A 72,089-nucleotide genomic window follows, 5' to 3' on the forward strand; every position below is an offset into this window, starting at 1 on the left:
TACCTCATTTTAGAAGGATAGACTGTAGTTGGAAAACAAAGAGAAAAATGTAAAATGAACAACATAAAGTGAAAAGAATATCAACTTAAGTGTTTAAAAATTCAGCAATTTTTTCAAGCTATCCAAACAAAAAATCTATTCTACACCATGCCTAAAGTTTGGGCACTCATTAAAATTTCACCCACTGCTCATTCTTCTCAAGAGAATCTCTTTCATCTATGTGGGGATTCTCAATTTACTTTGTGTTTAAATACCTAAAATAAAAATACATAGGATTATGAAGGAATTAAATAATATGGAAGTGCATTTAGGAAGATGTTTTTAAAATAAATTTGTAACACAGAATACACATGTGCTCTGTTAAATAATAAAATTTAGTGTATGAACTAATAAATACTGTACAGTTTTCCAGTTTTATTGGTAAATATTTGACAAATAACATTATATTAAAGATACACGGCTATCGATTTGCTACATGTATATATTGTGAAATAGCTACCATAATAAATTTAGTTAACATCCATCACCTCATATAGTTACAGATTTTTATCTTATGATGGGAACTTTTAAGATTTACTTTCTTAGCAACTTTCAAATATACAATCCAGTATTGTTAACCATAATCATCACGCTGTACATTCTATAATTGTAAAGTAGTAAACATTTCAGGAGGTCTACAATTGAAATTTGTATAAATACATATGGTATGATTCCTTTTGGTGACAATATTGTAGATATCACTAATACTACAATGTAGTGAAATTATTATATCATTTTCCCCATTCAGCTTTATAAGACTCCTTTTATTCTATCCATGGATTCCTTCTTCATGAAAGAATGCAATAAAACAGAAGTCTAATTAGCTATAGTCATACCAAAGTCTGTGGATCGTCTGTGATTTACTCAGAGTTACCAAATATCTCTGTTCCTCAGACACCCTCATTCTTTCATTTGTTTATTGAGCATTTGTTCTAGTTTTAAATTATGCCATTTCTGTGCCGTTCAAATTGTCAATATGAAGAAAAATTTACAGTAGCTGGCATTAGATATTGCAGAAAAAAGTAATAACTGCTCTTAAATACCCCTAATAAGGATGTAAATTAATACACTGTTTCTGGAAAGTACATTGGCACAAGTATTCATAGTTTAGACTTTTGACTTCTTGGCAGAGATAGAGGACAAGAACATTAATTTTGTTTAGGGGGAAAAAAAAAAGAATTTTTTAAAGTCAAAATGCCTCAAGGACAAGGAGAGTGCTAAAGTAAAATAAAGAGCAACATTTCGGAAAGTCAGATGAAAGATTTAGGAGATTGGAGAAAACTTAAAGCTGATTGTGGGGAAGGCTGAGATCTAACACAATTTTTGCTACCAAATTTCCCAATTCCTCAATAATGGGTGGATCCACATGCGTAGAAAGGAGAGGTTTTAAAATAAGGATTACTGCTTGAAAAGTTCTGTATGAAGTTGCTAGATCCATTCTCTCTCCATAACCCCAGCTCAACTTTAAATAGTCCATCAACTGTCTCTCATCAGCTAACTGCCCATTCTCCAGAAAAGATCGGAACATATTCTCTAAAATAAAAACACTAAATAGAAGTTTCTGGACTACATATGTCAGGTAGAATTAAGAAGGAAGAAAAGATACACTTAATGAATGAGGAAACCACCAGCATGTTTCCCCCAACTGCCTCACTTCTTACAACACTGGGGTAAACATGTCATACTTTTACTTCTTGTAGAAAAGATACAATGGCATCAAATCACCCTCAGAGAAGCCCTCAAGAAGCAACTCCCAGCCACAAGCTGCAGAATCCTCTTCATGAAAGGCAGAAGCCAAAATAAATAACAGAAACAATGAAAGTAAACAGACATATTCAGGGTAAAGAAAACTGTATCCCAGGAGAGATAATAGCAGGTATACCATCTTCAAACAAGAATGAAATACTGGGATTCCCTGGTGGTGCAGTGGTTGAGAGTGCGCCTGCCGATGCAGGGCACACGGATTTGTGCCCCGGTCCGGGAAGATTCCACATACCGCGGAGCGGCTGGGCCTCTGAGCCATGGCCGCTGAGCCTGCGCGTCCGGAGCCTCTGCTCCGCAACGGTAGAGGCCACAGCAGTGAGAGACCCACGTATCGCAAACAAACAAACAAACAAAAGAATGAAATACTTTTATAAAAAAGGAGAATAGAAATAGATCTGTTGAAAATTAAAAACTTAATAGCTGAAATGAAAATTCAATAAAAAGTTTGGAAAATAGTGTTGAGGAAAACTTCCAGAAAACTGAGAGAGAAAGAAGAGTGAAAGGGAAAGAAAGAGAGAAAGGAAGAAAGGAAGGAAGGAAGCAAGCAAGGAAGGAAGGAAGGGAGAGAGGAAGGGAAGAGCAAAGGAAGAAAAAATTTAGATTAGTATCCAGTAAAGAGTTCCAGAAAGAGAGAGAACTGAGTAAAAGGAAAGAAAGGACTTAATTAAAACAAGAACATTTTTCAGAGCTTATGCATGTGTGTTTATAAAGAGCACATATTACTCCACACACTAAAGAAAAATATACCACCACCAAGGCACATTATTTTGAAATTTCAGAAAACTGAGGATGCACAAAAATTCAACATGCTTCCAGAGGTAAAAATAGGTTACATACAAATGTAGCTATATACACTTGTAAGTCCTTAATCATGAAATTACTAATACGCTATACACGTATTAGGAGGGTGAGTCAGCTACCATGGATGCATGTCTGTGGTAGAAACGAAGGGAGAAATACAAGCTAAATCGTCATCCTCTGGGGTGCAAAGTCACTAGTTAATGCCTCAAACTAAAAATTTAAGAAGTAGAAAAGCAATCATATTAAGCTGAGTTGTGGTGGTTAAACAACAACACAAGGACTTAGCTAAAAGAGTTTACAGTGTTAGTCTTAGGAGAGAAAGAAGAGAAAAAGAAAACTACAATTTCTAAAACTATGTGACTCTCTGTAAGAATGCACAATTTTAGTTTTAGAAAAGGAATAAACAAAATATATTCAGATTACTGATCCCAAATTAAAGCCACAATTATCTCTAAATATTTAATTATTTTTTTATCATATCAGTGTTTATAATATCATAGCTAGTAAATAACCAAAATGTACAAAAACAAGAGAAAATTTTAATGAACTATACTGCATCTATATAGTGGGACATTATGTACTCATTTGATACTTGAAGAGTTTTGAATGTTATGAAAAGTTTTATAAATTAAATTGAAAAACAATAGAATATTTTATTTTCCTTCTAAATTTTCTGCACTTTCAAACTATTTTATAATGGCCATGTTTATTTTATTTATAAAGTTTTAAAAGGTTAAAAATCTATGAAACTGTAATTACAGATTTTCCTATTGAGGTTGTAGGTTCACTAACTTTTTAAATTCAATCATAACCAGCAAAGGAAATTTGACTTTATAAACCTAACATAAATGGTAATAGGTTTATTATTTTTCCTTTTTAGCTTAAGTAAAAAAGGTTTTCAAGTTAATAGCTTGTAGCTTTCCTCAGGAATAGAATTTGGGATGAGAAATTGTACTTTGCCAATAGGAACCTCTCTTACAGAGAGTAATATTGTTATTGCCACATATTGCTATATAGTCAGAAGGAGTTATTTTTATTATTTTTTACTACTTCAAATGGCAATTTATAGTTCTTTCTTTCACATTTTTTCAATGCCAAAGAGGTGAAGGTATAATTTTCTGCAAATGTATTTCCCGGTTATAAATCTGATTTGAACACAAGAATGCATATATTCATGTACTTGCTAAGCCAAAGGTATAATAGAAATGCACAAAACACAAATAATTTATGTCTACATGGTGCCACGGTTTCAAGAAGAAAATTGAAAAGCAACCAATCAGCAGAATCTGGTGTGCTTGAGTTCTGTCCCTGAGTTACTTACCTGATATTTTAACTGAATTGATTAAATGAGGTCATAGAGATATTGCTTTGACATTGGAAGCTTGAATTGGCTATGATATTATTTAGTAAAGATATGTTTCCAGTCACTAAAAATTTTGAAGCTTTTGCAGTTTTCTACATAAGAAGAATAAATATATTGTCAGTAAGTCCTTCCTGAGGACAGACAAGATGCCCAGCTCTGTGTTAAGCACAGCAGAGATTCAGCAAAATGATTTTGTAGTCTTTCAGGTGCAAACCTAACATTTGTGAATATGTAACACAAGGAAATCTATAATATGTAAGTGTAGAGATTTGTGGGAGAGGCCACATAAACTGAGGGAGGGAGTGAGTAAGCAGTCAAGGGAGGGCGTATATATTCCAGAAATTAGAATTTCAACACAGATAAGTTCCTTCTGAATTTCCATCAAAATTCTAAAGGGGTAATTATGTTTTTACTGCATAATGTGCTCTTTCATAGCTATGTATATATGAGAATAATGCAGAGCTGATGCATAGATTTGCCATTTTTAAAATGAGCAAAGATGAAATATGGAGCTTAAACACATAAACCTACACTGTAAAATTGCTGACTAAAATAAAATCGTAAAATACCAAAATATGCAAGTGACACAAATCTTCCACTTATTCAATTTCTCACAAGAAACTCACAATAAAAAGTCTGTTTTCTTATGGTAGAGTACAGTGATTGCTCAAACGTATACTTCTATTTGCCAGGTAACCTTACTGCTAATTTATTTCAGAGGAGTTTATCCATCGCGTCTATTCTCAAATGGTTAATTGAAAGCAAAGTTACTAAAAATGAAAATTAATTACCTTATTTGTTTCACTTAAGTGAATCTGTCACTGGTCATACTGAGTATTTTTGGTACAGCATTTGATTATAATTTCTCTGCCTTTCTGTTTCTCCCATCCAGCTTGATTCAACAAATGTAGTAAAAAGACCTAAGCTTTCTTTGTGAGAGTGCCAACAAAACTGGCACTGAGTCGAAAGGGAAAAGATTATTTTGATCTTGTGATTGACTTATTCAATGGAAATAAATGACTTTCTTTGTCATCCAAGAATCCTCCTAATATACACTGTGATTTTTTTTTTTTCTGCAGTACTGCCACTACTTAGAGATAAAAAGGACAGTTCAGAAACATAGAGAAAATATTCCGCTATTTTCCTTTCCTCAAAGGTCACTGATGGGAACGTTAGAGCTGGTGAACAGGTCATTTTGCATCTCTTAATATGTCTTTATGGTCGTAATCAGTTTTTCTGATGCTGTAATTCTCTCTCATACTATAAATTTTATCCAAAATGGAATACTGCAACTACAAAATTTATTTCTATGACTAGCAAACACTAGAAGAGATATTTTATTTCCAAAGCTACGTGTGGAAATCAGAGCCATAAGTAGAATTTATGAAAGTGGGTATTATTTTCCCTTTTAAATAATTTAAAATATTTAATGTTTAGTCACAGTATCAGAAATTCTTCCACTGGAGTTTTTCCTTGGCTACGTCAACAATTCTTTCAATAAATATTTATTGAGAATCTATTGTATGTGAGGCTGTGAAGTAGTTTTGAGGGATAGTTATTTTTAGGCTGTTATGCAAAATAGTTATTTTTAGGCAGTTATGCAAATTTCCTGTTGTAGAGTTAATAACTTATGTCTTTAGGGTGCGGCACCTTGGAGAATATTAGCATGTCATTAGCTGAGCACAAGGACTATAAATATGATTCAATTCTCAGGTACCAGTTAGGGGAGTGGGTTAGAAATGGACAATAAAAGGGTGATGAGTACATACTTGTTACAAAGTTTAATCCCCTTTAACACTTTGCAAAAACAGTACATGAATGCTATTTGAATGAGCAAATTGTCATGACACGTAGACTTAAAAAAGGGAGAAAGGATGATCTGAGATTTAAATTTTAGAGTTTAAGACTTTAAAAAGTGGCACAGTTCAGCTGTCAATAACATCCATGAAGATATCTCTAAATTGGATTAATAGATGAAAAGAATTCATAGAACTGAGAAAGCAGTCTCAGAGTGGACCATCATCATGAACACTTCATTTGTCCAAAGATGAGGATAGCAATAAAGAAGAACTAAATATTGTGAACTCAATGGCAATGTTCTGTAGTTCTAAATTACAATTTGAAGATAATTAGATAATGACTAACACAATAGGAAAAGAGAAGGAAGTTTCACGAAGTTCCTAGGTCAGTAGCAGCCCTGAAATTCATAAAGAATGTTGTATCTGAAGTTAAGGTAAAAACACCAGTTCACATACAGTACATAATTTTTCTTTATCATATATATTTTTAACGGGCACTGTATTATTTCATCATCAGAACAAACGAAGGAAACAGGAGAAATATGGAGTATTTTGAGTGGATAGTGTCTTTGGGGATGTAGGAGTCAGTCACATCAATACTACATTAGTAACCACACTAAAATCCAGTGGTTTGCAACAAAAAGTATTTATTCTCCTGTGCATGGTCTACAGGCTGTGATTTGTCTGACGTAGACTGGACTCAGTTTCGTTGCTACGTCTTCAGCTGTGGTTTGGCTGGGCTTTAGCTCCAGGCTGCAGGTTGAATTCAAGATTTCTCTACATGTGTTTTGTTGGGGGTCTAACTGAAAAGGAAGGATTACTTCTAATATGCTCTTCTCATGACAGCTGTGGTAAACTGAGCAAACACACTCAAGGCCTCTTCATGTGCCACATTCTCATTCCTTTGGCCAAAGCAAGTCACATGAACAAGAGCAGCATTAAGGATTGAGGATATTTATATATTCCACACACAGTAAGAGTTGAACAGAAAGGACATTTGCAAAAAAGTAATCCAAACTATCACAGGGGGAATACAGGTCCCACTTAAGAGGATGAGTTGAGAGAGATTTATCAGAAAAGATGGCAAAGAATAAAAAAATAAAATACAGCCTTCTGTCACAGATGTAAAAAACAAACTGTCTACAAGGGGGAAAGGGTTGGGAGGGATAAATTGGGAAATTGGGATTGACCTATACACACTACTATATATAAAATCGATAACTAATAAGAACCTGTCGCACAGGGAACTCTAATCAGTACTCTAATGACCTATAGAATCTAAAAAAGAGTGGATATATGTATATGTATAACTGATACACTTTGCTGTACAGCAGAAACTAACACAACGTTGTAAATCAACTACAGTCGAATAAAAATTAATTTAAAAAATAGCCTTCCTCTCACCTTTCCCAGCCAATTACATAATTTTTAAGATGTAAGTCTGCCCTCTTACTCTTTGCTTCTCCCCTTCTGATGCTTCATTTCTGCACACCTTCTATCTCACCCCAAAAGTTACCAGCCTTTGCAGTTTCTGTTCATGTTCTTCTGAATTTCTTTCCTAAATTCATATAGATGCATATGAGAATATGTGTATAGAGAGATTATTCCTTCTGAGCAGATGAGAAAAATGAATATGTAATATTTCATTTTTTGGATATATCACTATTTGATTATCCATTCTCCTGATGATGGCCATATGGATGGTTTTAAGTTTGGGCCATTATGAATAAGACAGTTTTTAAACACTCTTTTACAAGTCTTTTTGTGGACATAAATTTTCATTTCTTGTGTAATGAAGTAGGTGGGTAACGGGATTGATGTATATTTAAATTCATGAGAAGCTGCCAAATAATTCTCAAGGTGGTTTAATCATTTTACTGTACCACCAGAAATGTATGCAACCTTCATGTCTTGCCCTCATGTGTGTGTGTTTTTTTCTAAATAGATCTTTATTGGAGTATAATTGTTCACAATACTATGTTAGTTTCTGTTGCACAACAAAGTGAATCAGCCACATGCATACACATGTCCCCATATCCCCTCCCTCTTGAGCCTCCCTCCCACCCTCCCTATCCCACTCCTCTAGGTTGTCACAAATCACTGAGCTGATCTCCCTGTGCTATGCAGCAGCTTCCTTTAGCCATCCATTTTACATTTGGTAGTGTATATACTTCAATGCTACTCTTTCACTTCACCCCAGCTCCCCCCTGCCCCGTGCCCTCAAGTCCCTTCTCTATGTCTGCATCTTTATATTCCTGCCCTGCCACTAGGTTCATCAGTACTGCTTTTTAAAATTACATATATATGTGTTAGCATACGGTATTCGTTTTTCTCTTTCTGACTTACTTCACTCTGTATGACAGATTCTAGGTCCATCCACCTCACTACAAATAACTCAATTTCATTCCTTTTTATGGCTGAGTAATATTCCATTGTATATATGTGCCACATCTTCTTTATCCATTCATCTGTCTATCAACATTTAGGTTGGTTCCATGTCCTGGCTACTGTAAATAGTGCTGCAATGAACATTGTGGTACATGTCTCCTTTTTTCTTTAAACATTTTTATTGGAGTATAATTGCTTTACAATGGTGTGTTAGTTTCTGCTTTACAACAAAGTGAATCAGCTATACATATACATATATCCCCATATCTCTTCCCTCTTGGGTCTCCCTCCCTTCCACCCTCCCTATCCCACCCCTCTAGGTGGTCACAAAGCACCGAGCTGATTTCCCTGTGCTATGAGGCTGCTTCCCACTAGCTAACTACTTTACATTTTGTAGTATATATAAGTTCTCAGGATATATGCCCAGTAGTGGGATTGCTGGGTCATATGGTAGTTCTATGAGGTATCACTTCATGCCGGTCAGAATGGTCATTATCAAAAAACCTCATGTGGTTTTATTAGTCTTTTTTATTGTAGCCATTTTATACTGTGTGTGGTGCCTAGTGCTTTTAATTTGCATGTCCCACATGACTAATGTTGACAAAGTTTTCTGAATGCTTACTGGTGATTTGATGTCTATGCAAATTTTTTGACAATTTTTATTAAATTTCTCATCTTGTTGGATTTTTTGGTTTGTTTGTTTGCTTGTTTTTAGTTCTGGAAAAAAGACTGCTGACAGATATATTTACTGCAAATAATTTTCCCATGTGACTTTCATTTTCCTAATAGTATCCTTTAATGAAAGGGAAATATTAATTTTTTGGAGCTTCCTTCACCAATTATATTTCTTCTTGGTTAGTGATATTTCTGCCCAATTAAGTATGTCATTTTCCTACCCCCCAAACACAAACCTATTGTATTCTGTTTTCTTCTAAGAGTTTTATGGCTCTGAGTTTTACATGTAGATCTATGATCAAGATTTTTGTGTACAGAGTGAAATAGGTATTGAGGGGTTTTTTGTTGTTGTTTGGCTAATGGAGTTATCCAGTTGCTCTAGTAATTGTAAAAACATCTGTTAAAAGCATCCAATTCTCGGGCTTCCCTGGTGGCGCAGTGGTTGAGAGTCCGCCTGCCGATGCAGGGGACACGGGCTCGTGCTCCGGTCCGGGAAGATCCCGCATGCTGCGGAGTGGCTGGGCCTGTGAGCCATGGCCACTGAGCCCGCGCATCCAGAGCCTGTGCTCTGCAATGGGAGAGGCCACAACAGTGAGAGGCCCACGTACCGCAAACAAACAAACAAACAAACAAACAAAAAACATCCAATTCTCATTGAATTAACCTAATGTCTTTATCAAAAATCAAACTGATGATATGTGGTATGTGGGTAAGTCTAACAGGAACAGCACTGTTCAAAAAAACTTTATGTGACAATGAAATGTACTATATCTATACTGCCCAATAGGGTAGTCACTAGCCACATGTGGCTATTGAGTACTTGAAATGCCACTGAGACAACCAATATTTCACTTTATTTAATTTTTATTAAATATGGAAAGAAAAGATCTGGAAACTGTATTCTGTTCCATTGATCTCTTTTCTATTCTAGGTCAATCATATTCTCTGAATAATAAAAATCTTAATTGCAAGCAGTACAATTACTGCAAATTTGTCTTTTTTTAAAAAAAAAAAAACTGCTTAGGCTGTTCTATATTCTTGATGTTTCCATATCAATTTTAGGATCATTTGTTTCTTCTAAAGAGCCTGCTGGAATTTTTATAGGGATTGTATGGAACTTATTTATCAGTTAAGGGGAATATTGACATCTTACAACACTGAGTCTTCCAATATCTGAGAATGACCTATCTTTCTATTTCTTTGGGCTCTATTTAATTTTCTTAGCAATGTTTTCTAGTTATCATTATAGAAATCTTTTACAGTTTACTTTTCATTTATTCTTAAATCTTTTTTGTATCTTTTTCTGCTAGTGTAAATGGTACTTTTAAAATTCATTATCCATTTGTGTTTTTGGTAATTTGGAGACATGTAATTGATTTTTGCACATTGATCTTAATTCTATGATTATGCTAAATTTACTTCTTGGTTCTAGTAATTCCTTGTAAAATCCTTAGTCTTTTCTATGTCTATGATGAGGCTGTTTTCAAATAAAGGGAGTTCTATTACTTTCTTTCCAATACTTATACTCCTTGGAGTTTTAATGTGCACAATCATGCTTTCCAGTCTTGAAGACTTTTATTTCTTCCTTTCTGAACTTTATTCCTGGTCTTAGGGAGAAGGCGTTCATTCATTTGCCTTTGGATATTCTGTTAGCAAGAGGTATTTTAAATATTGAGGATGGTCCATTCTATTCCTACTTTGAAAAGAATGCTTAGTTTTTCCAAGTGCTTTTTTCTGCATCTGCTAATATGGCAGATGATATGGATTGATTTTGAAATGTTGAAGCAATCTTGGATTCCTGGAATAAACCCCACTTGATCATGCTGGCTCACAATAAAGGTAAATAAACCTCTTCATTCCTAACAGGACATTATTGTCTTAAGTCCTATTTTATCTAGTATTAATATTGCTGAACCAGATTCCTCATAGCTAATATCAGTCAAATATTTCTTTTTTCTAAGCTTTTATTTTCTTTATCTTTAGATTGTCTCATTATATTCTAAATTTATTTTTATAATAGTTCTGTAACTCTGCTTTTTAAATGGTGAGTTTAGTTCTTTTAAATTTATTTTAGAGATAACATACGTATATACATATATATGTAAAACTGTTTTTAACATAGAAGTTTATTGCAGTTTGTCCCACTATTCTTCATTTAGAAAATATATTTCTATGCTTCTTCTAAAATGATACTCATACCTTCCTCAAACCATGATACTATTAAGAACTTTAGCATACTCTCCCCTCTGTTGTGTTTTCTCTTCCATAATACCAGCCTATCTTGTCAGTATTATGTAGATTTTCATTTGAAGTTTCTCATAAATATACTTATGTTTTCTGTTTTTATTTTTTTGTGTGTATCTAGGTACACATATGCATACATATATTTGATGACAAAATATAACTTTTATAGTAATATGTACCTATTTATTTAAAGATTATAATAACTATAGTTGATTATCTTTTTCCAAAGTAAATCTGGCAGCTTCTCTTGAGTGTGTGTCTGTCTATTTTTAAGTACTTTGCCCAAACGTTTTTATTGAAGGCATTTGTGTGGTAACTCTTCTGAGGCATTATATGTTTGCAAATATTTCCTGAGGATATTTTTTATCATCCCTTAATATATTTAAATAAGAGTTCATCTGGATTTTGAATCTATGGTCTAAGCTTATTTTTCCCCAACACTTTGAAAATGTTGCCTCAAGACTTTCTTGAATCCAGTACTGACATTGAAAAATCTGATGTAAATCTCATTTTTGTTCTTTTGTATGATCTACTCTTTCTCCCCATAGCTGATAGAGACCTTCCCTTTTTCTCTAATAATATATAATATAATTAATGTAGTTTTTTCCTAAGCTCTCTTATTTGACCCTTTTTTAGCTCTCTTTAATCTGAAATCTTCCTTGGTTTTTCAAAATATTTAATGGTGTTTGTTGAATATCTTAACTGAAATCCTTGTCTCAAATGGTCTACCATCCAATTAAACTTCTGAAATGAACTTTAACTTATAGACAGAAAGCGATAAGACCTTTGTACCAATATTCTGTGGGTTATTAATGTAAAGCTCAGGGTTTTTTTGTATTAAATACCAACTTCTAAAATATGATTTATAATGAAATTTTCTGATAATTATCCAGAAGACACACTTAATGGACTCTGCATTAGCAATGTTAGAATAATTATCAAAGGATAGTCTCCACATGAATTTTTCAGATGTTCTACTGAAAAGACCAAAGATAACAAAGTTGCGCCTACACAGAATGTGAGTTATTAATACACATTGTCTTCAAAGGATTTACAAAGCCAGTAGTAAATGTGCATATATGTGTGTTGATACTAGTTTTTATATGTGCACTTTTAGATTTTAATTATTCTTACCTCACATCATCATAAAACTTTAGAATCAATAGGGTGCTCATATTTAGAACAACATTTTGTGAACATAAATCATTTCTTTAATATCCAGAAAATTAAGAGATAAACTCAGGAACTGTTACAAGAGGAGGCTGATGATGACTAAATATGATGTGACGTGGTATTCTGGTTGGGATCAAGGACTAAAAATTGACATTAGATAAACACTAAGTAAATACGAATAAGGTATAGACTTTAGTGAATAATAGCATATCAATATTTGTTTATTCATTATGACAAATGTACCATACTAATGTAAGATGTTAAGAATAGGAGAAAATGGGTACCAGCTGTATGGGAACTCTCTATACTATCTTCGTAATTTTTCTGTAAATCTAAAATTAGTATAAAATTTTTTTTTATTTTAAAAAAGTAAATTCAGGAAGCCTCATGTTGTACTTACTAACATTTTATTTTCCTTAACTGTATATGAGATGATTAAAACTTTCCAGGTTAATAATTTCTCATCAGTATGGTATAAATATTAATAATTTTTGGCACATAAATTTGTATAGGACTCTAGCTCTTGGAACTTAGAGTAATTATTTGTTACTCTTCATAGCATTAGTAATTATGTAAATATAGTATATTTATTTTTTTAATGTGAGAAAAGTAAGAAAGGTAATTTTTTTCTTTATATTAGACTATTTAAGTCCACTCTAAAATGTCTTAGCATGTTATAAGATGTAATTTACTAAATGGAACTTGGCCAGCCAGAGAAATTCCTTTATTTATTTATTATGATTTTTCTTAATGATATGCAATTCTAAAAGTGAGCAATGTACACTAATTATCGAGGGCATTAATCCTATTAACTGTATCAATTATAAAATGGATTTAATCAAAGAAAAGGTACAATAAAAATGCAAACAATTCCATAGCACATTTCCCAGTGCCTTGTTTACTAAAGCCTTCACTGTTTATGGCAAACTGCAAAGCAATTAAGGACCATAGTTCATTTGTACCATGGTTGTGAATACCAATGGAGCTGCACTTCCACAAAGCTACATGCACATGGACAAAATGCATATGAAAACCCACACTTCTGTTGTCAAAGTCTCTTTCCAATTTTCTTCCTTGATTTTTTTGAAGTATAATTGACAAACAGAATTGTATGTATTTAAAGTGTACCTTGTGCTGATTTGGTATATATATATATATATATATATATATATATATATATATATATAGTAAAATGATTACCACAATCAAATTAATTAACCCATCTATTATCTCATATGGTTATCTTTTTTGGTTTTTTATTTTGGTGAGAACTCTTAAGGTCTACTCTTTAAGCAAATTTCAGGTACATAATACAGTATTATTAACTATAGTTACTATGATATACATTACATCCTCAGAGCATATGCATCTTATAACGAAAACACTGTACCTTTTGAGCAATGTCTCCCCATTTCCCCCACCCCCAACCCCTGGCAAAGTCTCTGTTCAATTTACTGCCTTGATTTCTGAATTTCCATTGGTCCATTCTAGTCCATGGTAACTGATTCCTTAGGTTCTGTAGTGTAACACTGGCCTTTACTCCCAAATGTGTCCATATGTGTTTTCTGAAATATATTATACAGATACAATTGAAAATTTAGCTGTTATTTAAACTGATTCAATGAAAGAGTGGAAACCTCCAATGTTGATTCAAGTCACTTTGTGACTGAGATATTAAGGTCATCTGCTTGATTATGATTGTGAACCAGAGTAGACCTGAGAAGTCTATGGGAGTCATACACATACACAAACAATAAAGAAAAGTATATGAATATGTATATAACTAGACACATTGTGAATCTATAAATAAATTATAGGAACTTACACCAATGTCTTTAAAGTGACCTTGCTGACACTTCTAGCCTAAAATAGTTTTAGAAACTTTTCTCATCTGACTTGCAGAAAAAGTCCAAAAGCAGCCTCAAGCTGGAATCAATTTCAAGGGTTATGATTTTCTTTAGACATATTGGTGTGTACACCAGCTCTAAACATGAATCCTTTAATTTACATTTGAGAAGAGTTTTACTGGGTGGCTGCTGGAAGTTCTATGCATATGTATTCGTATACTTTTCAAGCCACAGAATCCCTAATCCCAAAGAATTTACATTCTCTCGTAAAAATTTTATTCATATTAAAATATTTAAGAATGGCAAAAAAAAAATAAAAAAAAAAAAAAGAATGGCAGTGTGTTATTAACTTTTTTCTATTTTTCCATCATTCCATGCACTAACATTCACTTGAACTTTATTTCTCTTCTTAATGACAGTCTCAGTGGTGATGTCAGAGTGTACACAGAACTGCCATCATTTTTTATAATTATATTACCATTCTTAGCGTAAAATCTGCCTGACTCTCCAGAGTTTTCCATCTTAGTGATAACCACCATTACATGTCATGTTATGTCTTTTAAGTTATCCCTCAATAGTGACTTAACTTGCATATTTCTCTGATAATTTTCATTGTCTTCTAAGACTAATCTATCAGCTTGTTGTTTTAGCTCCCTCGTCTCAGTAAAATCTGCCAGTGTTGGCAATATAGCCTCATGTATGTATACGATGAACTCATGTTTATCAAAACCATGAATCAAAACTGCAGCTTAAATATCTAAGTTAGCCTCTATGTATTGGTCAATTCCAACTCCTGATTTGCTCAACATATTTTTGTTAAAAAAATTAATGGGGCTGAGTAATCCATATTAGTTATTTATTGACTCAAAATGTTAGACACAATCATTTTTGGAAAAGAAGGGTATAAGGCTAATTCAAATTGGCAGATAATCAAAATATAATTTATATTTGCTTTTATATATATATACATACATGTATGTGTGTGTTAAAAAAGATATACATATATATCTTTCTTAATGTTTCCTAGAATCACAAAATATCAGGCTTAGAGAACACCTCACATGTAAGTTGATACAACGACATATTGAATGTTCACATTTCTACAACCTCTTGGAAAATAATATCTAAAGCTTTAATAAATTTCTGTCTTAGGTATTCTCACTCGAAATGAGTGAGTATTTTCTAGGGTTTCCTATGATACAACCTTAACAAACTACATAGGGCATTTACTTATAGGTCCACAATCCTTGAAGCCAACTGTGTCTTGGAGTTCTGAATTGTTAGGGTTTTAAGAAGATAACATACAACATATTCAGAGGGATCTGAGGCACAGCCTCATAGCCAAATATTTCCGTAGCACACATATATAGTCATACTAAATGTCATAAAGAACAAAACCATTCTCATGTCATTTCTAGTCAGTTTTGCTCTCAAAAAGTTTAGGTCAAATAAGGTTTTATGATCAAAATACATTATAAAAAAAGTTTCGGTTTTCCATGCTTTTGAGATTTCAAAATTCCTAACCATTATTTTGCTTTCTTTCTCTTGGATTGCATGATATAATTATACAAGAAAATACTTGAATATAATACTAAGTTTTGTGGTCATATGGAAATGTCTTATTACTAATAGTACTAGAGATTATAGATTTTTTTTCCAAAGGACAACAAACATATGACTATTAACATTCATCCAGATTCTCCTCCTTCAAGCAAAAGCTATGAAGGTAGGGTGGAGGGACAAAAAGGACAGGGTAAGTCTCTAGGCACTAAGTAAAAGACTTTAAACTTCTTGTGTTTTTACTCCATCAGTAAAATAGTTTTTATTCTCAGCAGTGTATATTTATAAATTAAATGTAACCCTATTTATATATTATATACACTGTATGTAACACACAAAAATAGACATTAAAAACAATGGAAAAAACATAAACATACAAATGCCTTAATATTTTTCAACATTAAAAGTGATTTTAAGTATCTTCTGTTATTCACATCCTTTTGGAACCAGCTGAAAAACTGGATGCATACTCTATATCCTGTTTCTTGTGGCCCAATCTTATACCCTTAGGGTAGGAGACAGCATAGCTGAGTTGTATTTCTCAAATTTTGGCATATGTGACACTGGTGATACACGAGGTGATTTTAGGTGATACATGGAGGCACATATTTTAGTAAATAATTATTTAGTAATTTAAATGTATTTAATAAATATTAATCATTTTTAAAACTCCATCATTTTAACATTTTTTTAAACATCTTTATTGGGGTATAATTGCTTTACAATGGTGTGTTAGTTTCTGCTTTATAACAAAGTGAATCAGCTATGCATATACATATATCCCAATATCTTTTCCTTCTTGTGTCTCTCTCCCTCCCACCCTCCCTATCCCACCCCTCCAGGTGGTCACAAAGCACCAAGCTGATCTCCCTGTGCTATGAGGCTGCTTCCCACTAGCTATCTCTTTTACATTTGGTAGTATATATAAGTCCATTAACGTTTATTTTTAAAAATCACAATTAACACATTAAACTCTTGATTTTATTGACATCCTTGCTTATGTGAAGCGTACAATTAAAAAAAAACTTAACTAGTATAAAGAAAAATGTTATCTTTATAAATAAAATCACAGATGTTTTGTGGCTATGGCAGGGCTTCAAATGATAGTATGTGAGTGAATGGAATTGTGAGTGAATGGAATTGATAGTATGTGAGTAAATGGAATAGGAAACAAAACCTAGCAACCAAGAAGGAAGACTCTATTAAATCCATTTTAGTTTGATGATTGCCTCAGGCAATGCATGGAAAGTAGTTAGTATAGTGCCTAACTCAAAGTAAAAGCCCAATGAATGCTGGTGTTAAATGAAAATACAGTAACCACTTATTCAGCTCATCTCTTTCCTCAACCCACTAGCCTTAAGGTCAGAGACAAAGATGGATAGCATATAAAGAATTTTAACGCAAATCGTTGATAAACTCCTGTCTAGATTTGTCCTCATCCATTTGGTAGACAACAGTACAGTGTTCTAAACACATTTTTTAAATCAGTAAGATAGTATATATATATATATATATATATATATATATATATATATAAAATCAACAGCTTATTTTTAAATAAGAATTAACCTTTTCTAAAGAATTATTTTTGTTTTATTTTATTATATCTAATTGAAGCTGTTTTTTTGAGTTCTGGCTTTATATTCTCCACATCAACTTTGAACAGTTCACCAAAATATAGATGTAATTTAAACAAAATCAAAAACAAAAAAGTATTAATTCCTAAGATAACCTTCACACATTATGGAATGAGTAGTCCCATTCTTTTAAAAAACAAAGAAAGGAAATGAACATCTTTGAGCTTTATAGCATGAGGATTGTCTGGGATAGAAAATAAATAATTTGAGAACTCTGAGCTTTCAAATCAGATGTCTAAAGCCTAACTCATACTGGATAATGTTCAATTCTATAAAAACCCAAAAACAAACAGGCAAAAAAACTCTGAGATTTGCTAGAGGAATGGAAACCAACTTTATTCCAAAAGTTAATTTTCAATCTGTCTTACAATAAAATAACTTTCTATAGGTACTTAAAACACATTTCTCAGTGATTACCCAGAATGTTAAAAGATGATGGAAATCCCCTTACAGCTCATTATATATACTTAACTGAGATTGACCTAGGTTCCCAATAGAAATTACCTTTACAAGACATGAAACAACCCTCTCTCTTTGCAATCTCAGTCCTCTTTCGAGAACCTAGACAGAGCTTAGTTGCCTTGTACTAAATTTCTTCTGATTATGAACGCCCTACTCTAGTAAAATTTTGTTAGCTCTGTCTCCCAGGAAACATAACAGTAATGGTCGTACTATTTATTTAAATCTAGGCCACATTTGATTTGGTGCCTATTGTGTATTTTCCTTTTTTTTGAAATTCCTTTTTGAACAGTACGAACCCCATGCTGTTGTAGGAGTGCTGAAGATGCTGACAAAGAAGCAAGGCATAGTCTTGCTTTTCTCCACCCTTCATCAACTATCACAGACTCTCCATTAGCATCTGAAAGTGACAGCAAAAGGTAAGCTCATCCCAGCCCAGGCCCCTGTTAAGGAAGATCACCATTATCTTGGACTTCCGGATCATTCTCCATCCTCCAGATTCCGATCTTCATAGGACTCAACAGTGCTTGTTCTGTCCCTTAGCTTCCCCACAACTCATTTACTAAACCCATTTCCCTGTGCCTTCTGAAACTCAAAGTCAATTTATCAGCAGAATCAACTTTATCCTCAATTGTATGAAAATTCCCTCCTCCACTTTACCTTAGCTGAAACCCAGCTCTCTCTTAATAACACTATTTCTCTGAAGTCCCTGCTTCCTGTCTTACATGCCTCATAGCCTAGGATCTGGAAGTTAGTCTTTTTGCCATTTTTTTAGAGCCACTTGACATGTTCTTTCTCTGGTCCTTTCCACTGCTGTTCCTTCTACATGGAATGCTCTCCTGCACTTCACCCTCCATATCCACAGGGCTACATACTTCACTTCCCTCAAATGACAGCTTCCCAAAGCTTTCTCTAGGCCCTATCTAAAATATCAACCTCCCCCCTACATCTCATATCCTCCTCCCTGATTTCTCTTATCATCTTACACCAAAGTGATTCAGATCAAGGAAAAATGTAAGCCTGATACTTGCTGGATACTGTGCTGCAGATATTATATGTATTATTTAATAGTCATTTTGTCAGTGATTGCTGTGGGCCAGGTTCTGTGCTATGTACCAAACACAAAATGATATGATGAAGGCCATAGAGTCCTTAGCTTTCCAGAGTTTGGACATTAATGGTTTATCAAATCCCTACTATGTTTCAGCTGTTTTACATGTAGTCACTGTAATTTGGAAAACAACCCTTACCTGATCTCCTTTCTTCCTTCTATTTTCTCTGTATTACCATAGCAATTGATCTAAAGCACAAATCTGAATTCTCCCCTCTACTTAAAAATGTACAGTTTCCTCTTCTTGGAATGTGTTGGAATGTTATTTCTCCATATCTTTATGTGGTCAATTTCAACTCACTCAATATTCAATATTTAGTGTGATTTACCATATTTGAATGCTTCCCCACCCCTTCTCTTTATATAAATCTAGACTTCATTAGATTTTTTTTCATCTGTGTTTTCATAGCTTTTATTACAGTATCTATCACTCCATCACAAAATAATTCATTGAAAATCTATTGATCTATGACCTTATCTGTCTTTGATTCCCCCCATCAAATAACACAGACATATAATAAATGCTTGATAAACAAATCAGTACATTGTAGTTCTCTATGAGTGTACTTCCATGGGGAAGAAATGGGAGAGCTCACTAGACTCAGGAACACAGGTGAAGGAACTCAGGAAATAAAAACAACTACTTCTCTCCTGTGCTTAGCACACCTCTTGCTACCATAACTACAAGCCTCTCAGAAAAAGACAACTCAGAAAATGAGGATGGTGAGTATGTCCCTTTAAAAAAAAAAATTGTCAATGGGGGGAGAAAATTTTGGGAACCACAAAAATTTAGAATGAGAAGAGCACTTGAAATAATATAATTTCACAGATATAATGAATTCCTTATTACAGTGGAGGAAATAAGACTCAAAGAGATTAAGTGCCTGCATCAATGTCACACAGCTGGTGCATTTTAGTATCCTCATTTAAATCCATATAATTAGGAGTGTTCCCACTCTATGAACCTCCGTTCAATTTCTGAGAAGTGAAAATGGTGTGGAAATCCATATGGGTGTCATGAAACATGATACAATTTGCAACACTTTAGTCCTTTATCTCCCCCCATGCCACCTCTATGAGTCAGCCTAGCACTACAAAAATTTCCATATGCCTGGGAGAAATAGGTTTATTATCACAAGTATTCACGTGTCCTGCTTTATCTGTTTCTTTCTCCCTACCTTTTATTTGACCACTTACCCATAATCAAATATATGATTTTCCTGCTGCCATCATGGTCTTTCTTCGAGATTTCCTGTTAGACTAATCTTTAATTCTTCCTTTTTTCACTTTTATGTGTTAACTTTATTTCCTTACAATTTTCTTCTCAAGTTGTATTCTTCTTAAAAGACAGATGTTACTTGGCAACAGAGCTCTATGGAGTCTTCCTGGTATGATACTACGGGTGTCTGGGCTCCTGGTTCCAGGGGTGCCTGAGTAGAGGTAACTGTACTTGGTTGCCCATACTTCTTGCATGTATTTGTCATCAACAGGCCTTTGCCTGCCTGTAGATTTACTTACAACAGGATTTCTTGGCTCTCTTGAGTTCCTAACAGCCACTTCTCATGGTAAAAGAACCCCAGAAGAGAAAAACACAAATCTAAGAAAAATCCCTTATAAATTCCTAATATTGTAGTTCTATTGGGATCTTGTGACTATAGTTTATCTCAAGGGGTAACAAAGTCTGTACGAGAAGCAAAAGAATTCACATCATAAAACTATCCAAATATCCACTTTCCGGATGGTCTGTTCCTTTCCCGCTCCTGTGACACACCATCCTTAGAATCCGTTCATGCCAACTGAGCAAATGTTTCACTTCCCGGAAGCTTCTATCAGAACTTCCCATTCCCATTTGTCAACATTCACCAATAAGGACGTCAACATTTAATGTAGTCTTACCTTTGTTCACTGTCTACAGATTTTCTTCTCCCTTAAACTCTTTTCCTTCCTTTATATGTAACTATGAATGGAATTCAACTATGTGAAACCAATGAAAAGAGGCTATTTTTGAGCCTGTGTTTTATTAAATGGGAACAATATTATTAGTGTGTAATGCATATTTAATACAGTAACAATAATTATTTTTAAGTACTATTAAAGATGTTTTAAAGCCACTTTTAAGAAGACAAATATGCCAGAGTCCCTGGTGACAGGCAATGCTATTAATTGTAAAGGTTTTGTTAGCTTTCTGGGTATTCCTTAAATTATAGGCAGTTGAAATGCTTAGCACTCCCTCACTTTATTCATGTCTCTGGGGACTCGTGTCATTCTACTCTTAGTCTGTTGCAATTTCACATGATGTTCTTTCTTTTCTAAATCATGCCTCAAATTTTCATGACTTGGACATAAGTTAAAAATCAATTGCCCATTACAAGCAGTTCATGAGCTCAATATCAAAAAAACAAACAACCCAATACAAAAATGGGCAGAAGACCTAAATAGACATTTCTCCAAAGAAGATATACAGATTGCCAACAAACACATGAAAGAATTCTCAACATCATTAATCATTAGAGAAATGCAAATCAAAACTACAATGAGATATCATCTCACACCAGTCAGAATAGCCATCATCAAAAAATCTACAAACAATGAATGCTGGAGAGGGTGTGGAGAAAAGGGAACCTCATACATTGTTGGTGGGAAAGTAAACTGATACTGCCATTATGGAGAACAGTATGGAGGTTCCTTATAAAACTACAAATAGAACTACCATACAACCCAGCAATCCCACTACTAGACATACACCCTGAGAAAGCCATAATTCAAAAAGATTCATGTACCACAAGTTCATTGCAGCACTCTTTACAATAGCCAAGACATGAAACCAACCTAAGTATCCATCAACAGATGAATGGATAAAGAAGATCTGGCACATATATACAATGGAATATTAATCAGCCATAAAAAGAAACGATATTGAGTTATTTGTAGTGAGGTGGATGGACTTAGAGTATATCATACAGAGTGAAGTAAGTCAGAAAGAGAAAAACAAATACCCTATGCTAACACATATATATGGAATCTTAAAAAAAGACAAAAAATTGTTCTGAAGAACCTAGGGACAGGACAGGAATAGAGACACAGATATAGAGAATGGACTTGAGGACACGGGGAGGGAGAAGCATAAGCTGGGATGAAGTGAGAGAGTGCAATGGACATATATACACTACCAACTGTAAAATAGATAACTAGTAGGAAGCAGCCACATAGCACAGGGAGATCAGCTCGGTGCTTTGTGACCACCTAGAGGGATAGGGAGGGTGGGAGGAAGACCCAAGAGGGAGGAGATATGGGGATATATGTATATGTATAGCTGATTCGCTTTGTTATAAAGCAGAAACTAACACACCATTGTAAAGCAATTATACTCCAGTAAAGATGTCAAAAAAATAAATCAATTGCTCAATGATCAATAAGATCTCCCCTCTTTTTTCTGTTTTCTTGTAAAAGCAAAAGTATCTTTAATATATTTCACTGTACTTTAGAATACAGTATGCGTCAAACTTACCTGTGTATATCTTTGTTATTGTTTCTTCTATCATATTCAGAATCCTTCCAAAACACTTTGCTTTCTCTTATGTTTTATGGAGAAATAACAGGCTCTCTCAAATGCATCAGCTATATGTTATGATACTAGGTGACTAAAATTCTTGTTTCTATTTTCTCTAATTTTCTGCTGCATTTCTTTCAAAACTTAACTTTCTGGGACACTTTAATTGGTCTTTGTTTTTTTAACATCTTTATTGGAGTATAATTGCTTTACGATGGTGTGTTAGTTTCTGCTTTAAAACAAAGTGAATCAGTTATACATATACATATATCCCCATATGCCTTCACTCTTGCGTCTCCCTCCCTCCCACACTTCCTATACCACTCCTCTAGCTGGTCACAAAGCACTGAGCTGATCTCCCTGTGCTATGCGGCTTCCCACTAGCTATCTATTTTACATTTGGTAGTGTATATATGTCCATGCCACTTTCTCCCAGCTTACCCTTCCCCCGTCCCATGTCCTCAAGTCTATTCTCTAATAAGTCTGCATCTTTATTCCCGTCTTGCCCCTAGGTACGGCATGACCTTTTCTTTTTTTTTTTTTTTAGATTCCATATATATATGTTAGCATATGGTATTTGTTTTTCTCTTTCTGACTTACTTACTTTGTATGACAGACTCCAGGTCCAAATACCTCACTACCAATAACTTAATTTTGTTTCTTTTTATGGCTGAGTAATATTCCATTGTTTATATGTGTCACATCTTCTTTATCCATTCATCTGTCAATGGACACTTAGGTTGCTTCCATCTCCTGGCTGTTGTAAATAGAGCTGCAATGAACATTTTGGTACATGACTCTTTTCGAATTATGGTTTTCTCAGGGGTTATGCCCAGTAGCGGGATTGCTGGGTCATATGGTAGTTCAATTTTCAGTTTTGCAAGGAAACTCCACACTGTTCTCCATAGTGGCTGTATCAATTTACATTCCCACCAACAGTGCAAGAGGGTTCCCTTTTCTCCATACCCTCTCAAGCATTTATTTTTTATAGATTTTTTGATGATGGCCATTCTGACCAGTGTGAGATGATATCTCATTGTAGTTTTGATTTGCATTTCTCTAATGATTAATGGTGTTGAGCATTCTTTCATGTGTTTGTTGGCAATCTGTATATCTTCTTTGGAGAAATTTCTATTTTGATCTTCTGCCCATTTTTGGATTGGGTTGTTTGTTTTCTTCATATTGAGCTGCATGGGCTGCTTGTAAATTTTGGAGATCAACCCTTTGTCATGTGCTTCATTTGCAAATATTTTCTCCCATTCTGATGGTTGTCTTTTCATCTTGCTTGTAGTTTCCTTTGCTGTGCAAAAGCTTTTAAGTTTCATTATGTCCCATTTGTTTATTTTTGTTTTAATTTCCATTTCTCTAGGAGGTGAGTCAAAACGAATCTTGCTGTGATTTATGTCATAGAGTGTTCTGCCTATGTTTTCCTCTAAGAGTTTGATAGCGTCTGTCCTTACAGTTAGGTCTTTAATCCATTTTGAATTTATTTTTGTGTATGGTGTTAAGGAGTATTCTAATGTCATTCTTTTACATGTAGCTGTCCAGTTTTCCCAGCACCACTTATTGAAGAGGCTTTCTTTTCTCCATTGTATATTCTTGCCTCTTTTATCAAAGATCAGGTGACCATATGTGCGTGGGTTTATCTCTGGGCTTTCTATCCTGTTCCATTGATCTATCTTTCTGTTTTTGTGCCAGTACCATACTGTCTTCATTACTGTAGCTTTGTAGTATAGTCTGAAATTCGGGAGCCTGATTCCTCAAGCTCCATTTTTCTTTCTCAAGATTGTTTTGGCTATTCGGGGTCTCTTGTGTTTCCGTACAGATTGTGAAATTTTTTGTTCTAGTTCTGTGAAAAATGCCAGTGGTAGTTTGATAGGGCTTGCATTGAATCTGTAGATTGCTTTGGGTAGTAGAGTCATCTTCACAATGTTGATTCTTCCAATCTAAGAACATGGTATATCTCTCCATCTATTTGTATTATCTTTAATTTATTTCATTAATGTCATAATTTTCTGCATACAGGTCTTTTGTCTCCTTAGATAGGTTTATTCCTAGGTATTTTATTCTTTTTATTGAAATGGTAAATGGGAGTGTTTTCTTAATTTCACTTTCAGATTTTTCATCATTAGTGTATAGGAATGCAAGAACTGGTCCATTTTTAATCCTTTTTGACATCACATAATTATTGGTTTCCTTTGTAGGAAAAAAGACAGCAGACAATTGTTGTTAAGTATAAAATATTTTACTGTAGAACCTCTTTGAACACTTCAGATTGACCTTTTGTGTGATATGTATGGAGTCAGCACTGAACAATATGGCCTCAGGTAGTATTCTAAAATTTTAAACAGATTTTCTCCACCAGCTGCACCAGACGATCTCTTGGTTAACTTATGTACCTCCTTAAAGTTCCTGCTATCTTTATTGCAATGACCTTGAGGTTATATTCACTTCTGGCCAATTAAGCTGTAAATCAGAATTTCTCACTAATAGTGGTGCAATTATAGTCTACAGTGAAATTGCTCAGCAAAGAGAGATTTCTGTATACATTTAAGCTTTGTTAATTTGCCAAAGAACAGACAAAATTAGAGTAGCCACAGCCAGCTCTACTCCCTCACCCTTTCAAAAAAAGTCTATCTGGAATATTTGCATTTCATTCTCTTTCTAAAAATATTTGCCTCATCCTATGTTATTTTGTATACCTTTAGGAAAATTGACTCAATGTTGAAATTTTATTAGTCATGAAAAATAAGCTTATAGTATTCAACTCCGTTTAACCGCCTAAAACAAAAAACTTTGTTAGCCAATGGTGTTTAAATATTGTTGCACCTTCATTAATGGTATTGATGCTACCAAAACCACCAGTTTGAATGGCTAATTGCTTTTCCATCTGAGAGATGAAACAGACAAGCTGTGTTGAATTTGGTCATGAGATGTTCTAATTTACATTTGTAATTTGTGTGAGCTCTTGTCAACACAAACACCAAAATGGCAACTCTCCACAGGAGGCCAGAAATCTAAGTGAACACAGGGCTAGTACAGAGAAGTTGAGCACATTTACATCTCTCTATACTGAGAGAAGAGACAGAACACAGTTGGGAGTATGAACAAGTTTTAGCAAAGGCTGAAGTATCACATGTACTGAGAACGTCTTCTATTTTTTTGAAAAAAGAATTCCTGAAAGTCTGTGATTCCATGAAATGTTGCTTTGCTGCTTTGCTAAAGACTGTCAGTCATTGAAATATATGACTCAAGAACATCTAGCATGAATATATTTTTAATCTATATGTTATAGATGGTTTTATCACATGGAAAAACATCCTTTTCTTAGTATGGAGAATATCTATGTGTATATTTCATCTTTTGGATTGTGACAAATATGCTAAATTTGGACTGCTGTATAGAGTTAAAGATCACAAGTTTAGAGTTAAATATGCATTAAAGCGTGCATTCAAGTCTAAAGTATTTTAAAATTAAAGAGACATTTAAAAGTTTCTGTTAAATTAATAATGAATCCTTTAAGTTAGGTATGTAAAAAAATAAAACAAAAAAAAAAAACAACCTATCAAGCAATTCAGTATATAAGACACAACTTATTCACTTGTAAGGATAACACTAAACTTAATGACTATGCTATACAAATGATGTTATAATTGGCATAGTATTATAGAATAGTACAATAACCTAACAATAGCAGGACTTTTAGTTAGAAAAATGTGTCCTACTATTTCGTCAAGGATTACTTTAAAAATAGAATTTGGTTTTAGTAAATATTAATGTGTGTTTTGGGGGTCATTCAAAACTATGATTGACTATCTGCTTTTTTGGATTCCTCTTGATCACCTTTAAATTGTGAAATATAATTTTACTCCTGGGTATTGTCCACTTAAATTATATTTATATTTATTTATTGCATACCAAACCAATTTTTACTGTATTTTTTTTTTTTATATTCTCTATGCTTAAGTCAAAGTATTCCCTCCACTAAAAATCTCTGGTTAATCTAAAACATGAAATGCAAGCTATTTTAGTTACTCTATAATTGCTCAAAAATAGTCCTTTCCTAGGTACTCTAGGGGATACAACAGTGAATCGAAAAATTTATCCTTTAGAGAAGGAAAAGAGACCAATGTACCAATAACAGGAATACAGTGTAAAAAGCATAGCATAGATTGGGCAAATCCTCACAAGAGGCCAATGAAAAGAGGTAATTTGCAGTGTGTTGTGGGGAAGGGACAGAGCAGTAAAGAGGGAATCTAAGAAAGAGTTCCTGAGTTGAGCCTTAATAAAGAAGACTTTGATACAAGGAAGTAAACTGGTTCATGCATATTTTTGCAATGTTTTCATTATTCAAAATGGCATGAAGATGGCTCAAGGAGTGGCACTGTGTGGTGAGAAAAGCTTGTCTGTGGATAGAATCTTTGAGAAAGAACTTAGACAGGAACTGTAGGTAGAGGGCTGAAAATGCCAGAATTAGTAGGATTTGTGAGTGAGCTTTACCTGTAGATTTTGGGAAGGTCTGAGGATTTTGAATGGATAATTACAAACGTACTTTAGAAACTAAATTGGCCTAAATTTTCAGTTTTGACTAAGACTGGCAAAGGGGTCATTTGCAAAACATAGACTAGAAGTGAGAAGCTGTGAAGGCCTATTTTAGGGCCTACTAGTGAAATTTTAAAAGGGGACACATTTGAAGGTATGACAGACAGAGTTCACATCAGAAGCATGTGAATTTGTGAAAGTATACAAAATAATAAGTATGAGAAGAGGCAATAATTGTGAGAAAAGTTTTAAGGAGAGCAGAAGAGAATAGATGAAGGAGTGAAGTTGTATGACGTTTTTAATGAGCCAGCCAAATCCTTCCTCATCTCCATGAAACCACTATCATTAACCTCCATTATTAACAGAGTGTTCATTTTGTGCTGATAGAATATGAGTACCAAGCTAGGAAATAGACTGTCTGGTTTCAAATCCACAATCAACTGTGAGATTTTATATAACTCATTGAAAGTCTGTGAGCCTCTGTTTCCTCATCAGTAAACAAGGATAATAATTCCAACTTCACAAAGTGGTTTATGTTACTTTCTGCCTCCAGGGCTCCAAAGAGATCTGTAAGCTTTAATAATTTTGCGTGATAAAGTTTTGTGTAATCTCCACAGTGAAGTTCTCATTTGTAAAGAGAAAACCTCCATGCGTGTCATGAATATGCTCCAGTTCTTTGTAATGCACAGGGCTATAAAACTTAAATCACCCTAATAACTTCTGCCAAAATACGGTATTAATTTGTTCACTCATCCATCCACTCAATTAAACTATATTTATTGAGAACATACTATGTTTCAGCCACTGTGTTAAGGAAGAGTAACCAGCAAAGCTAAGGCCTCTGCTCTCATAAGTTTTAGGTCTTAGTAAAAGGAGAAAGGCAATAAACAAATGAGGAGGAGCCAGCCACCCTCATTTGGCTGAGAAGAGTTTTCCAGGAAGATCTTGATGTTCAGCGTCTTCATTCACATCCCAGTCCCCTCAGTTATGTGGTGCATCCTAAGTAATGTGTCTCTAATGATGCTAATCATAATCACTTAACCTCTTTTTGCCTCAGTTTTCTCATCTTAAAATTGTTTTACATGAGAAAATGCCTCTTAAGGTGATTGTGAGGATTAAAAGAGTTAATGTAGGTAAAGTTCATAGCATGTAGTGAATTTGGTGTATTTATGAATAATAATGGTTTTGAAGTTTGTACATTATTTCTTTTTATACATATATGCATGTATGTGTTTTTAAATTGCATATACCTACATATATGTATTTACATAGTGATGTATAGAATATGTAAGTATATAAATACACACACAGATAGTGTATATGTACATAACATAGTATATATACATATAGTTAGAATTGATGCAAGGTTAAGTTTGTTTGTTTGTTTTTTATAAATTTATTTATTTTATTTATTTATTTTTGGCTGCATTGGGTCTTTGTTGCTGCACGCAGGCTTTCTCTAGTTGTGGCGAGCAGGAGCTACTCTTCATTGTAGTGCGTGGGCTTCTCATTGCGGCAGCTTCTCTTGTTGCGGAGCACGGGCTCTAGGCTCACGGGCTTCAGTAGTTGTGGCACGCAGGCTCAGTAGTTGTGGTGCACGGGCTTAGTTGCTCTGTGGCATGTGGGATCTTCCCAGACCAGGGCTTGAACCCGTATCCCCTGCATTGACAGGCAGACTCTTAACCACTGTGCCACCAGGAAGCCCTAAGTTTGTTTTAATGCTATTCTTGCTTGTTTTCTCACATACTTTATTGAGAATAAAGAAAGTGACAGTGTTACAGCTAGCATAAGAATTTGCATTCAATACAGAATATGTTTTCATTAGTCAGGATGCTGCAGTAATGGAAAACCCTAAAAATTTCAGTAACTTAATGAAATGCAGTTTATTTCTTACACATGCAAAGTCTGAAGCAAGTCAGACAGTCCTACATATTGGTCGCTAAGTCATAAGAAACAGGGGCCTTCCAAAGATACCCTAACAGGTGAAGAGAAGCCTTGAGAATAGTGGAAGTAAAAAGTTCAGATCCATAAAGGGCTAGTCTTACTTCCATCCACATACCTTAGCCAGAATTCAATCATGTGACCCAACCTACCGGCAAGGGAGATGGGATAATATAGGTTTAGAGACTTTCCACGTGACCAGGAAGAAGAAATGTATGAATTCATAAAATTGCTTCTGCCAAAGTATCTGGTGAAGTGTGTTGGATACATACTATAAAATGTATAGCTGTCGCAGTGGAAAACAATTCTCGCATAACACTTGCTTTAACAGACAAAGTAGCAATCTACAAATCAGCCATAGTTGTATTCAGCTCTATCTTTCCAGATTATAGAGCAAAAATATTTATCTCGCATAAAGTTCCTTCTCTCCTCAACATCAATTTATCCCTATTTCTAATTGTTGTTCCGATCAGATGGATTAAAATAAAGCACACCTATATGTGCGTTATAAACTGTAATAACTTCAATGCAGTATAAAACATGTTATTACTGCCATCAATATGTATTTGTAGAATATATTTATGTACAAGTACACACACACATGCATGCACACAGTAACACACACTGTCTTATAGTAACTCTGAAATGGTTATCTGGCTCTGCTTTTTAACTTAACTGGAATATTTTCAAAAATCTCTAACCAGAAAGTGAAATCTTTCAGGGTGTATGGAGTTGCAAGAGACTGAGAATGCTAACCACATGGTCAGGTCTCAATAAATATTTGTCAAATGAGCAAACAGGGTCTGGTGGTAGAAGAAATTTTGTGCCAAGCTGAGGAATTTGGATGTTATCCCACAAGGACAACCATAGGAAGTTTTTAAGCAGAGAAATATAGCAGGATGAAAATAGTAATTTAGAAATGTTACTATGTCACTGGATGCAGAAATGATGAGAGGGGAAAGGCTGGAGAGGAAAACTAATCAAGAAGCTATTGCAGTAATTCTATATATGAGGCTGGGCTTAAACAGTGGCAGCTGAAAGAAAAATAAGGAACAAATGCTGGGATGTTTTAAATAAAAACTAGTGAATTATTGCATGGTGAATTGTTGACCATACAGGGAGAAGAGAAAAATCAATTATTTCAAGATACTGAACTTTGGAGCTAGGATAAGACTTGAATGGAGTGGGATCATAAGAACTTGCTTATCCATTTCACAAGCAACTGCACTACCACTTACCAGTGATTGCGCTATCTGGAATATGTGTGAAAGGGTACATGTGCATTAATCATTTTTTTTTTTTTTTTTTGTGGTACGCGGGCCTCTCACTGCTGTGGCCTCTCCCGTTGTGGAGCACAGGCTCCGGACGTGCAGGCTCAGCGACCATGGCTCACGGGGCCAGCCACTCCGCGGTACGTGGGATCTTCCTGGACGGGGGCACAAACGCGTGTCCCCTGCATCGGCAGACAGACTCTCAACCACTGCACCACCAGGGAAGCCCAATCATTTTGAATTAGATCTTTTATTCTATGCAACCTTCATTTAAAGATATTAAACTTCATTTGGGGGGTTGAAATAACACTTTAAACATTAATTTAGGTTATGGGGCCACAAAACACGATACATTCAATGCTCACATTCGAGTAAACAGCCTCATTCAAGTAAATAAGTATTTCTACCTCTAAATAGGTAGTAATTAAATTAAAAGGAAAATATTTTAAGGAGATGTATTGTAAAATATAGCACACTGTCATAACTAGACCTAGGCAAAACCATTGTGTGAGCTACTCTCCATCCCAAATTAAAATTGTCCTTAGTTCTTTCATTTTACTTCATTTACAGGGATAACATTTAGCCTGTGCTGATTTATAAATTAAGAATGGAATTATAGTCTGAAGTCAAGGAGCCTGATTCCTCCAGCTCCGTTTTTCTTTCTCAAGATTATTTTGGCTATTCAGGGTCTTTTGTGTTTCCATACAAATTGTAAAATATTTCTTCTAGCTCTCTGGAAACTGCCATTGGTAATTTGATAGGGATTGCACTGAATCTGTAGACTGCTTTGTGTAGTATAGTCATTTTCACAATATTGATTCATCCAATCCAAGAACATGGTATATATCTCCATTTGTGTCATCTTTGCTTTCTTTCATCAGTCTTATAGTTTTCTGCATACAGGCCTTTTGCCTCGTTAGGTATGTTTACTCCCAGGTATTTTATTCTTCTTGTTGCAATAGTAAATGGGAATGTTTTCTTAATTTCTCTTTCTGATTCTTGTTGTTAGTGTATAGGAATGCAGGAGATTTCTGTGTACTAATTTTGCATTCTGAGACTTTACTAAATTCACTGATTATCTCTAATAGTTTTCTTGTGTAATCTATAGGATTTACTGTGTATAGTACCATGACATCTGCCAACAGTGACAGTCTTACTTCATTTCCAATTTGGATTCCATTGTATTTATTTTTCTTCTCTGATTGCTGTGGCTAAGACTCCCAAAACTATGTTGAATAATATTGGCAAGAGTGGACACCCTTGTCTCATTCCTGATCTTAGAGGAAATGCTTCCAGGTTTTCACCATTGAGAGTAATGTTTGTTGTGGGTTTGTCATATATAGCCTTTACTGTGTTGAGGTAGTTGCCCTTTATGCCCACTTTCTGTAGACTTTTTATCATAAATGACTACACTACAAAGCTACAGTAATCAAGACAGTATGGTACTGGCACAAAAACAGAAATATAGATTGATGGAACAGGATAGAAAGCCCAGAGATAAACCCATGCACCTATGGTCACCTAATCTATGACAAAGGAGGCAAAAATATACAATGGAGAAAAGAAAGCCTCTTCAATAAGTGGTGCTAGGAAAACTGGACAGCTACATGTAAAAGAATGAAATTAGAACACTTCCTAATGCCGCACACAACGATAAACTCAAAATGGATTAAACACCTAAATGTAAGGCAGGACATGATAAAACTCTTAGAGAAAAACATAGGTAGTACATTCTTTGACATAAACCACAGCAAAATCTTTTTTGACCCATCTCCTAGAATAATGGAAATAAAAACAAAAATAAATAAATGGGACCTAATTAAACTTAAAATGTTTTTCACAGCAATGGAAACCATAAACAAGATAAAAGACAACCCTCAGAATGGGAGAACGTATTTGCAAATGAAGCAACTGACAAAGGATTAAACTCCAAAAATACAAGCAGCTCATTCAGCTCAATATCAAAAAAACAAACAACCCAGTCAAAACATGGGTGGAAGATCTAGACAACATTTCTCCAAAGAAGACATGCAGATGGCCAACAAACACATGAAAATATGCTCAACATCACTAATTATCAGAGAAATGCAAATGAAAACTACAATGAGGTATCACTTCACACTGGTCAGAATGGGCATCATCAAAAAATCTACAAACAATAAATGCTGGAGAGGGTGTGGAGAAAAGGGAACCCTCCTGCACTGTTGGTGGGAATGTAAATTGATACAGCCAATATGAAAAACAGTATGTAGGCTTCTGCAATCCCACTACAGGGCATATACCCTGAGAAAACCATAATTCAAAAAGACACATGCACCCCAATGTTCATTGCAGCATTATTTACAAAAGCCAAGACATGGAAGCAACCTAAATGTCCATTAACAGAGGAATGGATAAAGAAGATGTGGTACATATATACAATGGAATATTACTCAGCCATTAAAAGGAACGAAATTGAGTCATTTGTAGAGTTGTGGATGGACATAGAGAGTGTCATATAGAGTGAAATAAGTCAGAAAAACAAATATTGTATATTAATGCATATATGTGGAATCTAGAAAAATGGTATAGATGATCTTATTTTCGAAACAGAAATAGAGATACAGATGTAGATAACAAACGTACAGATCCCAAGGGGGAAAGGGGGAGCATGGGAGGAATTTCGAGATTGGGATTGACACATATACACTATTAATACTATGTATAAAATAGACAACTAATGAGAACATACTGTATAGCACAGGGAACTCTACTTAATACACTGTGGTGATCTAAATGGGAAGGAAATCTGCAAAAGAGGGGGTATATGTATATGTAAAGCTGATTCATCTTGCTCTACAGTAGAAGCTACATTTTAAAGCAACTATACTCCAATAAAAATTAATTTTAAAAAATGAATGGAATTTTTTCCCCTAATTTATCAATAAAATTATTTTGTTTGTCAAATTGCCTGTTTTGAACGAATCAATATTGAAACTAGCTTATCCAATAAAATATTTTATTTCAATTTTCATTCAAGTTAGTGAATTCCCACCAATTACAGATTGATTCAGTACACAAACAGTTCTCTAGTGCTCTATGAACTATTGAGATTATCCAAGGAAACTATTATGGAGTTTATCCTTACTTCCTGATGGACTATGCAGAAAGATGAAAGAAAGGTGTAAAGAAAAGGATTGTAGATTAAAACATTTCTGAGACTCATGCTTGTTCCACGTTGAGCCTCTCTTTCTGGAAGAATACCTTAGTTCATGATGAAATACTTTTATTTCAAGTGAAATGAAGGTATTCTTGTAGTTCCATCTTATAACTTACTGAAAACCTATTTTCTCAATATTTTCTAACTCTTCTGAGTACCTGTTATCTAATAAAGTAGGTGATTATGAGTGAACCCATTTACTAGTTTATGTGCTTTTTCTGCTGAAGACTAGAGATAAAGGGAAGGGAAAGGCACAAACATGTACTCCTTACATACATGATTAGAGTGAGTTCTCAGGAAACTTAAGAACTTGGTTCATATCTTGTTCCCACTTTACAGATGAAGGAATTGAGGTTTTCTAATTAAAGGCATATAATTTCTGTATTTCATTGAATCTAAATCAGTCTTTTTTTAAGATATACTGTTATTTTATACATCACAAAGGGGAGAAAAAATAGTCAATTAGAAGACACCATTTGAAAAGTCATCCCTACTTCAGAAATATTAAAAGGTGAGCCCATGGGGGTGTGAAGTCAGCCAGACAGCAGACTAGGAAGCTGTCTTCCTTCCCTGAAGATACATATGGAGTTGACAAAAACTACAGACTAGGACACCTCTGTGAAAACTCTAGAGAAAAGTTGGGAAGCCATAGCACCTAGACCATTGTAAAATGAAGATGGGATTCCCACAAGAGGGTAGGAACATTCATAGCATCCAGCCAAGCCACTTACCCACGTGACACAGTGTAGAGCAAATGGGAGGAAACCCCTCACACCCAGGCTCCTCCCTCAAGATAGAAACAAAAGACTGGACCAACACCCGATGTTCTGGATGGTCTGGGGGCTGCCCAAGGAACTGAGCTCTGTCTTCTCCAACTCGGGGTGGTTGCCAGAGCCCCACAGCTTATTGTACCTTGTTTTATACACAGATATTACAGACTTTGATGTCTTTCTTAGAGTTTTGTTTTTATGTTTTTTTTTTTTTTTGTGGTACGCAGGCCTTTCACTGTTGTGGCCTCTCCCATTGTGGAGCACAGGCTCTGGACACACAGGCTCAGCAGCCATGGCTCACGGGACCAGCTGCTCTGCGGCATGTGGGATCTTCCCGGACCGGGGCATGAACCCATGTCCCCTGCATCGGCAGGCAGACTCTCAACCACTGTGCCACCAGGGAAGCCCTAGTGTTTTTATACAGTAAAATGCTAAAATTTTTTATTACTCATTTTGATTCTTCAAGTTTAACAATCACCTGAGATCTGTCACCAGGGCTGTCCTGGGTGGGGAACAATGACAGAAATCTTAAGGCATCACCCCCAAGGACCCCAGCCTGATGACCCCACCCACCAGGCCCAGAATGAAGGGAATTGGGGCATCACCTTTGTCTTTGGGTTGACACCACATTAACTGGTCACAAATGTCTCTTTCCCAACACAATAGGAACAGGCACATTGAGCAAGTGTGAGGGATGGGCCTATCATCTGACCCAGAAAGCTTCCCAAGGCTTTTTTGTCAAGCGAGGATACTGTATCAGGCAAAACTATCCCTTAAAGGTAAATGAGATTCCATATATATGTGTTAGCATACGGTATTTGTTTTTCTCTTTCTGACTTCACTCTGTACGACAGACTCTAGGGGACATATATACACTACCAAATGTAAAATAGATAGCTAGTGGGAAGCAGCCGCATAGCACAGGGAGATCAGCTAGGTGCTTTGTGACCACCTAGAAGGGTGGGATAGGGAGGGTGGGTGGGAGATGCAAGAGGGAGGGAATATGGGGATATATATATACGTATAGCTGATTCACTTTGTTATAAAGCAGAAACTAACACATCATTGTAAAACAATTATACTCCAATAAAGATGTTAAAAAACCTAGAAAATGGTACAGATGAACTGGTTTTCAGGGCAGAAATAGAGACACAGATGTAGAGAACAAACATATACACACCTAGTCAGGAAAGTGGTGGTGGGGGCGTGGGGGTGGGGGTGGGATGAAGTGGGAGAATTGTTCTTTGAGAAGAAAAACAAAATTGATAAACAATTATCCATTAATATGTAATGGATATACATATCCATTAATATGTATAAAATGGATAACTAATAAGAACCCGCTGTATAAAAAAAATAAATTAAATAAAAATTCAAAAATACAAAAAAAATTAATAAATATAAAAAAAAAAAAAAGATTAAGGAGAGCAGACACTGCCCTGTCCTTATGGAGTTCCCAACCTAAGGAGGGACCCTGACATTCAACAAAAAACAACAGCAAAAATAAACAACCAAAAGAAAAGATGTTAAAATATAATAATAAATATATTTTTTAAAAAGGTAAATGAGAAATAAAGACTTTCCAAGATAAACAAAAACTGAGGGAGTTTACTACTATCTAAGAAGGTAATGGAGGTCCTGACTGGAGGTGATAGATGTGTTAATTAAATGGATGGCAGGAGTCCTTTCAAAATGTATATGTTTATCATATCACCACAATGTATACTTTAAATTTTGTCAATTATACCTCAATAAAAGTGGAAAAAATGTTATGTTCTATTAGTTTCCTATGGCTGCTGTAACAAATCACCACACACTAGATTGCTTAAAACAATGCAAATTTACTCTCTTACAGTTCCTGAAGTCTGAAACTGGGCCAAAACTGATATGTCAGAATTTAGTTTTTTGCCTTTTCTATTCTCTATGTATATGTTCCTTGGTTCATGGCCTCTTCCTGTATCATCAAAGTCCACCATACAGCATTTCAAATCTCTCTCCCTGCTGAGGTCATCACATCACCCCTGTCTTTTGTAATAGAATCTCTGTCTGCCTCCCTCTTATGAGGACAATTGTGATAGCATTTAAGGACCACCAGGAAAATAATGAAGGGCAGTTTCCCTATTTCAAGATTCTTAATCATATTGGCAAAGTCTCTTTTGCCATATAATGTAGGATTTGTGGGATGCAAGGGTTAGGACCTGGATATATTTGGTACAATTACTCCCTAACACAGGAGAATTTTTATATATCTTAAGATTAGTCTTCCTAACAAATTATAACATATTCATAGTGTTTTAAAAAGCATATAGTTTGCTTTGGCAGAGGGGGGCTTTTTTAAATCCAGTGTCCTACAAGAGCCAGCAAAATATTTGGGACAACAAAACTTTCCTTGTCCCAAGGTCATATAAAATTTACTTTTCTCTTTTAAATCTCTGCATGTGAGTTTCTCTGAAAAGACCTACAAATATAAAATTGATGCCTAGCCTCAGTAGTTGTCAGAGTATATAGACAGTTAATGAGGATGTCAACGAATACCTGTCTGGTCATTTAACCACTTTTCTCTATAACTTCACCATTCTTTACATTAAATTACACCCAGAAAAATGAACCATACTAGCTGTCTATCAGCAGCCCTTTGTTACACATTGTTTAGTAGTTGAAAATCACAGAATTATTTTTAACAGGTGTCTAATTTTGGTAATTACCTGGATTAGGCAATTAACTTTTTTTCTGATTCCAGTAAGAATAATTATGAAAACACATCACAACTTCTTTCCTATAAAGTGTTGAGACACATTTGATTCCTTTACAGTGTTTTCAATTTTCATTGTTTAATTAAACAGTTACAGAGAAGGCCACTTGGAGGACACAGCAAAAGGGACCATGGATGACTTCAGAGTCATTCATTTGGCCCAATGGTGCTATTTTTACAATGATCTGTGGGATTTCTGTTGTCAGCAAATGTCCAGCTCATTGTTTTCACATTTCTGTCTTCAAGGAGTTAGCTGTTTTGCCAGAAGCTCCCATGGAGCTTTGCTGCAACACAACCCTCTGTTCAGGGTTCAACTGTCTCCACTATTGACATTTTCTCGCACAGTGCGGCTCCCTGATGTGTCCCCTTGTGTTTCATTATTACTTTGTATGAAATGTACTGCAAATAGCTGTTTATGCTCCGTCTATTTTATGGTATCATGCCTTCTCTTTGGTGTATTAAGGGCCTGAAAGTCTTCTATTAGCTATTTTCTACTTTAATTAGTTGCCTGCCACTCCTGTGTCTTTGAGCTATGTAATCTCAAATAGGTAGCAAGCTAAATTATCTGACATTTTCTTCCTGTCAGTTTGTTTTAAAATGTGCCTTAGCAGTTTTTAGCGGGCATATATTATCATTATGATAACATACCAATAAAGACTAAATATGCTTTCATGTCCACATAAAACATAAGTACAAATGCACTTTTAAAAAGTGAAGGACAATAGATAACAAGTTCAATGTCTAAAAGAAACTGGGTCAGAACTAAACAAGGTAAACTGTAGGTAAGGAGGACTTTTAGCAGAAATGGAAAACACGATCCTGGAATTTCTTTTCTGGAGAACAGGAATAATAAGACCTATTTCAGACATAATATTTGCAAACCTTCAGTGTTTTATCTGGCAAATAGCAAGTGTCAACAAAAATTAATTATATTACATGTCGTATGTCATGTTATATCATATCATGTAAATGTGTATAGTTACTCATTTAATTCAGCATAAATGTCTTTTGTGAGTAACATGTAACAGACTTACGTGTTTGAGTGCCTACTATGTGACTATATTTGGCTCATCAGTTATACTGATTTCAATTGACTCGGTGCCTAAGACATGAACCATGAACTTTTATTGGGCATGTAAAAATTGTTTTCGAGCAAGGCATGCAAAGGACCATTATGTTTCTTGAATGCAGAGATTATGTCTCATACACTACATAAATTAATCTCTCAACTGTAACTATTTATGACACTTTAAAAGGTTGTCCCAAAACCTATGGGATGCAGCAAAAGCAGTTCTAAGAGGGACGTTTATAGCAATAAAATCCTACCTCAAGAAACAAGAAATATCTCAAATAAACAACCTAACCTTACACCTAAAGCAATTAAAGAAAGAAGAACAAAAAAACCCCAAAGTAAGCAGAAGGAAAGAAATCATAAAGATCAGATCAGAAATAAATGAAAAATAAATGAAGGAAACAATAGGAAAGATAAATAAAAGTAAGAGCTGGTTCTTTGAGAAGAAAAACAAAATTGATAAACAATTATCCACACTCATCAAGAAAAAAAGGGAGGAGATGGAAATCAATAGAATTAGAAATGAAAAAGGAGAAGTAATGACTGACACAGCAGAAATACAAAGGATCATGAGAGATTATTACAAGCAACTCTATGCCGATAAAATGTATAACCTGGAAAAAATGGAAAAATTCTTAGAAAAGCAAAACCTTCTGAGACAGAACCAGGAAGAAATAGAAAATATAAACAGACCAATCACAAGCACTGAATTTGAGACTGTGATTAAAGATCTTCCAACAATCAAAAGCCCAGGACCAGATGGCTTCACAGGTGAATTCTATCAAGCATTTAGAGAAGAGATAATACCTCTCCTTCTCAAACTCTTGCAAAATATAGCAGAGGGAGGAACACTTCCAAACTCACTCTACAAGGCCATCATTACCCTGATACCAAAACCAGACAAAGATGTCATAAAAAAAGAAAACTACAAAAAAAAAAAAAAGAAAACTACAGACCAATATCACTGATGAACATAGATGCAAAAATCCTCAACAAAATACTAGCAAACAGAATCCAACAGCACATTAAAAGGATCATAAACAATGATAAAGTGGGTTTTATCCCAGGATGCAAGGATTCTTCAATATATGCAAATCAATCAATGTGATACACCATATTAACAAATTGAAGGAGAAAAACCATATGATCACCTCAATAGATGCAGAAAAATCTTTTGACAAAATTCAACACCCATTTATGATAAAAAACCCTCCAGAAAGTAGGCATAGACGGAACTTCCCTCAACATAATAAAGGCCATATATGACAAACCCACAGCAAACATCATTCTCAATGGGGAAAAACGGAAACCATTTCCTCTAAGATCAGGAACAGGACAAGGTTGTCCACTCTCACCACTCTTAGTCAACATAGTTTTAGAAGTTTTAGCACCAGCATTCATAGATATAAAAGAAATAAAAGGAAACCAAATCCAAAACGAAGATGTAAAGCTGTCACTGTTTGCAGGTGACATGATACTATACTTAGAGAATCTTAAAGAAAATTACTAGAGCTAATCAATGAATTTGGTAAAGTATCAGGATACAAAATTTATTCCCACAAATCTCTTGCAATCCTATACATTAATGATGAAAAATTTGAAAGAGGAATTTAGGAAACTCTCCCATTTACTATTTCAACAAAAAGAATAAAATATCTATAAATAAACCTACATAAGGAGACAAAAAACTTGTATGCAGAAAACACTGATGAAAGAAATTAATGATGATACAAACAGATGGGGAGATATACCATGTCCTTGGATTGGAAGAACCAATGTTGTGAAAATGATTATACTACCAAAAGCAATGTACAGATTTGATGCAATCTCTATCAAACGACCACTGGCATTTTTCACAGAACTAGAACAAAAAATGCCACAATTTCTTTGGAAACAAAAAAGTCCCCGAATAGCCAAAGCAATCTTGAGAAGGAAAAACAGAGCTGGAGGAATCAGGCTCCCAGGCTTCAGACTATACTAAAAAGCTATAGTAATCAAGACAGTATGATGCTGGCACAGAAACAGAAAAATAGATAAATGGAACAGGATAGAAAGCTCAGAGATAAACCCACATACATATGATCACCTTATTTTTGATAAAGGAGGCAAGAATATACGATGGAGAAAAGAAAGCCTCTTCAATAAGTGGTGCTGGGAAAACTGAACAGCTACATGTGAAAGAATGAAATTAGAATACTCCCTAACAACATACACAAAAATAAACTCAAAATGGATTAAAGACCTAAATGTTAGGCCAGACACTACAAATCTCTTAGAGGAAAACATAGGCAGAACACTCTATGACATAAATCACAGCAAGATCCTTTTTGACCCACCTCCTAGAGAAATGGAAATAAAAACAAAAATAAACAAATGGGACCTAATGAAACTTAAAATCTTTTGTACAGCAAAGGAAACAATAAACAAGAAGAAAAGACAACCCTCAGAATGGGAGAAAATATTTGCAAAATGAAGCAACTGACAAAGGATTAATCTCCAAAATTTACAAGCAGCTCATGCAGCTCAATATGAAGAAAACAAAAAACCCAATCCAAAAATGGAGAGAAGAACTAAATAGACATTTCTCCAAAGAAGATATACAGATTGCCAACAAACACATGAAAGGATGCTCAACATCACTAATCATTAGAGAAATGCCAATCAAAATTACAGTGAGTTATCACCTCACACCAGTCAGAATGGGCATCATCAAAATATCTAAACAATAAATGCTGGAGAAGTTGTGGAGGAAAGGGAACCCTCTTGCACTGTTGGCTGGAATGTAAATTGATACAGCCACTATGGAGAACAGTATGGAGGTTCCTTAAAAAACTAAAAGTAGAGCTACCATGCGACCCAGCAATCCCACTACTGGGCATATACCCTGAGAAAACCATAATTCAAAAAGAGTCTTGTACCCCAATGTTCATTGCAGCACCATTTACAATAACCAGACATGGAAGTAACTGAAGTGTCCATCGACAGCTGAATGGATAAAGAAGATGTGGCACATATATATGATGGAATATTACTCAGCCATATAAAGAAATGAAATTGAGTTTTTTGTAGTGAGATGGATGGACCTAGAGTCTGTCATACAGAGTGAAGTAAGTCAGAAAGAGAAAAACAAATACCATATGCTAACACATATATATGTATCTAAAAATGAACAAAAAAATTGTTCTGAAAAACCTAGGTGCAGCACAGGAATAAAGATGCAGACATAGAGAATGGTCTTGAGGACATGGGGAGGGTGAAGGGTAAGCTGGGATGAAGTGCGAGAGTGGCATGGACATATATACACTACCAAATGTACAATAGATAGCTCGTGGGAAGAAACTGCATTGCACAGGGAGATCAGCTCGGTGCTTTTTGACCACCTAGAGGAGTGGGATAGGGAGGATGGGAGGGAGATGCAATAGGGAGGATATATGGGAACATAGAAGATAACACACCATTGTAAAGCAATTATACTCCAATAAGGATGTTTAAAAATTAATTAAAAATAAATAAATAAATGAATAAATTAAAAATAATAAAATCAAATATTTTATCTCTCCCTGCCTCTCTGAAACTTCCAAATGCTGTTGCTCAACAAATTTCATTATATTCTCAAGATTTTAGGATATTTAGGGGGCACCATGGTACAGATGCTTTATATACAAGTTACTTAGATCACTCAAACATGTAGAAAATCTATGCACATCTACATTTATTGCAGAGAGCCATCAAAATGTCTACAGAGACAGTCCAATCTTGTGGAATGGGTTATTCTGCCATACTCCTTTTCAAATGAATCCAAAATACTTTTACAGGCTGCCACTTTCACTGTTCCAGTGACTCCCGAATACTTATCCCACATAGTACATGATTTTGAATTATGCCCATCAATGGTCTCCCTTCTATTTCTGCCTACCAAAAGCAAAATAAGTGACTTCTACTGATCTTTGCCAAAGAATAAAATAGTGATCTAAAAAGGTTCCTAACAGTAAGCACAGTTGTAAAATACAGGCCCCTTCATCACGTGTCTTGTAAATTTTGGAACCTAAAGAACTAGAAATAATTTGTGTGTGTGTATCAAAACTAAGAGCTTGATGTAGAGTTGAAAGGGTCATTACATATTTAAGGATTTACAAAGAGCCATATAATATATCCACTGCATTCAAAACATTTTATAAAAGTACTTAAATACTTCATTCTCACCACAACTAATGTTTTATAATAACTTAAAATAATTTAAGTGGTGCAATGTAGGTGAAGAAACAAAACTCCATTGATGTATTTTACAGTGTAAGCTGCTAGGTTCTTTGTTGATAGATATAACATGATTTATCAAATTTTATTAAGGTCATTTCAAAAATCAAGTCAAATGATTCAGCCAAATGTTTTAACTCATAGAACTTTAACAAATTTTGAATAAGACTAATGTGACACAGGCAAAAAAGCAGGGCTGTTAAGAGCTCAAATTCAGCCCCTCACAGGCTGGGCTCAGGGTTTAGCTTACCTCTGTGAGCTTTGTGTCCATGAGAAAGTGACTGCATCTTTCTGTGTGTCTATGTTTAAACCTGCAAAAATGAGATAATCAGATCTTACAGCATCATCATGGATTACTAATTAGAGACTTATAAAAGGCTTAGAATAGAGCATGACACATACTGAGCATTTGATAAATTGCAACTTGTACTATTAAAACTACAGGTAAAATAGACCTGTATCCTAAATCCATGCCATGTAACAGCAATGGCATAGTCACATAATCACAAATGTGAAAATATCATAAACATCATCAGAAAAAATCAATATCCCTACTCCCAGTGTTTATTCTAGTTACTCCATATTTTTCATGGGATCTACCAGAATCAAGTCACATTCCAGTCATTAAACTTCCTACTAATAATCTATGCCATAACCTAAAATTGAGGATTTTTAAACAGAATATCATATTAGTCTCTTAGTATATTACCATACCATCTTTTGATTTTGACTCTTCTCTTTCTCTGGAATTGGAAATTGGAAAGTGAAGGCAAGAACAACTTCTGTTGCAATGATATCTGAGTACATTTTCTCCCCTTACTAAGGAAGATTGGAGATTTCCTTTTCTAATTCACAGTACAGTCTTATTTGTACAACTGCTTTGGGAGGGATTTGGTACATGTGGATTTTGATATAGAATATGACTACCAATAAATTATCATACACTGTGTCATCATTTAGAGAGAATAAAAGATGGGCTAAAACATTGCAGTATGCGAAAAATTCTTCTTTTACCATTTTCCCCATAGTCAGAGCCCTACACTGTGGTTCATTGGCAGTGATTCCTTTTCAGCAGGGTAACATCTTTGATGTTTGAGGGAAGAAGTGAAAGTTAATTTCCAGTCCATCTGGAAACTACTATTCTCACTTCTCAGGAAAAAAAGACATAAAAATCTAATCTAAATATAGTCTTTTGAAAGAGAACAATTCTATCAGGTTGTGCTCAAGTGTATTTGCCATTGAATTTTGAAAATATTCTTAAATTTCATTAGGACAAAATGTATTTTCATTTTTCAATGCTGGGTGAAATATTATATCGAATAATGTCTTTGCTAATTCAGTTATGGATTCCACAGGCTATAATCCTCCCTTGTACGTTTTAGTAATTCTACATAAGCTCTGTCTCCTAGGAATTATTTTCTAATATTCTTCTTTTTCTACTAAAGCAGACCATTTCTTTTCATTGAAGATCCATTTTGAAATGTTCATTAAATGTTGAATGTTTATCAGTAGCTGCCATCTCTGTGTTCCTAATTCTTCTTTGTGGCTTTCAACTTTCATTTTTCTCAATGCAAACACTTTCAGATTTTTACTTTCATCTATTCTTTAAGGACTTGAAGGATGACAAAACCACTTTCAGAAAGTGCTGGGTCAGTAACATAAGACATTTTTTAAAGATTTTCTACCATGCATAACACAGTAAAACAGGAAACAAGAGGAAGCAAACTAGAGTTGTGTGAAATTGCTCATTTATTCTTCTCAAGTAGTTTTCAGTTTTTCATGAAACTGCTGAAAAATTCACAAATTGTATTCCAGTGAGATGAATATTTGTTTTCCAAGTGTTCATCAAAACTTCTGTCTTCAGGTAAACATTGCATATGCATAAGACCTCCTGTTCCCAGGTGTGCTGTTAGTACCTGCTTGTTCACAGGCATGAAAATGGAAGTGGAGTTTTAAATATGCACATGAACTTTTTTTTTTCTTAGATTCCATATATATGTGTTAGCATATGTTATCTGTTTTTCTCTTTCTGACTTACTTCACTCTGTATGACAGACTCTAGGTCCATCCACCTCACTACAAATAACTCAATTTCATTTATTTTTATGGCTGAGCAATATTCCATTGTATATATGTGCCACATCTTCTTTATCCATTCATCCAATAATGGACACTTAGGTTGCTTCCATGTCCTGGCTATTGTAAATAGAGCTGCAATGAACATTTTGGTACATGACCCTTTTTGAATTATGGTATTCTCAGGGTATATGCCCAGTAGTGGAAAATGGACTTGAGGATATGGGGAGGGGGAATGGTAAGCTGTGACAAAGTGAGAGAGTGGCATGGACATATATTCACTACCAAACATAAAATAGATAGCTAGTGGTAAGCAGCTGCATAGCACAGGGAGATCAGCTCGGTGGTTTGTGACCACCTAGAGGGGTGGGATAGGGAGGGTGGGAGGAAGGGAGACACAAGAGGGAAGAGATATGGGAACATATGTATATGTATAACTGATTTACTTTTTTATAAAGCAGAAACTAACACACCATTGTAATTATATTGCAATAAAGATGTTTTAAAAAAAACTAAAAAAATAAAATAAAATAAATATGCACAGCCTGGCTGTCTGGATAAGGAGAGATGCAAAGGGAGCTGGGAGTGGTGCTTACACTGCTGCAGGGGTGGGCATGCATTTCCTTCCTCGTCCCTTTTCCAAAATGAAGAGTTTAAGCTTCAGATTTTTTCTAATAGGGAATTTTTGTTCTGATATGCTCTTTCTACCTTTCTGGCTAATTTTATTGTGGGAAACCACCTTCTATGTCAAAAATCTCTTCACTTTTATTCATAATAAGAAAAATAATAAATGACCCAGATGCATTGGCTTTTTCCCAGCATTCTGTTTCCATGTATAACATTTTCTTTTGATGATAATGTAATCATTCATTCATTTCCTGCTTCAAATCGTAATTTTCTGAATGAACAACTTTAAATGCCATAGTCCCTTAATGGATCAGTAATATGACAGCAAGTTTAGGTATCTGCTAGTTTTAAATACCACACAAAGCGTACTTTGAAATTGGTTTTCCTCTATGTGCATTTAAATGATATTAAAGCATTCCTTAATTTGGATGAGGTAAATTATCCCTTCACATAACTCTGACAGAGGCATTTGTAAGATAGGAGCCCAACATAAAATGCCATTTGGGGCCCCTAAAAGTGGCTGAGCTGAGAAGCAAATTTTCCTTTCTTTCATTCTTCTCTCCCTCCCTCCCTCCTTCCCTTCCTCCCTCTCTCCCTTCCTTCCATTTTTCCTATCTCTTTCTCTCATTTATTTCCTAAAATCTCAAAACTTCTCATAACTGATTTTTAACCTTCACACAAAGCAAAACAGGAAAAGTCCCTGTATAAACTGAGCAGGTATAGGACAGTAGGAAAAGGTGGGCCCAGACTCAAGGCTTTCAACTTTCAAAATGTTGTATAATATTCTGTTCATTGGATTCACTAGGCCTTAGCCGTTTCTTGATGCCATTCCAAAGCTTTGAAACTTCTTTAAAACTCTTTATCTTGATTTCCTATACCTCCTATCTACCAATGGATTCAGTTATATTCATGTGTGCATCTTATGAGTTGCTTATTGAGCATAGCATAATAAGAGATTACTACACATGCACACATATGCATTGTCCTCCCAGCATATATGATGCATCTGTGTGAGCATGTGTAAGAAGTATTCATTCAGCCTGTTTTTTTAGAATTTTCTGTAGGGAAGAGAGTTGGTTTTTTTTTCATACATTTTTTGTTTATTAGGGACATATATGTCATTTTGTTTTACTATCAGATTTTAGAAATAAATTTTTAGTATGAAAGTAAAATAGCGAATGTTTTTTAAGTTAATTGTTCCTTTTTAAAATTTTATTGAAGTACAGTTGATTTACAATGTTGTGTTAATTTCTGCTAACAGCAAAATGACTCAGTTATACATATATATATTCGTTTCCATTATGGTTTATCACATGATGTTGAATATAGTTCCCTGTGCTATACAGTAGGACCTTGTTGTTTATCCATACTATATATATAGCATTTTGCATCTGTTAATCCAAACTCCCAGTACTTTGCTCCCCCTAAAATTGTTCCTTTTGCTATCCCTGCCTCTATTTCTCATTTTAAACATTTTATTTACTATTCTTCTTTAGTTTTAAGAGTGGCTAAGGCATATACATGTTGAGATGAACCCCAAGTACCCTGCTGTAGACCAACAGGCCTTGGATGGTGACTATAGACCAGCAGTATGAATGAAGATAATGACAGTCTCTTGTTTTATACCTTAGAACATTGAGCTCTTCTAAATTAAAGGTCTAGCCAAAATTATCATAAAGGGAATCATAACTTCCATGATGTGCTTTATTTCCTAAGTGGGCTCATAGTCAGAAAGATTTCCCAGGAGGTAGGATCAAATTATGAGATCCCTAGGAGTTTAAAGGCTTTTTTGTGGGTTGCATTGGTACATTTGCTCATTCAGAATCTTTCATGTTTACCTTTACAAGTACCTCAAAATATATAATGAGTATCTTATATAGCTTTACATTATTATATAAGCTAAGGTCACACTGGTGAAAAAGACACAAATCTTTCTCCTCAGGAAGTTTAAAATCTAATAAATGAAAAGACAATTATGACGTGTGGCAGATATAGGGCATTGTGAGAGTCACCTGACCCAGCTGTGGGAATCAGAGTGCTTCAAACTGAGGAAACTTGTAAGACTCAGAAGAAAAGCAGAGTATGGATAAGAGGAGAAGCAAATAGTGTACTCCGACAAGTAGTTATGATATGAGGATGGCAGTATTGAGAGATGAGTGTGGATAGGGACCAGTTTATGAAAGGCCCATAGACCATAATTACAATTATTTACTTTATCTTGGTGGTATTGAGGGGCAGATGCTCATTAAAAAAATTTTAAGTATCAAATGGATATATATACACATACATATATATGTATCTGTGTATGCGTATATATGTATAATTATATGTGGATTTCTTGAGACCTGAGGACTGATCAAAGATGGAGAGACAGTTATAAACCTAAGTGAGTCCCCAGAATCATTTTTATGCAAATCTCCAGCCCATTTCCACACTGTGCATGAAAGATGCATTATGAATATTCTGCTATCAAGGTATTGGTTTCCCTTCTAACCTATACTCACAGATTTGACTGTTAGTTCTGTGGAGAGAGCATGAGTTGAAAATAAAATATTGCTCCCACTTCCTACTAGCTATGAATCTGGGCAAGTAGCTTAGCTCCTCTTAATTTTAGTTTCCTTTCATTTATTAATTTTCAAAAAAAAGGTTTGGTAATTTCTCACTCATCCAGTATATGGTAATGTAGAATATAAAATAATCTGAATAATTAGGTTCCATAGTATGATACTGCTGTGTTATATCAAAGGAATTTCTCAGATAAGGCTGCACCATGGCAAAAACCATGACAAGGATAACATAGTTTGTGTGAAGAATGATGCTGGAGCTGGTCAGCATGAAAACCCTTCACTTGTTTCTGAGTCATTCAGCAGCCATAGCAAATAATGAGAATGTAAGAATTTTATACAATTCAGAGATGACTCTGGTAGGGGTGAAAGGATGATACTTTGAAAGACAAAGGATGAGGAAGGAGAGGGATAAAATTGAAAAACACACCCTGAAATTTATTATTTCTTACAAAGCAGATGCCAAGGAGTATCATGCAGTATATGTAACAATAGGAAAGAATGTAACTAGATACATCTCGGTACATTTTAAACACAGTATATATAACTGCTCCTAGATGGAATTCTTTGAACATGTGAGATGTAAGGATTGTTCTTACCATGTTTATCAATGCTCTCAGATGAGAACAAGGATTATGTATTCTAGTTTATCTCAAAGGAAATGAAGAACGCAACCCAAAGTTCTACTGTGCTGAGGTCTAATCATCTTTGTACCACAGACAGAAAAATATAATTTTATTAGCTTTGTTAATAACAATTTTATATTCTTATTTTGTGGGTGGATCTTTTAGCTTAACTAAAATAGTAGCATCCCAGGGCCACAAGACTCTTCTTGGGAGATAGAAGATGTGCCCAGACTTTTCTGGTGAGTCAGTAACTCCAGAAGGTAAGCTTGGAAAGCCATGTGCATAAGAGCTCTGCAAATCATTTGTGGCCTTGTTTCCTACAAATTCTGATAGCCATTTCTAATCAACACATGTATCTACATTCTCAGCTCTCAGCAGAAAAGCCTGATCAGATTCAGAAATCTCATAACTGTATCTGGCAAGGCAAGCATTACTTTCAGATGTTTCTATGTTCTGGTCTATCAATTAAATGTATTTTTCCATTTAATGCAGACTCAACTAATTCTATTTTCTCAGGCTATCAAACAGGAATGTAAAGCTCCATTTCTTTAAAGGGCTGGAAGGAAGCACCAGTTATCATCCAGAATACCCGTTTAGTTAAAGTGATACCTAAACTTTACCAGAATAATGAATTGAGACCATTTCATAGCAATTTTATTCTACCTCCTTTATTTAATGTAGTACCCAAAATGTTGTACACTCCTTGGCTGCCTGGTATACATTTATTCATAACTCAGAATCACCGTGAATTCATTAATAACCTTTCTCATTGTAAAATGGTACTATCTGCAAACACTTCACATGACCTATCAATCTACTCCATTTACATTTATAAGTGTCTTTCATGTGTCCATCCCATAGTGCTATTCAGACTTAATATAAAAGAAGATACAATAAATATTTAAAAGGCTAAATCAAACATTTTTTTTGTTAAACCTTACAAATCAACAGTAATTTTTAAGTTCTCAGGCATAAAAGAATAGATTCCTAGCTGAAGAAGAAGGTGTAGAAGGATTTGTGATCTGTTAGAATCAGACTGCAATGTGGCAGGTGAAAGTCAGTGATTGTAAATTGTGACAGAAACCCTTCCAGAATCAGAAAATCTTTATGTGACAAGTTTGCACTGGGTCGGTACAAAAATGAAATTATATGGTCAGTAAAACACACACACACACACACACACACACACACACACACACACATGACTGCACACACAACTTTACAGTAATCCAAAGTCAAAAGTGTGATTTTAAAGCAAAGAAAATTACCTCTTTGTGGTTACCAGCATGGTTGACACTTTAAACATTTATACTGGAGAACCAATCAGTAGCAACCCAATTTTATCTGTACAAAATTCAGGGAAATTTGAAGACATTCATGCTTGAATATCACACAGACATTTATACAAACATCAAGCTGCTTCATAGGTCTGCAGGGACTGGGAAGAATATCTGAGTACCGTCTGCATACATATGACACTGCAGGCCATGGCATTGAATGTTATTTTCTAAAAATATCTAAATATAAAGTGAAACAGGATTTCAAACAAGCCCCAGGGGAATCAGAAAGTAACTTGGCAAAGCACAAACCATTCCCAAAAGGAACACATTGAAAGGACAATATAGGGATAAAGAAAAGATCCAAAGCAGCTCATGTTTATTCCAGAAATTCAAAAACATAGAGTTATGTCAAGGAATGACACAGTCAGCAGTATTCAAACTAGACATATAGCCTTAAGTAGGCATTCAAACAACAAAATGCTTATGGACAGTATATTCTAATCTAAGTATCAGGGCCAATAGTGTGCACATTTAACATGAGGTGTTAAAATGATATCATAGGAAAAATTCAAGATTTATTGTCTTTGTCTAGTGATGAAAAATTTAAGGCATTCTTGATTTAAAAAAAAAAGAAAAAGAAAAAAACAATATAAGTGTTCAAGCTTCTAGATTCTATTGAATTTGTTTTGCCTTTATGATCATGGAAACTTTATTTAATGTCTCATTTTGGAATTTAATGGAGAATTTAAGATTCTTAAGGAATCTTAAGAGTCCTTAAGAGGAAAGGTGAGGAAAGGTGATATCACTGCTGTACTCTCTTTATCATTATCCTATTATCCAATACTGTAAAGATCTGGTACGTTATTTTCCCATACACAGACCACCCATCTTTTTTTTTTTTTTTTTACATTTTACTCATGATTTGTTTCTTTCATAACCCTAATTGTCAAGATTTCCACATTCCAAAAAAACAAAATTGCACCTAATGGAGTTAAACCAGTAAAGAATTTGTTCATGACTATTACAGTAAGCATAACCCCTCTGAAATAAAAGTCAAGAGGATTTTCAAATGCTAGGATGATCCATGATTAGATTATCTGTATTAGCTAATTTTCAATTATCCTATTGAAGTCAGATTCCCTACCCCATAGAATCTACAAGAGAAGGGCTCTATCTTCCTTGATTACATTTCAAAGGGATGACTTCCAGGTCCTGGAGAAATACATTCCTGGTCTGTAAAACTGACAGGAATCTGGGAAAAGTTTATATCTCAAAGGGGCAGAGAAAGAATTTCCAAATGCAAGGTTTTTAAGGTCAATGTCCTAAGAAAAGGAAGAAACCTGTCTAAAGGTTAGTCAAGCTGAGAGGAATATTAAGGCCATATTGGTCAACCGTATGCATCTCTTAGAAAGCACCACTCAACAGCCCCAGAAGCTTCGCTCCTAGACAGATGACAGTTGGAAGTATTCCAAATAGATTTTGATTAATAAAATAAGGATATACCAATATCCATAGCATAATAAAGCAACCACCATTACATCGCAGAATAATAGAAGAGTATGGTATGTACACAAATGTACTCAGTATAATAAAACAAAATCGTATTTAACACCATCAACATGATGATGAAAAATGGATAAGCCTCATGTTCCTAAAAACACCATACATGATAAAAGGTGCTAATATTCATATTTTCACATTTTAATAATGCTATTAATCTTCTGTAGTCAATAGTAATGGATGTAATATTTTATAATTTTAAACTTCTCAACCTTTTGATGTTTAAAACAGTGAATATAGCTCTGTACATAGACATGATACAGATACATGTCTATATTGAATAAAAGAAACTAATTCTTGACCACAATTAGTTTTAAATGAATACTGCTACACCAGTGGGTAAAATGAAACCCACTAAATTTATTTTCTTTGCCCTGGGTCCTTTGTAGTAAAATACTCACATCTACATGCTCTGAGGAGGTTGGCAGAACACACTTCAATTAACATACCTTAATGACTCTATTTGGTGGTTACCAAATTAGAAATTTAAACAATATAATGGAAAGAAGTGTTTCAGGATAGATAAACCCTGTTGCTGTGGGCAAGCTCAGATCCTTTCAGTTCCTTTCCTTGAAACTGTGCTTGCCTGTAAGTTGCCCACCTGGCTGCTCAGGCTCTCCTTGGGAGAGGAATCCATGCTCTTTCCCAGAGGAAACTATTCAGTTGTCAACACCTTTGTTTAATTTCCTCTCGAAAGAAAAACTAAAACTTGTTGGGAGCTTTTCCTAAGTCACTGCAGGTAGTTAACATTTGGTTAAAAATAATTAAACCAATTTGTTAATATGAAACTTAAAGTCTTTCAGATAGAACACAAGGCTCACAAGATAAAAGAGATTGCCTAAGTGGAAGGTTCTCGGGGGAGGCTTGGAGCCAGACGCAGCATGAGGTGCTTTATTTTCTACCGTAAGTCTTCACACTTCTGCAAAATTGTTGGAAGTCAGTTTCTCCGTGGGTAGTTTTGCTTATTATTTTCTGCATGTAACTTGTCCTTACCGGGAGTGCCTCTACTTGCTCCTAAGCAGATACCCTATAGCTAGCTCAGAGCATTAACAGAATGCAGAGTGAACTGAATACAGTGTGACAGATGCCTCCAGAAGGGACAGCCAAGTAGAAACAAAAGACAAAGAATAAGTGAGATACACTGCACTTGCCTCTGATAAAGATAGAATTAAACCTCATTCTTCCAGAATAAAGGAAAGGCCCATTCGATTATGTTAATCTTATTTTTACTTCTGAATCATTTGAAGTAAATTGTCTAGCTTTCATCAGTCATAAATGTCTGTTAGGAAAAGGTAAGGTGTTTAGTTCCCAAATGTTACCTTAGTTAACAATGACGCAATGTTTCATCTTGTTGCAGCTGGAAATCGAGCTCAGTCTCAAAGTTTGACCTTCTCATGTGCAGATACATTTGTATACACTATGTTTATGCATTCATTTTCCCATCTATATATTTATTGACTGCCTTCTCTTGATCAGGCACACTGATACTGCAGCAGGCAAAGCAGAAACCCACATATTCTTGTCTTTTCAGCCATTAGATTAGAACAATAATATAATTATATGAAGATGATTGTTTTAAAACTCTTGAACCCAGGTTTAAGAAATTTGCTTTTTAGTGCCAAGTCTTCAATTATTATTATTATTTTGCCAACCTGTATATAATAGATTCATAGGCAAGCAAGTAATAATTCTTACCTGAACATACCACCAAGATGGGGAGGTACTCATATTTCTCAGTAGGACTATATGCCTCTCTGTGTCTGTTTATCTGTCTGTCCACATTCATATATATGTGGTATACATTATAACCATCTAAAATATGTCTATAGAGTAAAAACAACTGATTTCCTTATAAAGATTTTTAAATCATGCATAAATTAGAAGTATAATGTCTATAAATGCAATTTATAATATTTATATGTAGATATATCCGATGATAACATTAATTAAACAACTATTTTATTTTCAGAAGTATTTCTGATGTAAGCTATATTTATATCCCCAAAAGGTAGACTGCCCAGTTTTAAAATATAATAAAAATGTACTGTTATACTTCATCAATTTCTAAATGAAGATTTTGTATTCTTCTACTCTAACAACATAAAAATCCATTTTAAAAGCTCTGTGTTTGTCTCATAATCCTCCTACACATTTTTTATAAAACAAAATATCTACATCATTGAATCTGATTTAGAGTATGTATGTGAAGAAAAACAGAACACCCTGAAAAATATTTCTCTTCTTCCAGCTATGTTTTATATGTCTCAACTTAATACACATTAATTTTGAAAGCCAGAAAAAATATTGTAATAATTTTAAATAAACAAATTTGGCTGAAACATTGCAGAGCGGAGCATAATGTATTTGGGGAAATAGCTACAGCCATTCCACAAATGAGTAGGTAAATGTTCAGTGTGAAACAGTATTGAGATTTCTAAATAGATGTTTTGCCCAAGACTCCAGAACTAAGAATATCCTCCATTGATTTAGTAATTGCAAAAAATTCAGAATTTAAGATGGACAAGGGACACTTTTTTTTTTTTTTAGTTTATATTTTTTACTCAAGATTTAAAAAAACAGCTAGATTGGAGCTATTCTACAATCCAGCTACCTTAAAGGTAAGTGGTTTAAGAGCATTTCAGGGCTTCCCTGGTGGCGCAGTAGTTGGGAGTCCGTCTGCTGATGTTAGGGGACGCAGGTTCGTGCCCCGGTCTGGGAAGATCCTGCATGCCGCGGAGCAGCTGGGCCCATAAGCCGTGGCCGCTGGGCCTGCGCTTCTGGAGCCTGTGCTCTGCAACGGGAGAGGCCACAACAGTGAGAGGTCCGCGTACCGCAAAAAAAAAAAAAAAAAAAAAAAAAGGATATTTCAGTGTTTAAGAGTATTTCCAAACATTATTTCTTCTTAACCTCTGCTTCACATTTCAGATTAATTTTTGCTTCATTCCCATTTAATATTAGCACTCTAATGAAATAAACCCCCTGATTATTCTACCAACAAATGAAACATATTTATTGAACACCTACTGTGTACAAAGCATTTGAGAGGTTATATAAAAATATAGCACAAGCCCTCACCAAGCTTGGCTCCTTTCTGGGGAGATTAAAGAAGCATAAATGAGTATACATCAGAACCTAACACAGTATGTATAGGATCATAACACTGAGCAGCAATAACTACTATTAGTTAATTAGTAGTTATTGTTTTATGTTATAAAAAATGTTTATTGTATATACCGCTATTTTACTTAATGCTGCGTGATAATAAAGAACTCGTTCCTATCCTTAAAAATTCAAATCACAGAACACCTTAAAGGTAGTACTTAAGACACCGCTTAAACTAACCCCTCAGTGTCCATGAAGAAATTGATGAGTCTACAATGCAGAAAATAGACTGCACATGAAAAGAAGATGACTTTAAAAACAAGTGCAAGAAAACAAAGTATACAAGATGTAATGTAAATGTGAAATATTTCATTAAAATGAAAAGATTCTGAAAATGGAAGTAAAAAAATCTAGGGGTGTGGTTAATTAGGAAAATCTTTGAAAAAATTAGTTGAGATAGCACTTGGCATCTCGAATGCTGCATGAGATTTGAGAGGCTACCACATATATTTGTGATGCCCCAAGTGGTGGCTTTGAAGTGGAGCCCATATAATTATATAAAGGATATTTTTATTTTCACATAGAGTAGGTTAAAATCCCCAAGAAAAAGACAAAGTTTATGCATCAATCTGCAAAAGGAAACGAATGTAAGTGCAAGAGATTTTACCAAAAATATAAAGCCAGTCACACAACTGATAATGAAAACCCTAAGATCCATCAGATAAAGAAAAATAATTTCACAACAGGGGAAATACAATTGTCTAATGTACATATTATGAAATATCCAATCTCATTATTGATCAAAAATTGTTAATGTTAATGTGAAGAATTATTCATTTATATACTATAGTAACAATGAAATTCCATGATATTCAGTCTCAAGAGTTTATACACTAGTGATCATTCAGTGAAGCATAATTTTGGAGAATTTCTATGGAAACCAATGTAATATTTTTTGTCAAAAAGTTTAAAACTATATCTTATACCTTAGCAAATATCCTTAGGAATTATTTTGAAGAAATCATTCAAAACTTCAGGCATAAAGATAAAATTGTGACTTTACTTTTACCAGTACAAATTTGGAAACAACATAAATAGGAAAATGAAAATATTATGACTCAACTATTTAGTAAAATATTATGCACACATTAAATACTGTGTTTACGCATTTCAATATGTGCATAGTTATTGTCTCTACCTAGTGGGGTAATGAATGAATATTTTCTTCCTCCTTATATTTCTGTACCTTAAAAAAACCTTAATTAAATGTGTTCTTTATAGGATGAAAAGAGTTTGCTAACTTTGGTAAGCAAAATATTTGTTAAGTGAAATCAAGTAAATTATTAATAGACAGTGAAAGAATGGAAGACAAAGTATGGAAAAGTGTATCCAGGTCAAGTTCAAGTCTCACTGTAACAGCCAACATAGAACACTCCAGCTTGTGGGGCTACAAGACAAAGGAGTTACTGGCCTCTTTTACCATGTTTCATGGTGACTGAGGTCCTAAAATGAGGTCATTGAGTCAATGTAAAATACCATTGCATCACTCTCAATGCCCCATTTAAAATCTCAGGAACATTCACCTGCGTTTACTTTCAGAAATATGAGCTCATTATAACACTTGAGAATAGCTCACACATATTTTCTGAGATTTTGTGTTTGAAAAAAATGGGTATGTGTGGCAATGGGATATCCCCCACTCATTATTCAGATCTTTCAACACTTTAAGCTCTTGCTCCTATAGGGCCTAAGGCTGTTGGATGTATATTAATAGTTTCCAGTATCCGTTTGCAAGAAATATTACCATTTCACTACATTAGGTATTTTCCATGTTATTATTTTATATTGTAAAGCTAAATGTAGCTTGGCTGATAGTCACAGTTATTTGAAAATTTCACTTGTACTTTATTCACAAAATCTTTGTTTAAAGCTATAGTGATTTTAAACAAATTCTTTGTCTTTTAAAGTAAGTTTTATCTCTCAAAGCAATCAACAGGTCATGAGCACATTAGCAGTTGAACTCTTTAGTTTCTGGGAATAGTCAAGAAAAATTTTAAAAATATATCTGACCTGTGTCACTTGCATTAAGAATACCTGCCATGAAAAAAAAAAAAAAAAAAAGAATACCTGCCATGTCTCTAAACACGTGGGACTGTGTTCATTCCCTTATAGAATTTCTGTTTAACCTCTTCATATTAGGTTGACATTAGCAGTTGATAGTAATGTTGTCACCAAAATGTCAAAGATCAACCAAACATCCTGATATCTGCTCCACAACAACGAGCGATATCAACCCAGAAAAACATAAAATTCCAGCCAGCAAGTGGCTTCACACATACTTTTTGCAATGTGTGCTTTCAGGTTTGTCTCAAGAAAAAAAAAAAAAAAGCCAAGTAAGTTAAAAATGGTCAGTTTTCTTCTTTTCTTCCCACAAAGGAATATGAACAGTAATTGATTTAAATATTTGGACATACAATGGCCAGATCCCTACTTTGTGGCCCATTAAAAGAGTAACTAAGTGACTATCACCTTTCTGTATCTTTCTCCATAAACCCAATAAAAATATAACCAATATGCATTGTTATTTCATTGGTATCAATTTCTTTAGAGTCATATTTCTTCTGTGTGATGTTATGGCTTCATTTGCCAGTTTGTCTTTATCTCAAATAAAATTAAATATTAAATGTTTCTTTAAAGACATTTTCTTTACAATTACCTTGATCATCAATGTATTCTTTATACATTCAGCAAATAACTATTTGTAAATAATTCAATTCTGCAAGATAGTTGTAGGGAGGAGGAAAAGAATGCAAAAATGAAATGAGTGAGACAAGTCCCTTTCATTGACAAAGTCATAATTGGGGGAGGCAGATTACAGTGTAATAAGTTCCATAAAAAGGATATTCACAGAGTGCTCTGGGAGCTCATAACCTGAGGATGTGAAGAGTACTTCCCCAGAGAAGGGAGAGCACTAGCTTGCCTCAGAAGATGAATAGGGGTTTTCTAGAAGGAGAAAAGAGGAAAGTGGAGGAGATAAATAGCAAAGTAAAGGACTTAAAATAATATGCTAGGCTGGAGAAAAGCTAAAATATGAGTACTGTTGGAACTTAGAAAATTTGCTTGATAGTAATTGACACAATTGACTTTATATAGGAATTATTATTGGTTTTCTTTTCTGAAAGTGAGACTTTTTGATCCTACTAGGACCTCCTCAAACTGCTTCAGGAGAAACTCCTCCCTTCATTAACTGCTTACACACACATATTTCTTTGGAAATCCTCAAGTTCACTAGGTTTCTTCTCTTCCCTGAGATATTGAACTTCCTTTCATTTTGATTGGAACCCTGCTCTTCTCATTCTTCACGTGCTTGGCTTCCTCTCATCATGGAATCTCAACCACATTACTCTTTCTCACATAATCATACTTTATTTTCATCACAGCAACCATCACTTTTTGAAGTTATCTGTCTATTTCTCATTATTCTTATTATTTCTTATTATTTGTCAATTGCTATAAGGATATAAAATTTGGAAAGTCAAAATACCAGTCTACTATTCAACACTAAAACCATCACATATAAAGCAGAGGTGGACACATAATAAGCATTATATGATATGTTTAAAGAAAGATGCAAAGGAAAAAGCAAATGGAATGTATAAACTAAGAAAAATCAATCAAGTAATACATCAGCATCAAAATTGAATTCTCCCCCCACAGTTTTTTAAGATTGGACTTCATCAAGAAGCACGCAGTAAAAGAGAACGGAAGGACTTTGTGAAGAAAGAAATTGAAGTCTTATGTTTTGCAAATGCAGTTAAAAGAGCCAGTAGCATCTATGTATTAATATTTATTTCCACTTATATTCAAAGGTGGGTGAGCCTTGGTGATGTTGTTTACATTAACCTTACTTATATCACCGAATACCTGTGAGATTCAAATGAGAAGTGGGTGTAAAAATATCATAAAATGTAAGAGACTGCATTTCTTTGCCCTCTAATAGTAAAAGAAGTAAAATATGGATTCTAGTAAGGAGACAATTTAAGATACCAATTAAATAGATTACCACTGGTATATTTTCCATTACCATCTGATTCTTCTCAGTCTATGAATTTTGTCAGGAAAATAATAACTAACAGAATTATAACAAATAGATCTTTAGTTGATCTTCAGAAAAGTGTTTGTATCATGATGAAAACAGTGTTATTTTTTAAATGTCACACATAATTGTGCATAGCCAAAGTAAATGAACTAGTAAAAGAGCTGGCATTAATAATTATAATGACATGCATGCAATATCAAGTATTGACTAATAAAATAACTGATAATTTTCAGCTAATTAAATTCAAAATTATGAAAGAACTTTAAACAAACGTGACTTGTAGCTTTTATAATGTTTAATTAAGTACATGCTAAATGTAACAATAAATTATTTCATCAGTAAAACTGTGAATACATGTGCAAAATAAAATATTTTCAATAAAAATATTAGTATCATTGGGCTTTAAATGTCATTCTTTTTTAAAAAATATTTTATTTTTGTGGATATTTTTACCTTTTGCATATGATTACATACTTCCATTAAGCTACTTAGTTAAGTACGTTTTTAATCTTATTGCAGATTTACAAAACATCTCTATCACTGAGAATTATGAAACAAATGAAAAAAGAAAAAAGCAACCTGCAAAATGTTTTTAAGTTAGAAGAAGAAAGAAAAAGAAAAAACAGTCACAACCAAGAGGAGCCTAAAAAGCAGATATAACTATTAAATATAATGTGATATCTTTGTTGGGATATTGGAACTGCGAAAGGACAGTAGGAAAAAACTGAAGAAATAAGAATTTGGCCTTTAGTTAATATTAATGTATCAATATTGCCTCCTTAATTGTGAAAAATGCACCACACTAACTAACGTAAAATGTTAATAATGGAGAAAATTTGGAGCGGAACATATATGGACTCTGTACTATCTTTGCAATAATTTTGTAAATCTAAAACTTTTATAACATGAAAAGTTTATTAAAAATATGTTCATAGATTTAAAAGTGATCATTATACTGTCAACTCATTAAAAGAGCAAAAATATTTGGTGAGTGATAGAATAGCAAATTTCAATCTTCATCCTACTCATCTTAATAGAATTTTTCTTTACAAATAAAGAACATTAGAATTATTTTGCCAATGAGTAGTAGGTGCCTATATAAGAATTTTGAAATCTAGTGTTGAACTTTTAATCTCAGAGAGCTACCAATAATTAAACATACATGTGGAGGATTTGAGAAGATGGTGGAAGAGTAAGACGCGGAGATCACCTTCCTCCCCACAGATACATCAGAAGTACATCTACACATGGAACTGCTCCTATAGAACACCCACTGAACTCTGGCAGAAGACCTCCCTCTCCCAAAAGGAGAGGGGATTAAGAGCGCTGCTTAAAGGAACTCCAGAGACAGGTATGAGCCACGGCTATCAGCGTGGACCCCAGAGACGGGCATGAGACGCTATGGCTGCTGCGGCTGCCACCAAGAAGCCTGTGTGCAATCACAGGTTACTATACACACTGCCCTTCCCAGGAGACTGTGCAGCCCTCCACTGACAGGGCCCCGTGATCAAGGGGCAACTTCCCTGGGAGAACGTCATGCCAGCCTCTGCCGCCGCAGGCTCGCCCACATCCATACCCCTCCCTCCCCCCGGCCTTAGTGAGCCAGAGCCCCCGAGTCACCTGCTCCTTTAACCTCGTACTCTCTGAGCGAAGAACAGACGCCCTCAGGCGACCTACACGCAGAGGCAGGTCCAAATTCAAAGCTGAACCCCAGGAGCTGTGCGAAGAAAGAAGAGAAAGGGAAATTTCTCCCAGCAGCCTCAGGAGCAGTGGATTAAATCTCCGCAATCAACTTGATGTACCCTGCACCTGTGGAATACCTGAATGGACAACGAATCATCCCAAATTAAGGAGGTGGACTTTGGGAGCAATGATACATATATATTTTTTCCCCCTTTTTCCCCTTTTGTGACTGTGTATGTGTATGCTTCTGTGTGAGATTTTGTCTGTATAGCTTTACTTTCACCATTTGTCCTAGGGTTGTGTCTGTCTTTTTTTTTTTTTTACTTTTTAATTTTTTTCTTAATAATTTAATTGACTTAATTGATATTTATAGGACATTCCATCCAAAAACAACAGAATACACATTTTTCTCAAGAGTTCATGTAACATTTTCCAGGATAGTTCATATCTGGGGTCAGAAATCTAGCCTTGGTAAATTTAAGAAAATTGAAATCTTATCAAGTATCTTTTCTTACCACAATGCTATGAGATTAGATATCAATTACAGGAAAAGACCTGTAAAAAATACAAACACATGGAGGCTAAACAATACACTACTAAATAACGAAGTGATCACTGAAGAAATCAAAGAAGAAATTTAAAAAATACCTAGAAACAAATGACAATGGAGACACGACAACCCAAAACCTATGGGATGCAGCAAAAGCAGTTCTAAGAGCGAAGTTTATAGCAATACAATCCTACCTTAAGAAACAGGAAACATCTCAAATAAACAACCTAACTTGCACCTAACACAATTACAGAAAGAAGCAGAAAAAGCCCCAAAGTAAACAGAAGGAAATAAACCATAAATATCAGATCAGAAATAAATGAAAAAGAAATGAAGGAAACGATAGCAAAGATTTATTTTATTCCAGAAATGCAAGGTTTCTTCAATATAGGTAAATCAATCAACGTGATACACCATATTAACAAATTGAAGGAGAAAAAACATATGATCATCTTAATAGATGCAGAGAAAGCTTTTGACAAAATTCAACACCCATTTATGATAAAAACCCTCCAGAAAGTAGGCATAGAGGGAACTTTCCTCAGCATAATAAAGGCCATATATGACAAACCCACAGCCAACATCATCCTCAATGGTGAAAAACTGAAAGCATTTCCACTAAGATCAGGAACAAGACAAGGCTGTCCACTCTCACTACTCTTATTCAACATAGTTTTGGAAGTTTTAGCCACAGCAATCAGAGAACAAAAGGAAATAAAAGGAATCCAAATCGGAAAAGAAAAAGTAAAGCTGTCACTGTTTGCAGATGACATGATACTATACATAAAGAATCCTAAAGATGCTACCAGAAAGCTACTAGAACTAATCAATGAATTTGGTAAAGTAGCAGGATACAAAATTAATGCACAGAAATCTCTGTCATCCCTATATACTAATGATGAAAAGTCTGAAAGTGAAATCAAGAAAACACTCCCAATTACCATTGCAACAAAAAGAATAAAATATCTAGGAATAAACCAACCTAAGAGACAAAAGACCTGTATGCAGAAAATTATAAGACACTGATGAAAGAAATTAAAGATGATACAAATAGAGCTTCCCTGGTGGCTCAGTGGTTGAGAGTCTGCTTGCTGATGCGGGGACACGGGTTCATGCCCCGGTCCAGGAGGATCCCACATGATGCGGAGCGGCTGCGCCTGTGAGCCGTGGCAGCTGGGCCTGCACGTCCGGAGCCTGTGCTCTGCAATGGGAGAGGCCACGGCAGTGAGAGGCCTGTGTACTACAAAAAAAATAAAATAAAAAATAAAAAAGATGATACAAATAGATGGAGAGATATACCATGTTCTTGGATAGGAAGAATCAACATTGTGAAAGTGACTCTACTACCCAAAGCAATCTACAGATTCAATACAATCCCTATCAAACTACCACTGGTATTTTTCACATAACTAGAACAAAAAATTTCACAATTTGTATGGAAACACAAAAGACCCTGAATAGCCAAAGCAATCTTGAGAACGAAAAATGGAGCTGGAGGAATCAGGCTTCCTGACTTCAGACTATACTACAAAGCTACAGTAATCAAGACAGTATGGTACTGGCACAAAAACAGAAAGATAGATCAATGGAACAAGATAGAAAGCCCAGATATAAACCCACGCACATATGGTTACCTTTCCTTTGATAAAGGAGGCAGGACTGTACAGTGGAGAAAGGACAGCCTCTTCAATAAGTGGTGCTGGGAAAATTGGACAGGTACATGTAAAAGTATGAGATTAGATCACTCCCTAACACCATACAGAAAAATAAGCTCAAAATGGATTAAAGACCTAAACGTAAGGCCAGAAACTGTCAAACTCTTAGGGGAAAACATAGGCAGAACACTCTATGACATAAATCACAGCAAGATCCTTTTTGACCCACCTCCTAGAGAAATGGAAATAAAACCAAAAATAAACAAATGGGACCTAATGAAACTTAAAAGCTTTTGCACAGCAAAGGAAACCATAAACAAGACCAAAAGACAACCCTCAGAAGGGAGAAAATATTTGCAAATGAAACAACTGACAAAGGATTAATCTCCAAAATTTATAAGCAGCTTATGCAGCTCAACAAAAAACAAACAACCCAATCCAAAAATGGGCAGAAGACCTAAGTAGACATTTTTCCAAAGAAGATATACAGACTGCCAACAAACACATGAAAGAATGTTCAACATCATTAATCATTAGAGAAATGCAAATCAAAACTACAATGAGATATCATCTCACACCAGTCAGAATGGCCATCATCAAAAAATTTAGAAACAATAAATGCTGGAGAGGGTGTGGAGAAAAGGGAACGCTCTTGCACTGCTGGTGGGAATGTGAAATGGTACAGCCACTATGGAGAGCAGTATGGAGGTTCCTTAAAAAACTACAAATAAAACTACCATATGGCCCAGTAATCCCACTACTGGGCATATACCCTGAGAAAACCATAATTCAAAAAGAGTCATGTACCAAAATGTTCATTGCAGCTCTATTTACAATAGCCCAGAGATGGAAACAACCTAAGTGTCCATCATCAGATGAATGGATAAAGAAGATGTGGCACATATATACAGTGAAATATTACTCAGCCATAAAAAGAAATGAAACTGAGCTCTTTGTAATGACATGGATGGACCTAGAGTCTGTGAGGCAGTGTGAAGTAAGTCAGAAAGAGAAAGGCAAATACCGTCTGCTAACACATATATATGGAATTTAAGAAAAAAGAAATGTCATGAAGAACATAGGGGTAAAACAGAAATAAAGACACAGACCTACTAGAGAATGGACTTGAGGATATGTGGAGGGGGAAGGGTAAGCTGTGACAAAGTGAGAGAGTGGCATGGACATATATACACTACCAAAGATAAAATAGATTGCTAGTGGGAAGCAGCCACATAGCACAGGGAGACCAGCTAGGTGCATTGTGACCACCTAGAGGGGTGGGATAGGGAGGGTGGGAGGGAGGGAGACACAAGACAGAAGAGATATGGGAACATATGTATATGTATAACTGATTCACTTTGTTATAAAGCAGAAACTAACACACCACTGTAAAGCAATTATACTCCAATAAAGATGTTAGAAAAAAAAAATGTGGCTTTCCTTTGTTTCATTCTTAACCACAGCATAAAGGGACTTTTCTAATCAACATTAATGAAATCACCTAACAGATTATTTTCTGATATTTGTATTTAATTTTATACAAAGACCAATGCTTGGCACATAGTAGGTTATTAGTGAATATATATTGAACAAATGTATAAATATTCACAGAGCTACCTTTAAAGAAACAATCTCAAAAAACGATGGCAAAAGCATATTCAAAGTATGAAAAGAATAATGTTGCAGGAGCAGTTAAGGCAGAAAAGATAAAGTTTGATTTATTCTCAGAAATAAGATTTTTTAAACCATTGTCTTAATACTACTGTACTTCCTTTAGTAATGAAAAATGGCAAGGCTTTGCCTTGTCTCAGTACCTACAGAAATGACAACGAGCTCTTGCTACAAACCGCAAACAAAAGGATTCAAGATATATTACTGAGACAGTACCAAACCAACGACTGACTCTATCACGAAAGGTATAATGACTAAATATGAAATGGATTTTTGAAATAAGGGCCATATCTTGCCCAAATAATTACTGTATTAAAACCACTGTCATTTTGGTGGAGAGTTGACAGTTGAAATATCTCACAGATGACAGTCTTATCATATTACAGTTCTTCTGCTTTGCACATTTCTCCCTTTGTTCCCTGCCTTGATAAAGCTGAACAGCAAAACGTTAACACAAGCCTCAAAAGTTCAATTTCCAGCTTATGTAACGTGTATGACATACTAGCAATGCCCCGCTTCATTAGAGTTGATCATATTTTCTTTGAATTCATCCTCAAAAAAATCCCATCTACAATCTGTAGCCCATTTCAAAGACTTTACATTCTTGTTTTGACTCTTACAATTTCTTACTGTGATATGTTTTCTTAATAAGAATCTCAAAAGAATCTACCAAAGAAAGGCAATCCATACAATATGAGTACACCTTCTTGCAGTTTAGATCACCTGCATTTTTGTTACAAAACATCAGAATATAAGGGCAAATGGCCAAATTGGATTACACTCAGGGTTGCTGCTAGAAAATCACAAAGTCCATCATCATTACCAGTGGTAGAGTTAGAAAGACAATTGGAATTTAGAAATGTATTTTTTAATGGTGCATAGAAAAAATGCACAATTTGCTAGATATTGAATTTTCCCTGATTTGGGAAAAGTTATAATCATTTCTAATTTTCTTTTATGTAACATATGACCATCTGAGATCAAGTAAATAGAAATTTCTAAATGTCAATGTATAAAATATTTCATAAACAAGAGACACAGCCAAGAAGTCTGCTGTATTTCTGGAAATGTTCCCTACACTCTAAAGTTGACAAGGCAGAGTGCCGTTGCAGCATTAATTGCAGTCCTCAGAATGGAAGAATATTTCTTTGTAATTAAGACTTTCTGAATTTAAAGAAATAGTATCTTCACAAGCTTCTCTGCTTTTATTGTAAATTGTTACATAATAAATGAAATCAAGTGATTTAAATACTGGCTACTGAACAGACTCAGCCTTTCAAAAACAGCGTGCCCAAACTGCTGCATTGTTTTTACCCAAGTACTTATACCTTCTCAACCCTACTTTTCCTGTGGCAAAGGAAATCCTGAAGGCTCTGCTAGAGCAGAGGTGCCAGTCACAGGGGCAGGGCTCCCTAAAGGACACAAAGCAAAGGACAACTGAAGTCCAGTCCCAAGTAGATGTTGGGACACTCTTTCGGAGAGCAACAACCAGACTTGAAGCAAAAGGCTTCCAGATGAGGATGGATTTAAAGGCACAGGCAGTTTCACTCACAGAAGAGGTAAGAAAGACTCCCTGAAAGGATGGTGGGCAGAGCAGAGAATGTCTTTTTATGGCTACTGCGGCAGCAATGTTCAGAAACTACACAGGAGTCGGCAGAGTCACAGGATGAAAAAAAAATGTTATTCAACTAATACATACACTGGGAAGAAGGGGATATTACAGATCACCATGATTTATGATTGCATGGGCGCTAGAGGTGTGGGGAAGTTGGAGGAACGTGAAAAGGACTGCAATAGAGATTCATCTTCTGCTTTCTTGAAAAGTGTCCACCGGGAATTTTCACAGCTGAGACAAGCTTTCCCCAGCCCTAGCTGGAAAGACCAAGACTGGAGGTTAGCATCCAAGAATAAATTGATACTTTCCTGGTCTTCCTTGCACAGACTAACCAACAATATTCCTTCTCCCATTCCTTTCATCAGTCTCAGTAATTCTGAAGGTATTAGAAAGTTCAGTCAAATGTGGTTTGTAGCAGCTGACCACACCTATATGCCCATTCTAAATGTTTTTTTTTTTTTTTTTCCCACATTACACAATCAAAAGCTACCTGGTCCAATATCCATGTTCCCAACATCATCAGTCTCAAAATTAACACATATTTCCTTCCTTCCAACATCTGTCTGAAAAGTAGTTCTCAGGTGATCAGTATGGCCTCAGATCTGTTGTAAGTCTTTCCATTATAGGCCTACAATCACTGAAATATGACTCCTGGCCCTGGGAGAGCAAATGGCCCCAGAGACCACAGCTCTCAGGCACCCAGCAAGTCAGTACCTCTACATCACTGAGTAGTGTTTTGTAATCAACATTGAAACATTCCTGTGATACCTAAGGCTCATTTCTGGTACATCCTCATTTCTGCCATAAGCAAACAGCTGTCTGTGCTGCCTACCACCAAGTGTGAGCTGTGCTTCGGGTGCTACCCAGGATTCTGTCTAATGCTTTTATTCATTTTGTATCATCTTTCAAACTCAGACTCCCCACTCCACTAGAAAATCTCCAATCAGTGATGACTTGAGTATCTACATTCGCTTCTTCACAATAGTTCTCTGAATCAGTTGTCTCCAATGTCAGTGGCTAAAATCAATCTGTGTTTCAGATTCCACTTATACAAGGACTTTAGCAGTTTGAGTTGAATTGCCTTAAATGGCAAATAAAACTCTTTGTTCAAAAACTTTGATGTGGATGGTATACAATTGTTTTAGATTTTCTTTTTTTTTCTTTTTGGTTTTTTAATCAACTTAAATCTGACTCCAGAGTATTACTCCAGCTCCTGACCCCTTTTATCTAAGGTTGTAGGAGAAAGTAGATGGCCTGTTGTTACCCAGGAAAGGAAGAGAAGGCCTTGAAACTTTAGTCTCTTGTGAATGCTGAGTCTGACAGTCCTTGGCAGCTCAGTGGTGCTGCTGCGTCTTTGCTAGGCACCTAATATTTCTTTCCAGAAATCATTACATTTATGGAATAAAATCCACACAAAATAATCTTATTGATACTTTCAAGCACGTTTTTGTAGTTACCATCCTTCAAACTTCTTCAAAATAGGAAATTGTACTCGTATAAGGAAAGAAATATATCTTGTTTAAGTTTCCCACTGCCCCCAAATTTCTGGTACAGTATTGTATACATATTAGGTACTGGATATTATTTTTATCAATGAAAAATTAATATTGAATTAAACACTATTAATACTCAATTCTGGACATTTTCAATTTGGTTGACACCTGCTTAATTCATATTATGATGCATTGCAATCCAGTAAAGCCATGCTTAGCCTTTTTCTTTCTCCCAGAAGTATGAAGTCTCGTGTCCCAGACTGTGTCTTAATTCAGTTGAAAAATGATTTATGCCATACAGTAAATGTGTCTTCATGTGTGTGTGCATTCACCTATTTAGGAATTGCTATGCTACACAGAGTGCAAAGTAATATATAACATGGAACTTGCAGACTTACTGTGGGTTTGAAACCTGCCTCTACCATCTATTAGCTCTGTAAGTGCGATCATCTTAACTTCAACAAGCTGTTGTTTGAAAATTTTCAAAATAGTAATAATACCTATTCCATGGGGTTCTGGTCAGGAGTAAGTAAGAGGAATGCATATAAAGCACTTGGTGGGACATATGACATGTACTAAGTTCCTAATGAACATTAGCTAAACATATCTACCACTAGTCTTGCAGGAAAATGGCTTTCAATATTTTGAAAGCACAGTACATAATATAGTTAAATAACAACTAAGTACTTGATAAACTAAATACATTTTTGTCACAATATTTCTCTTACTATGTGTAATGAACTCTGGTATAATTTTTTTCTCTTCCACTCTATTCTACACTTGTTTATATTATTTCAGTTTTTAAAATCTGAGCAGGACCCACTAAATTGATTTCATAATCCACTAAAATAATCCTCTCTGACATGAAGAAAAAAGAAATAGCATACTAAAGTGAATAATCATGATAATAGAAAATATTATTTTAATATATAGTATTGTGATAGTTTGGGTTCTGATGAATTTCAGGTTTTGTTTGTACTAGTGGATAAAATGCAGTGTTTAGAAAGGGAATTTCAATGTCTGGCAGCAGATATTGCAAGAAGGTACTTTTTTCTGAATGAAACCCAGAGATTTTGTAGAGATAGGGATATTACAAAAACTAAAAGGAAGGAAAAAGGTAGAGTTTTTTTTTTTGTATTAAAATACATAACACTTGACCTGAACAGCATTGAACAGAGTATTTGAAATAAAACTTTCCGTAGAAAATCCAGAATGTTTACCAAAATATTATAAACTGTTTACCAAAATGATATACAAATATTTCATAATTAAAATAAATTATATATTTACACTTTAAGACACCACGCTGATCTCTAGTAAATTAATATTCTGGACACTACAAATGTGTTAATACAAAGTCATGTAAATTTGCAGGTCAAGGAGTTCATTTGGTATTTCTCTGGGCATTAGCACAAAGGTACTTGTTCTTTTCATTATAGTCTGTAATTCTCATAAGTATTACATTTTCAGCTTTCAGTTAGGCTTTCAATTCTTAGTAGTTTGATGAATTTTCTTACTATCATGTCGTGTTTTTAATAATTTAGTCCCTGACTCCAGTCCTTGATTTTATGGGATGTTATCATGACATACTCATTGAATTTTAATATGCTTTTTCAAACATATGTATCTTACAAACATTTAGCATTTAACTGTAGATATTACATGAATTAGAAGTGTTTCTAATCCTTTACTGCAAAAACTAAGTATTCATGGGATTAGATGAAAAGTATGAATTGTAATTCTAATTTATTTATGAATAAAAGAGCCTCAAAGTTTCTCCTGTTTTTATTCTGAAAAAGCATGTTCAAAAGCTTCATGTCCTTGGTGAACATTTATTTTTATTTCAAAATAAAATGCAAATGTAGGACTTCCCTGGTGGTCCAGTGGTTAAGAATCCACCTTCCCATGGAGGGAACAAATGTTCAATCCCTGGTCTGGGAAGATCCCACATGCTGCAGGGCAACTAAGCCCATGTGCCACAACTACTGAAATCATGCTCTAGAGCCCATGAGCTTCAAATACTGAGCCCACGCACCACAACTACTGAAGCAAGTGCACTCTGAGGCCCACATGCTGCAACTACTGAGGCCCATGTGCCTGGAGCCTGTGCTCTGCAAAAAGAGAAGCCACTGCAGTGAGAAGCCTATGTACCACAATGAAGAGTAGTCCCTGCTCGCCACAACTAGAGAAAGCCTGCACAACGAAGACCCAACACAGCCAAAAAAATAAATAATTAAAATGCAAACATAAGTTACATCATTAAATTTCAATCCCCCCAATGGAAGGAACTTTGGAGAAAAAAAAAATCCCAATTTAAAAATTCTTACTACCGTATATTTTCCACATATCTCTTTACCTAAAAAGGAAATCAGCTTAAAAGGACAAGTGATAGTTTGATTTTGGAAAAACTGACAGAAGATATAATAAAAATAAAATGAGTGTTGAACATTTGAATATACTTTGTAAAACATTGAAATGAGCCCTTTCCAAAGGTTTATAATGGATATAAATAAGATTTATTTCACTTCTTTAGAGTTCTAAGGAAGGAAGCTGGTGGTTGAGATATGGTTACCAGGAGAAGTGGAGATTTCTTTAGAGTATCAGAAAATTTATGACAATTAGAAAAATAATACCAGTTAGCATATAAACAACTTCTGATTCACTTGATTGCTAAAGACATTTCATGGTAAGGTAGTATGTTAAAAATAAATGTTTTGTATTTAACTGGAATTCTACTCTTTAGCAAATTGATTTCTCTTAGACTAAGATGTTAAAAAAACAAAACAATACAATACAATATGACTTTAAGTTCCAGCCAAGGTGGAGAAGCCCCATTCCTCTCTTTTACTAAAACTATAAACCTCTGTACATAGAGCAACAAACAAGCATAGAAAAACCCTGTAAGGTAGAAAGAAGAAGGCAAACTTCCTAGGAACCTCAGACCTAGGGGAATGGCAGGGTATTGAATTCCTGGGGAGACCTTATTGCCTTGCATATATCCCTGACAGAATGTTACAGAAACTGCCAACCCAGAACTGCCAAAAGGCCTAGACAAAAATAAACACCAAAAAAGGCCTGCTCTCTCCAGACAAAGGGCCAGAAAAAGGGTAGCCTAATACACCTAATACACCCATCCTACCAGCCCCCACAGTTTCAGCAGGGCCAAATGGGGGCTGATTTTCCACCCACCCTGTATCCCGTAAAGTAGGCAGTGTGCTTCATCTAGGTAGGGTTGGCCAAGCAGAGAGCTAATCATTTCTTTACACTGTTGAGTTATGTAAGTCTGTAGGGATTGATTGGTTCGTTCCTATATGTTGTTTAGAGACTTCTATAGACTATAGCTTCTAATAATTGAATTAATCAAATGAACCTGTTGTTTCTGAATATAAACCTAGCATACACAATGTTTTATTTATACTGCAGTTTTCATCTTGAAGAATCCTGAGTAATATTTTTTCCAACTTTTATTGTATTGAAATCAAAAGCACATGACATTAAGCCTGAAATATATCAACTAACTTCCCTGACTTTCAGTTTCCATAAGAGTACTTAATGTTGTTGATTGGAAATGTCATAGCTATGTGAAATAGGGGGTTAGATTTCACATAGCTATGTGCAATAGGGGATTGCAAGTAATAGGAGATTAAAATACTCCTTTACTTGTCCCATCACTTTCACCTGACATATATGTTTATATTGAGTGTACACTATGTAAAATCAGTGTTTCATTTGCTGAGGATACAACAGTGAACAAAACAAAAGGAGCCTGTCTCGTGGAACTTATTTCTAAAAAAGAAAGCAGAAAATAATCAAGAAAATAAATAACTTACCTAGTATGTGAGATGTTGATGACTCTCAAGGAGAAAAGAATATATAACATGGAATATAAATGTAGGGTGTTGGTTAAGGGAGATGTTTTCAGATAGGGAAGGTTTCACTCAAAGTGTATCATTTGAGTAAAAAATTATGGGAAATGAGCAAGGTCAACTTTGTAGCTATTTAGAAAAAGAACCTGAAAGGGAAGCATGCCTGATACAATCAAGGAGCAGTGTCTAGACTGGAAAACTGAGAGAGTGAGTAGTAAAATGTAAGAGTGGGAAGCTATGGGTAAATGTTATATGGATTATTCTAAGAACTTTGGCTTTAATTCTGATTAGCAACAGAAGAATAAAAAGATTGAGCACAAGGGTGACATGATTGCCTCACTTGTTCGTAAGATCACTTTGGTCACTCTGTTGAGAATAGACTATAGCAGGGAGGGCAGAGGGAGCTATTCCAATAATTAGGCATGAGATGATCATTGATTGAACTAGTGTTGGTCTTGTAGTTGGTGGGAATTCATTGAAGGCAGAGTCAGTTAGTGCTGATGGATTGAGTTTAGAATATGAGAATAAGTAAAGAGTCTAGGCTGAATCCAGATATTTTTACCTGAAAATTAGGACTATGGAGCTTCCATTTACTGAAAAGAGGAGAACTATGACAGGAGCAGTGTTTTTTTGTTTCAGTGGTGGAGGTGGGTGGGACAGAGGCTTCAAAAGTGATGAAGAGGGGCTTCCCTGGTGGCGCAGTGGTTGAGAGACCACCTGCCAATGCAGGGGACACGGGTTCATGTCCCGGTCTGGGAAGATCCCACATGTCGCAGAGCAGCTGGGCCCGTGAGCCATGGCCACTGGGCCTGCGCGTCTGGAGTCTGTGCTCTGCAATGGGAGAGGCCACAACAGTGAGAGGCCTGCATACCGCAAAAAAAAAAAAAAGTGATGAAGAGGAATGAGCCAAGGAAGCAGATAAAATAGCAGGAGAGGTAGAAGAAAAACAGAATTACTTGGAAGCCAAAATGAAGAAAGCATTTTAGGAAAGAGGATTGACTATTTAATGCTGCTGATATGCTAAATAAAGTGAGGCCAAGAACTGACCAACAATGTGGACATCACTGGTGATCTTGACATGGAGCAGTGGAGATGAAAGAGTAATTGAGGAAAGTTCAAGAGGGAATTGGTAAAGAGGAATGAGAGATAGAAAAAATAGAAAATTATCTTAAGGAGAGAGTGTCAACAACATAAAGAATAAAGATGATACAACCTCAGCTCAGGTTTTTCAGCCCTTCAGGGATGCCAGAATAAATGCTTCATGCATTTTGTTTCCTTGAATCTTTATAACAAACCTATGCAATAAATATTATTATCTGTATTTAATGGATGAGAAAACTGAAGTACATTAAGATTAGAAAATTGCTTAAGATCACAGAGACCTAATTTTTAAGCACTACATTAGGCTAAC

The sequence above is a fragment of the Phocoena sinus genome, chromosome 18 (genome assembly GCF_008692025.1).
Source record: "Phocoena sinus isolate mPhoSin1 chromosome 18, mPhoSin1.pri, whole genome shotgun sequence".
Taxonomy (NCBI): domain Eukaryota; kingdom Metazoa; phylum Chordata; class Mammalia; order Artiodactyla; family Phocoenidae; genus Phocoena; species Phocoena sinus.